We start from the raw sequence: 60,948 nt of genomic DNA on the forward strand, positions 1-60,948 counted from the left end.
TGGCAATTTAGACATCTAGCCACATACTCTACTATGTCCTTCTTCATCCTTATCCACCAATAATGCTACCTCAGGTCCTGATACATCTTCGCGGCACCCGGATGAATGGAGTACCATGAGCTGTGAGCCTCCTGGAGAATCAACTCACGCAACCCATCCACATTGGGTACACATAACCTGTCCTGCATCCTTAATTCACCATCCTCCCCAATAGTGACCTTTTTAGCATCACCGTGTTGAATTGTGTCCTTAAGGACAAGAAGGTGGGGGTCATCATACTGATGCTCCCTGATACGATCATAAAGAGAAGACAGAGAGACCACACAAGCCAATACTCGACTCGGCTCATAAATATCCAATCTCACAAACTAGCTGGCTAAGGCCTGAACATCCAATGCCATAGGCCTCTCTACAGCTGGTAGATATGCTAAACTCCCTAAACTCTCTGCCCGACGACTCAAACCATCGGCCACCACACTAATCTTCCCGGGATGGTACAAAATGGTAATGTCATAATTCTTAAGCAGCTCTAACCACCTCCTCTGACACAAATTAAGATCCTTCTGCTTGAACAAATGCTACAAACTCCGGTGATCAGTGTATATCTCACAAGGAACGTCATACAAATAATGCCTCCAAGTCTTCAAGGCATAAACAATAGCTGCTAGCTCAAGGTCATGGACATGATAGTTCTTTTCATGCACCTTCAGCTGCCTGGATGCGTAGGCAATCACCCTACAGTCCTGCATCAACACCGCACTGAGGCCAACTTTCGATGCATCATAATAAACTGTATAAGACCCCGAACCTGAAGGCAATACCTGGGGTTGTAGTCAAAGCTGTCTTGAGCTTATGAAAGCTCTCCTCTGTCCATCTGAATGGAGCACCCTTCTGGGTCAGCCTAGTCATAGGCGCTGCAATAGAAGAAAATCCCTCAACAAACCGACGGTAATACCCCGCCAACCCAAGAAAACTCCGGATCTCTGTAGCTGAGGACGGTCTGGGCCAACTCTGCACTGCTTCCACCTTCTTTAGATCTACCTTGATCCCCTCACTCGACACAATATGACCCAAGAATGCCACAGAATCTAACCAGAACTCACATTTTGAGAACTTTGCATACAACTTCTTTTCTCTCAAAGTCTGAAGCATTGTCCTCAGGTGTTGCTCATGATCCTCCCAAGTCCGGAAATATACTAGAATGTCATCAATGAATACGATGACGAAAGAATCAATATAGGGCCGGAACACATTGTGCATCAAGTGCATAAAGGTTGCTGGGGCATTGGTCAGCCCAAATGACATCACAAGGAACTCGTAATGGCCATATTGAGTCCTGAAAGCAATCTTCGGGTTATCTGGCTCCCGAATATTCAGCTGATGATAACCTGATCGCAAGTCAATCTTGGAAAACACTTTGACACCCTGTAGCTAATCAAATAGGTCATCAATACGAGGCAAGGGATACTTGTTCTTCACTGTGACTTTGTTCAACTGGCGATAATCAATACACATACGTATAGAACCATCCTTTTTCTTCACAAACAAGACAGGAGCACCCCAATATGACATACTGGGCCGAATAAAGCCCTTATCAAGCAACTCCTGCAAGTGCTCCTTCAACTCAGGAGGAGCTATACGGTATGGAGGAATAAAGATGGGCTGAGTGACCGGCAATAAATCAATGCCGAAATCAATATCTCTATCGGGCGGCATGCCCGGTAGATCAGCTGGAAATACATCAGGATAATCCAACACTACTGGAACTGACTCCACTGTAGGGGTATCAATACTGACATCTCTCACATAAGCTAGATACGCGTCACACCCTTTCTCAACCATTCATTGAGCTTTAAGAAATGAAATAACTCAGCTGGGAGTGTAATCTAGGGTACCCCTCCACTCTAATCGCGGTAAGCCTGGCATAGCCAACGTCACGACCTTAGCATGATAATCAAGAATAGCATAATGAGGCGACAACCAGTCCATGCCCAAGATAACATCAAAATCTACCATGTTGAGTAATAATAAGTCGGCTCTAGTCTAAAAACCACTAAGATCAATAAAACACGACCGATACACATGGTCCACAACAAGAGAATCTCCCACAGGAGTAGACACAAAAATAGGGGAACTCAGAGAATCCCGAGATATGCCCAAATGTGGGGGAAAATAAGAGGACACATATGAATACGTAGATCTTGGGTCAAATAATACCAACTCATCTCTATGACAGACTGGAACAATACATGTAATGACAGAGTCGGAAGCAACTGCCTCTGTATGAGACGGAAGATCATAATACCTGGCATGGCCTCCCCTTCTAGGGCGACCTCCACCTCCTCGACCTCCACCTCGAGCTATCTGAGCAGGTGGGGCGGTAGTTGGAGCTGGAATCATGGCCTGAGGACCCGGTGGAGCACGTGGTGACTGAGAAGTCTGTGGAGGTGCAACCCTCCTAACTCTGGGGCAATCCCTCACCATATGGCGGGTGTCGCCAGATTCAAAACAACCCCTCGGAGGGCATGGCTGCTGTGACTGAATCGGGCCAGGTCTGTTGGACTGCCCGCAAAAAGTACCCCGAGCAGGAGGCACACTAGATACTGGCGGTGCATAATAAGGCTTCTAGGGCCTAGAAGGGGCTGGAACACCACTGGCGGCTGGAAGAGCTGAATGAACAGGGCGACCCACATAACCCTTACCATGGCGGGCTACTGGGGCACGAGCTCTAGAATAAAAACCAGTCTCTCAAAATCTCTAGGCCTCTCTCTCCTCTCGGTCCTAGGCAAGCATGCCCTCCAATCTCCTAGCAATACTCACAACCTGCTGGTAAGGAATATCCATCTCCAGCTCCCTGACCATACTAATTCTGATACTGGGGTGAAGTCCCTCAATAAATCGTAGAACCCTCTCTCGAACTGTGGCAACCAAGGCCGGTGCATGTCGGGCCAAATCCATGAAGTGGATTGCATACTCTGACACAGTCATAGCACCCTGGCGCAGCTGCTCAAACTCCGCGCGCCATGAGTCCCTGAGGCTCTGAGGGACATACTCTCTCAAAAACATGTCCGAGAACTAAGTCCATGTAAGTGAAGCTGCCTCATCTGGACTACTCAACTCATAAGCATTCCACCACTGATAGGCTGCTCCTCTAAGCTGGAAAGTGGTAAAAGAAACCCTACCCGTCTCCTCTACGCCCATAGTACGGAGAATACGATGACACTCCTTCAGAAAACCCTGAGCATCATCTGTAGCCAATCCGCTGAAAGTAGGTGGGCGGTACTTCTTGTACCTCTCAAGTTTGAGTTGCTCAGCCTCAGAAGTGGTTATCCTAGTCTCATGCTGAACTGGGGCTACCAGCGGCATAGGAATGAACTCTTGGGCCTGATCAAATTGGACCCTCTGCTCAGGAGTGTGGGTTGCGGGAGTCTGTGCCCCTTCCCCGGCCTGAGATGTAGCGGGAGCTAACAGAATCAATCCAGCCTGAGCTAAGGTGCTGAACATGCTCATGAACTAGGCTAGAGTCTCCTGAAGAACTGGTGCAACAATAGGAACCTCCGGTGTCTGCCCTCCAGCTAGAATTGCTAGGGGCTCTTCTGTCGCAGCTCGCGCGGGTGCTCTGGCTGCACCGCGTGGCCGTACTCTACCCCAGCCTCTGGCGGCTCTAATAGAGGGCGCGGGTGCCTGGTTGTCAGATCCTCTGGTACGGGTCCTCACAATCCGTGAGAAAGAATAGAATAGAGAATTTTTAGAATTTCATGCCAATAACTCGCACGACAAGGAAATCAAAGAAGTATGTTTGTTCCTAACAGTTCCATAGCCTCCCGAAGATAAGTACAGATGTATCCGTACCGATCCGCGGGACTCTAATAAACTGGCTTGTGACTCACGACTCCTATGAACCTAGAGCTCTATTACCAACTTATCACGAACCAATTTCTCCCTCCGTGAACCGTCGTGACGATACCTAGCCTCTACGACTAGGTAAGCCTAACACTTTGCGGAAATGAAACAAAAACACAAACATTAACTACTAACAGTAACAAATATCTAATAAGTAACTGAATGCCACTCGGCATATACAATTATCACTTCTGAAAATGTACAAAACAATTCCCAAAACCCAGAATACCGCAAGTCACAAGCTACTAAGAAGTCTTAACCGTTCTATACATCATTTCTATAGAAACAAGGAAAAATGAACATAGGGGGACTCCGAGGATCTGCGGGTGCGAGCAAATGTACCTTGAAGTATCAAATAAGCAACAGCGACTATAACTAGTGATGAGGCTAGTAAGATGAACCTGGATCTGCACACAAAAAATATGTGCAGGAAAGGGCGTGAGTACACCACAACGGTACCCAGTAAGTGCCAAGACTAACCTCAATCGAGTAGTGACGAGATCAGGTCAGGGCCCTACTGGTATAAGTATAATGAAATAAGACAGAATGAAATATCATAGTAAAATAAATATAGAAATCTAACAGGAATAGAATCAATGAAAGAAAACAGCTAAGAACACAGTGATAACAACAGGGAAATATCCCGAGATACCGTCTCGTAATCCCAAATGTAAATGTGCAGCGGAATCTCCCGGAATACCGTTCCGTAGTCCCAAAATAAATATGTAGTACAGGGGGATCTCCCAGAATACCGTTTCATAATCCCAAACATAAATGTGCAGGGGGATCTCCCGGAATACCGCTCCGTAGTCCCAAAATAAATATGCAAAACAGGGGGATCTCCCGGAATACCGTTCTGTAGTCCCAAAGTAAATAAGCAGCGCAACAAACCGAAATAATAATTACAATAAGAAATTCTACAGTTTAGACTAAGTTCAAGACAAGGAAAAGAAGGTAATTTCACTAAACATACTGCACAGAGTTCAAATAGGCAGTTAAACAAGTAGGCATGCTATTCTAGTCTAAACATGATAGTTACATATGCTAGTGTGTTTGAAATAAGGAGAAAACAAGTTATGACTTAGTGAAAAGCTGAGTTTTACAACAAATAGCCCGTGTACGTACTCGTCACCTCACGTACACGGCGCTCACATATCAAACAATACCAAATCCTAAGGGGAGTTCCCCCACACAAGGTTAGCCAAGCCACTTACCTCGAACCAAGCTCAATCAATCAGTCACAACGCCTTTCCCACGAATATCTGACTCTGAATGGCTCAAATCTAGCCAAAACCAATTACATAACATAAATGTAGCTACAAGAAACTAATCTAGCTAACGAAATCAAAGCTAAGGCAAAAAATTAGAAAAATGCCCAAAAAGCCTCCCCGGGCCCACATTTCGGAATCGGGTAAAAGTCACAAAATATGAACACCCATTCACTCTCGAGTCTAACCATACCAAATTCACTCAAATACGAAACCAAAATCTCGATCAAACCCCCAAAATTTGGTCTAAGAACTCTTCTCATTTTTTCCCAATTTTCACCCCAAATACGAAATTAAATGAAAAAATTAATGATAGATTAGTGGGTTATAATCAAAATCAAGTTAAGAATAATTACCCAATTGATATCTCTAAAAATCCCTACGAATCTCGTCCAAATCCGAGCTCCCAAACTCAAGTTTTGATAAAAATGGCTAACCCTCAATTTTGAAATGTTTAAGTACTGCCCAGGTGATCCTTCTTCGCGAACACGGTCAAAGCCTCGCGTTCGCGAAGCACAAGCTGCTTCAGACCAAAAATATACTCATCGTGAATGTGATGCACTGGTCACGAAAGCGAAGCTCAACTAGCCTGACCCTATGCGAATGCGGGACACTCATCGCGAACACGTATGCTATCATGCCTGGAACCCATCTGATCGTTGACTCTACGCGAACGCGAGGTCTTTGTCGCGAACGCATAGCCTTAGTGTTCCATACCTTCGCGAACACGGGAGCGACGTCTCGAACGCGAAGAACAACTCAGATGCCTTTCCCAGATGCTCTACGCGATCGCGAGACCTCTCTCGCGAACGCGATGAAGGATTGTCTGCAACAAAAACACCAGAAATCTGCTATCTTCCAAGTCCAAAAACTAGTCCGTTAAGCACCCGAAACTCACCCGAGGCCTCCACGACCTCAACCAAGCATACTAACCAATCCTAAAATACCATACAAACTTAGTCGATCCCTCAAACCATATCAAACAACGCTAAAATCACAAATCATCCTCCGATTCAAACTTAAAGAACTTGAAACTTCCAAATTCAACAACCGATGCCGAAACCAACTAAACTACATCCGATTGACCCCAAAATTTTCACACAAGTCATATTCAACCTTACAGACCTACTTCAACTTCCGGAATCGGAATCCGAGCTCCATATCCAAAAGTTCACTACCGGTCAAAATCTCCAAAAATTTGACTTTCGCCATTTTCAAGCCTAAATGAGCTACAGACCTCCAAAACACAATCCGGATATGCTCCTAAGCCCAAAATAATCCAACGGAGCTAACAGAATCAACGAAACTCCATTCTGGAGTCTTCTTCATACAGTGCCGACTATGGTCCAAATCCTAAGGCTTAAGCCTCCATTTAGGGACTAAGTGTCCCAAAATACTCCAAAAATAAAAACAAAACCTCTTGGTAAGTCATAATAACAGAAATTGACATGGGAGAAACAGTAAATAGGGGATCGGGGCTATTACTCTCAAAACTGTCGGCCAGTCGTTATAACTATAGTCACAAAATTTTATGTTATGATGAGGACATGAAGATAGATTGCACGTTTCTTACATCTAGCATTGTGAAAATAGTGTGTGTTATGGAAAGTTATATGAAAGTTATGCGGGTATAGCCCGAGGCAGTTGTATTTATCAGAAATATATTTGAGCATGGACTGAAAGGCAAGATGCTAGAAAAAGGGATATCTTAAAGTAAAATGGGCACGAAAAGGGATATGCTAACTTTATTGTTGTTGTAAGGACAAGAAGAGATGACACTTGACAACATGAGTTGCAGCTAGAAGTACCATGATACTTGGGTACGAGAAGGGCTCATGAAAAATTTGAAATGATGAATTATGATTTCGAGTTTGGGAATAAATAACTTGTAGTAGTATATGAGCGTGTCTATAATCAGATGAACGGGGTACGAATTTATTAAAAACTTCAAGTATCAAGTTCGAGCTTTAGATTTGGGTTTTACGCCTAAGTGGGGGAGCATCAGAGCTAGTAGAAGTCATCTTAAGGGTGATGGTTGGAAAAATAGAATGGAGAAATTTTATTCATAAAAAAAAGATTAAGAAAACATCTTCGATAAGATTCCGGATGAAATGAGTAAGATTGTCATACGATGATGGTATATGGATCACATAATTATCACAAGCAATAGTTACAATGTTCAATATTGGTGTCATTAAAAAGTACTATCTAATAGTCAAATATTTAATGGGCTACTTTAATAGATTCTTATAACTTTGGAGCATGTGTCACTTGAATTAAATTCAAGCAAGGACGAAAATAAGAAAGTATTTTGGTCGTATGTTGGACTTAGTAGAATAAATAAAGGTTATAAATGAGGATAAATTATATGAACACTTGGCATGAAATGAGGCAAGAAAAGCTATTATGCTTATTCTCAAGTACGAAATACTTTTGTAAACCAAAATAATGTGCTCCAGTAAGAAGCACGGGGTCAGAAAAGAAAAATAGACTAAATGGTGCGAGTATTATTCTAATAGCATTATCACTTGGGAGTTGGAAGCCTATAATCCATGGTAATAATCCTATGGCAGGCATAACAACAAATACAATATGAATTTATGGAAGACAAATATCATAAAGGACATGATGGTATCTATGAGTTGATTAAGTTTAATAAAATAGAATTATGTACAGTGATGTTCGAGAATGAATGGAAACTTGTGACATGAAAGGGAAGGAAGTGGATTAAACATTTATCATATAGCGGACTTGTTAGCAATCAATTAGAGATCTAAAGGAAACTCAAAAGTTACAACTATAAGTGGAGACATAGATCGCCCACGTGAATGGATCTAAGTAAAACAAAATATCTTGTTGGTATTCGGATGGAATAAAAGAGTATTATGGAAGGAGTTGGCAACTCGGGAATCAAGGGTCCTATAAGGACAAACTATGCTTAGAAGTAATTTTATATTTATGAGGAAGTATTCGAATGGAAGAAATAGAATTTTAATATAGACGAGAAATGTTCTTTCACGTGTGACTTGGTGTACACTTAATAAAGAGAGAATACGAATATGCATGGTAATAATATGTGTTGCAATATAGGGTAACCGGTGTTGAAATGAGAGAGGTATAGATATGCAGTGGTTTAAAATTGTAAAGAACTATTTGATGCAATTTTTGGTATATGCGCAGCCACGTGGGGCTTAGTTTGTTATTGTACATTGAGCATATATGTGCGGCCATGTGGGGCCTAGACATTATATTATGTAAAGATATTTGGTTGTTGAATTACGTTGAAATTGATGCCTGTGTGGGACTTGTTCTGGACATGTTGAATTTTATTTTTTTTTGGATAGTCTAAGTTACAGGGGATACTCTGTCGAAAATTTTAAGAATTTAGAGAGTTAGACAAATTTTGGGTCCTTAAGGAAGTTGAAATTTTGGAAGAATATCTAAGATCCATATGAAGTCAGGAACGATTAAAGATGATGGTTAAGGTGAAAGGAGGATAATACTGTGCCTAATAATGACTTATAAAACATTCGAGGACGAATGTTCTTAAGTGGGGGAGAATGTAACACCCCGAAAAATATTTCGATGTGTTTTAAGACCATTAATAAGATTGGCATGTGCTAATTATATTAATTCATGTCTGAACAAGACTAATAATTCGAATAATTTCAGTTGATCATGATAATATATGTATGAGGTGCACTAAGAATGGTTTATGGTCTAATAAGATACCTAAGGCTAAGTCAAGTTGAAAATTATATGATGGGATAAAGTTTCAAGTGAGTTTGCATAAGCCCTAACTTCAAACGAGCATACCTCTCAAGTTATGAAAAGTTATATGGTGTATAACCTATTAAAAGAAAGGTATATGTGTCTAGTTTCTAATGCTTCAAACCGTTTGTCATTTCGAGATTCTTACAATACGTTATAACTTTTTTACAAAAGGGTGATAGAACAGCTACGCGAGTCTGCGTAGCCTACGCACCATTGCAGGGGAGTGGAAGTCCATCCTACGTAGCCTTTGTGCATAGCCTACGCAGCTTCAAGGGTCATTTTAAAGGGGCTGAAACAAGGGGTTTAGAGAGAGAAAACATTAGTTCTTCAACTTGGAATTGATTTCTAGAGAGAAGGAGGAGCTCTTCCACCATGGATACACTTCAAGGTAAGTTATTTTGGTACAAGGATGATTATATAGCATCATTTAGTGATAACACTAACATTATTATGGATCAAATCCATAGGAAATTGGTTGAATCTTCAAGAACACCAAAAAGAGAAAAAGTTAGATTCTTCCACCAAGAGGTAATCCCTTCACTTGAGCTTCATATATATGTCATATTGGAGTATGGGTAGCATATTTATGAGTTTTATTTGAAGTTATAATGGGATATTGTATGAATCCTAAGGGTGGGTCTTGAGAATACCATTTTTGGGTAAAGAAGAAGATGAATAATGATGAATTGATATAAATATATATATGTCTTGAGTTTCTAATGATTCCAATAGACTTGATAACTTAATTGATGCATGAATTTAATTGGGAATCACCATTTGGATAAGATACAACACTAGTTCTTGAAATGGATATTCTTGAACCTAGACTTTTGTTGGAGAAGGCAATAAATAGTGACTTGATGATGTTGGGTAATTAATATAGTATTATTAATGACTCCAAATGAGTATTAAATGATAAGAATTGAATTGAACATGCTAATGGATGAGCCTATTGGATAATTTGGGATGGTTGAAGGCTTGTTGCTTAATTGTGAAGCCTAAATGGGTATTTATGAATCTTTTCGTATTTGTTTTAATGTAGTTAGGATATCTAATGGTAGGTATTGAATTGTGGGTGATATTTGGATATTTTAATCAGTTGGAGTATTGTAGTATTTTCGGAGTTTGAAGATTGAGGTAACTTGATTAATACTTACTCTTCTTGAGGGATTTTTTCTAAAATCATGTTTGAGTTATTACGTGAGTTGGTTTGTAAATGTGCATCCGTAACGTGGGGACAAGCGGGAAAGATGTCACCGTGTGTTTCTAAATTATTGCTTATGAAGTGTCATGAGATTTTATAAAAGTCTTGTTTTCAAAATTTATTGGCAAAATGACACTTAAGGAAATTCTTATAAGTTTTATTAAAACTTATTTGTTGATAAGAGTATAAAATGCTTGACTGCTAAATATATGCTTTCATGAAAAAGATTATCTTTTGAAATTTCACCAAATGAAGCACTTGTTGTATCTTAAGGTTTATGTTAATTGCTAAAGGCTTTAACATAAAAAAGGTTATTCATTTGATTTTATTCAAATGGTTTGGATTGACTATGAAAATCATAATTTGATAAAAATAGATCCTTTGAGGCAATTATGCTATGAATCTATTTTTGAAATATCAAATATTTTGGGAGTTACTAGTGGAGACCACCGAGATTGGTTCGAATGTCGAGTCTGTTACCATGGAACTACACGTGCCGGTGTAGGGACACATTCCAAGGCTAAGCCGAGGTTTGTGGGATAAAGTCCCCAATTGAGAAGGCAAATGATCATTACATAAAGTAATGAGGTTAAGTCGACTCGCACGGCACTACGGGAAGCCGCCCAGACAAGTAGGGTCAAATACTTGTTACTAGGTCGATCATCTAGTTATTTATTATGTCGGTGTCGGTACAGTACTACCGGTGAAAGGTAAAAGAGGACTTTCTTATGTTTAGGCCTAAGGAGCCGAAAATAATTTCAATGATTTAATGAGATTGAAATGGATTTATATGATTTCTATTAAAATCTTGGGTTGATAGAGATGTTCTAAAACTTTATAGTATGGCTTACATTTCACTTGTCTTTTATCTAAAATGCTAAAGAGCATGCTTTATATAATTTTTTATCACTTTATGTCTAATATTGGTGTCATGACCCGGAATTTCCACCGTCAGGACCGTGATGGCGCCTAACATTTCACTTATTAAGCAAGCCAACATTAGAGAATTATTAAACCAATCCTTATTCCATTCAGTGATTAACAGCAAATTAGCTAAGATAAAATATAGTGAGTGCGGAATAATATCAAAATTTTATTAACTACTACCACCCGGATCTGGAATCACAATTCACGAGCACTATAGAATTCACTACAAGTAATAGTCTAAAAGAAATACAACTGTTTGGATGAAAGAAACAGCAAAACAGAAAAGATAGGCGGGGACTTCAAGGTATGTGAACGTCGACAAATCTACGTTGAGTCTCCGGATAGCGGGTTCAATAGCTAAAATCCCGATCAACCCGAGCCGGTACCAAAATCTGCACAGAAAGTGCAGAGTGCAGTATCAGTACAACCGATCCCGTGTACTGGTAAGTGTCGGGCCTAACCTCGATGAAATAGTGACGAGGCTAAGACAAGGCACCTACAAATCAACCTATATAATTTAACATTGTATATACAAGTAACAAAAATGAAAAACTAGACAGGTAATATCGGTAGGGGGAACATGCTGAGGGAAATACGAGATAAAGAACTACAGCAGAATAATGACTGAAACAACTAATGTACTATGAATCAACAGGAACAACGAATACAGTAAAGGAAAACAAATTGCACGTCATCACCCTTAGTGCTTTTACTCTCAACCTCACCATAAAATCAATAGAAACGACACGACATCACCCTTCGTGCATTAACACTCACAATATGGCACGACATCACCCTCCGTGCATTAATACTCACAATATGGCATGGCATCACCCTTTGTGCATTAACACTCACAATATAGCACGGGATTACCCTTCGTGCATTAACACTCTCCCTTACCATAATGCAATGAATAATTAATAACAGGGAAATAGAATAACAAATACAAGCCTTACTTCAACATTTGGTTCTATAATATCCACCTTAACTTCGGAGTCAACATTCAATTATCACTAGGATATCCATAAACATGATAAGAACAATCAACTTAACAACACTAGTCTAAACATGTAGCAATTAGGCATGTGAAAAAGAGACAATATGAGCAAACGAGAGAAACAGGGAGAACAGGTAAATTGGAGGCGCATAAGTACTTGTCACCTCACATATATGCCGCTCACATGAATTTCACATAACAAATAGTCTGAGGTTCCTAATTCCCTCAAGTCAGGGTTAACCACAACACTTAGCTCGATCCGAAGGCCACTCAATACTCAGTCACAGCTTTTCCTCTAGAATTCACCTCCAAACCACTCGTATCTATTCAAAACTGACTTAATAATATCAAATATTGCTAAAGAAATCAATTACATTGCATAAATTTAGATTTCCCAAATTTTCCTCCAAAAAGTCAAAAATTGAACCCGGACCCGCTTGGTCAAAACCCGAAGTTCAGACCAAAATGCATTTACCCATTCACCCCCTAGCCCGGATATATAATTGATTTTGGAATCCGACCTCAATTTGAGGTCTAAATCCCCAAATTTCTGAAATCCCTAATTTCTACCCAAAACTCCTAATTTTACCATGAAAACTCTAGATTTTAGGTTGATAATTCATGAAATGTAATGGGTAATTGAAAGAAAATGATTTAGAATCACTTACCAATACTTTGGGGAAGAAAATGTAGCTTGAAAATCGCCTCTAGCCCGTTTGGTTTTTGAAAAGTCAAAGAAATGGCTTAAGTCCCATTTTGGCACTGTATTATGCACTGGGCGACAATGTTCATCCCGTTCGCGAGGACACTGTCGCGTTCGCGAAGAGCAGAATTGCCAAGCCTTCCCGTTCGTGATTCCTCCTTCGCGTTCGCGAAGGCTACTCCCCCTAGCCTTTGCGTTCGTGAGACCATGCTCGCATTCGCGATGAAGGATTACCAACTCCTTCCCCCAGGTCCTTAACACTACGCGTTCGCGATGAGCTGGTCGCGTTCGCGAAGGTAACGCCCCCATAACTTCGCGTTATCGACCAAGCCTTCACGTTCGCGAAGAAGAAAATTCCAGACTGACCAGCTTACTCTTCGCGTTCGCGAGAGTAGCTTCGCGAACGCGAAGAAGGACATAGCAGAACACCTGCTGCAGCAAAATACCAGATTTTCTAAGTCCAAAACATCCCGTAGCCTATCCGAAACTCACCCGAGCCCTCGGGGCTCCAAACCAAACATGCACACAAGTCTAAAAACATCGTACGAACTTGCTCATGCGATCAAATCGCCAAAATAACACCTATAACTACAAATTAAGTACCAAATCCAATGAAATTTTCAAGAACACTTTAAAATTTCTATCTTCTCAACTAGACGACCGAATCACGTCAAATCAACTTCGTTTCTCACCAAATTTTACAGACAAGTCTTAAATATTATAATGAACCTGTACCGGGCTCCGAAACCAAAATACGGACCCGGTACTAACAATGCCAAACATCAATCAATTCTTAAGACATTAGATTTTCAGACTTTTAATTTTCATCAAAAATTCATAACTCGACCTAAGGTCCTTCGAATTCGATTCCGGGCATACGCCCAGGTCCCATATTTTGATACAAACCCACCAGGACCGTCAAAATACGGATCCATGCCCATTTACCAAAAATATTTACCGAAGTCAACTCAACTGAATTTTTAGGCAAAAATTTGTATTTTTATCAGTTTTTAACATATAAGCCTTCCGTGCCAATACTCGGACTGTGCACGCAAATTGAGAAGTCTAAAAATGAGATTTTTAAGGCTTCAGAGTGCAAAATTGAGTTCTAAAATATAAGATGACCTTTTAGGTCATCACATTCTCCACCTCTAAAACAACCGTTCGTCCTTGAACGGACATAGAAAAGTACCTGAGCTGGTGAAAAGGTGGGGATATCTACTCTGCATATCGGACTCGGACTCCCAAGTAGCTGCCTCAATAGGCTGACCTCTCCACTACACTCGAACTGAAGGGTAACTCTTTAATCTCAACTAGAACTTGCCGGTCTAGAATAGCCACCGGCTCCTCCTCGTAAGTCAAATCCTTGTCCAACTGGACAGAGCTGAAATCTAACACATGGGACAGATCGCCGTGATACTTTCAAAGCATGGACACATGGAACACCGGATGAACTGATGATAACCCCGGTGGCAACGCAAGCATATAAGCCACCCCTCCCACTCTCTCCAGAATCTCAAAAGGTCCGATATACCAAGGGCTCAACTTGCCCTTCTTTCCGAACCTCATTACACCCTTTAGGGGTGATACCCGAAGCAACACTCTCTCCCCAACCATGAATGCAACATCACAAACTCTGCGGTTGGCATAACTCTTCTGCCTAGACTGAGCTGTGCGAAGTCGATCCTGAATAATCTTAACCTTATCCAATGCATCTTGTACTAAGTCTGGTAGCTGTTATCATAGGCGAACTCTGCAAGGGGCAAGAACTGATCCCACGATCCTCTGAAGTCTATAACACATGTGCGGAGCATATCCTCAAAGATCTGAATAGTGTGCTCGGACTGTCCATCCGTCTGAGGATGAAACGATGTGCTCAACTCAACCAGCGTGCCCAACTCATGATGTAATGCTCTCCAGAAGTGCGAGGTGAACTACGTACCTCAATCAGAAATGATAGACACGAGCACACTGTGAAGACGAACGATCTTGCGGATGTAAATCTCTGCCAACCGCTCCGAGGAATAGGTAATTGCCACAGGAATGAAATGTGCTGACTTAGTCAGCCTATCCACAATGACCAAAATGGCATCGAACTTCCTCTGAGTCTGTGGGAGTCTAACAACGAAATCCATAGTGATATGCTCCCACTTCCACTCAGGAATCTCTATCTTCTGAAGCAAACCACCAGGTCTCTGATGCTCGTACTTTACTTGCTCACAATTTAGACACTGAGCTACATAAGCAACTATATCCTTCTTCATTCGCCTCCATCAATAATGCTGTCATAAGTCCTGATATATCTTGGTGACGCCTGGATGAACATAATACCGAGAACTGTGGGCCGCCTCAAGAATCAACTCACGAAGTCCATCAACATTAGGCACACAAATACGACCTTGTATCCTCAAAACTCCATCATCTCCAATAGCAACCTGCTTGGCACCACTGTGCCGCACTGTGTCTCTAAGGACAAGCAAATAAGGATCGTCACACTGTCGATCTCTGATGCGCTCAAACAAAGAAGACGGAGCAACTGTACAAGCTAGAACACGTCTGGGCTCAGAAATATCTAATCTCACGAACTGATTAGCCAAGGCTTGAACATCCAATGCAAGCGGTCTCTCACCAATTGGAATATATGCAAGGCTACCTATACTAGATGACTTTCTACTCAAGGCGTCGGCCACCACATTGGCCTTCCCAGTAGATACAAGATGGTGATATCATAATCTTTCAATAGCTCTAATCACCTCATCTGCCTCAAATTGAGCTCTTCTGCTTGAACAAATACTGCAAGCTTCGATGATCTGTGAATACCTCATATGGCACGCCGTAAAGATAGTGCTTCTAAATCTTCAGCGCGTGAACAATGTCAAGCAGCTCTAGATCATGAACAAGGTAATTCTTCTCGTGAACCTTCAGCTGCCGTGAAGAATATGCAATAACCTTGCCACCCTGCATCAATACCACGCCCAGACCAATACGGGATGCATCATAATATATTGTATAAGATCCTGAACCTGAGGGTAACACCAATACCGGTGCCGTAGTCAAAGCTGTCTTGAGCTTCTGGAAGCTCACCTCATACTCGTCTGACCACCTGAATGGGGCACCCTTCTAGGTCAATGGGGTTGCTATGGATGAAAACCCCTCCACGAACCGATGGTAGTAGCTGCCAAACCCAAGAAACTACGGATCTCTATAGCTGATGTGGGTCTAGGCCAGTTCTGGACTACCTCAATCTTCTTAGGATCCACCTGAATACCCTCTGCTGATACAACATGACCAAAGAAAGCAACTGAACTCAACCAAAACTCACATTTTGAGAACTTAGCATATAACTAGCTGTCTTTTAGAGTCTGAAGAATGATCAGAAGGTGCTGCTCATGCTCCTCTCGGTTGTGGGGTTTGATCAAGATATCATCATAAACACAATCACAAAGGAATCTAAGTAGGGCTTGAACACCCGGTTCATCAAATCCATGAATGCTACTGGGGTATTTGTCAGCCCAAATAACATCACTAGAAACTCATAATGCCCATATCGAGTCCAAAAAGTTGTCTTAGGGACATCGGATGCCCTAATCCTCAACTGATGGTAGCCAGATCTCAAATCAATCTTCGAAAACACCTGGGCACCCTGAAGCGGATCAAATAAATCATCAATCCTCGGCAATAGGTACTTGTTCTTGATGGTGACTTTGTTTAACTACCGATAATCTATACACATCCTCATCGATCCATCTTTCTTCTTCACAAATAACACATGTGCACCCCAGGACGAGACACTAGGTCTAATAAAGCCCTTATCAAGCAAATCTTGCAATTGTTCCTTCAATTCTTTCAACTCTGGTGGGGCCATGCGGTATGGCAGAATGGAAATGGGCTGAGTGCCCAGAGCCAAATCAATGCAGAAATCAATATCCCTGTCGGGTGGAATCCCCGACAGATCTGCAGGAAACACCTCTGGAAACTCACAAATAACTGACACTGACTCCATGGAAGGAACCTCCGCACTAGAATCGCGGACATAAGCCAAGTAAGCTAGACACCCCTTCTCGACTATATGCCGAGCCATCACATAAGAGATAACACTGCTGGTATAATGGCCAGGAGTCCCTCTCCACTCTAATACAAGGCTAAGGTCACCGTCTTGGCGTGACAATATAATATAGCATAATAATGTGACAGCCAATCCATACCCAGAATGACATCAAAATTAACCATATCGAGAAATAGAAGATCTACACGAGTCTCAAGACTTCCAATGGTGACCACACATGAACGATAAACACGATCCACAATAATAGCATCTCCCACTGGTGTAGACACATACACATGAGCACTCAAAGAATCACGGGGCACAACCAAATAGGAAGCAAAGTAGGATGACACATAGAAGTAAGTAGATCCCGGATCAAATAGAACTGAAGCATCCCTACTGTAAACTGAGACAATACTTGTAATAACGGCGTCAGATGACTCAGCCTCAGGCCTGGTTGGAAAAGCATAACATCGAGGATGGGGCCCACCACCCTGAACTACGTCCTTAGGATGGTCTCTAGCCGGCTGGTCTCCACCTCTAACAGTCTGGCCTCTACCTCTAGCTACCTGACCCCTACCTCTGGCTGGCTGAGCAGGTGGTGCCGGAACCATGGCACGAGAACCTTGATGTTGTGAGCTTCCCGATGTCCGAGGGCAAAATCTAGCAATGTGCCTCGGATCACCACAAGTATAACATGACCTCGGCTATTGTGACTACTGACCCTGAAACTGACCATGTCGACCTAAGTAACCACCCTGATAACTCTGGAGTGGAGGTGCACTAATAGGATTTGGTGGTGCACTGTAGGCTAGCTGGTCTGAATAAGGCATATGAGGACCATGACTACCTGAGGCATTATGGAATGCATGGAGTGCTGAATGAAATGGCCTGGGAGAATGGCCTCTACCAAAAGTACTCATACCTCTAGATGAGGCACCGCTGAACTCACCGGAATAACGAGGTCTCTTGTTAGACCCCTGACCTCCCTAAGCAAGAACCATCTCGACTCGTCTGGCGGCATTGGCAGCCGCTTAAAAAGAAATCTCACTCCCAGTCTCCTTAGCCATCTGCAATATGATAGGCTGAGCAAGTCCGTCAATAAACCTCCTCATCTGCTCTCTCTCTCTCTCGGTGGGAAGAAGAAGAATAGCATGACGGGCCAAATCCACAAAACGGATCTCATACTGAGTAAAAGTCATACTGCCCTGCTGGAGACGCTCGAACTGACGACGACGCTCCTCTCTCAATGTGATAGGCAGAAACTTCTCTAGGAAGAGCTGAGAGAATTGGTCCCAAGTAAGAGCAGGAGACCCAGCTGGTCTGGTCAACAAATAATCTCTCCGCCATTTCTTGGCGGAACCAGCCATCTGAAATGCAGCAAAATCGACCCCATTGGTCTCCACTATACCCATGTTCCATAGAACCTCGTGACAGCTATCGAATACTCCTGGGGATCCTCTGAAGGAGCACCACTGAAGTGAACTGGAAAGATCTTGGTGAACTTGTCCAATCTCTATAAAGCCTCAGAATACATAGCTGACCCATCTTCGGCCTGTGGCCGCAGCAACCGGCTGAACTACTCTAACTGGATGAGCTACTGGAGCCTGATACTGGGGAGCTATCTGCTCTGGAGCGGGAGTAGTGGGAGTCTGGGCTCCTCCTCTAGTCTGAGAGACGGTTAGTGCCATGGGAAATGCTCCAGTCTGGGCCACACTCTCCATAAGACCCACCAAACGTACCAAAACGTCCTGAAGTACTGGGGTGGCAATGAACCCCTCCGGAACCTGAGATGGTCCGGCAGGAACAGTCTAGGCTGGAACCTCCTCGCCCAACTCTACCTGAGGCTCCACTGCTGGTATTTAGGGTTGTGCATAGATCGGATCAGATCTGATTTAGTACATTTCGGATCGAATTTTCGGATTTCGAATTCTAGAAAATACAATCCGAATCCGATCCGATATTAATTCGGATAGGATAGGATTTTAAAGTTTGGATCGAATTTTTGAATTTTGGATCGGATTATTATGCCTCAAAGTTGCAAACTCATATATATATTTTCTTTGTAAAAGAGGCAGTACAGTAAGAAAAATTTATGTTTATACAATTATGAGAGTATTATGGTGCCCATAGAGCTAAATCCATCAATTTTAAAGGTAATAACTTGGAGGAAAATATAAAGGAAGTACTAATTATCCGAATTAAAGTTTAAAATTTATACATGCCCTAATAATTTTGGATTTCGGATCGGATCGGATCGTATTAAAATTATACCAATCTGAATCCAATCCGAAATTCTAAATTTTAATAAACACAATCTAAAATCCGATCCAATCCGAAATTGAACGGATCGGTTCGGATTTCGGATATCCGATCCAAATGAATAGCCCTACTGGTATTGTTGCTCGAGCTCTGGGCTGAGCCCTGCCTCGGCCTCTGGCACGGCCTCGGCCTCGACTTTTGCCCCTCGTAGGAGCTGCCACTGGGGCTCTGGCTGCTGCTCAGCTGAAGATGCGGTGCGTGTTCTCACCATCTACAAGAGAATAAGAGTAAAAGAGTCTAATTAGCAATGAGAGAACAAAATTGCACGACTGAGAAGAATAGAAATGAAATTTGTTCCTAAACTTCATAGCCTCTGGAAGATAAGCATATACGTCTCCGTACCGATCTTCCAGACTCTACTAAGCTTGCTCGTGAATCGTGAGACCTAGGCAACCTAGTGCTCTGATACCAACTTGTCACGACCCGGAATTCCCACCGTCGGGACCGTGATTGCACCTAATATTTCACTTGCTAGGCAAGCCAACGTTAGAGAATCATTAAACCAATCCTTATTACATTCAGTGCTTAATAGCAAATTAGCTAAGATGAAATATAGTGAGTGCGGAATAATATCAAAATTTTATTAACTACTACCACCCGGATCTGGAATTACAATTCACGATCATTCTAGAATTCACTACAAGTAATAGTCTAAAAGAAATACAACTGTTTGGATGAAAGAAACAGTAAAATAGAAAAGATAGGTGGGGACTTCAAGGTTTGTGAATGCCGACAGATCTACCTTGAGTCTCCGGATAGCGGGTCCAACAGCTAAAATATCGATCAACCCGAGCCGGTACCAAAATCTGCATAGAAAGTGCAGAGTGCAGTATCAATACAACCGACCCCATGTACTTGTGAGTATCGAGCCTAACCTCGACGAAGTAGTGACGAGGCTAAGACAAGGCACCTACAAATCAACATGTACAATTTAACAGTGTATATACAAGTAACAACAATGAAAAACTAGACAGGTAATATCGGGAGGGGGAACATGCTGAGGAAAATATGAGATAAAGAACTACAACAGAATAATGACTGAAACAACCAATGTACTATGAATCAACAAGAACAGTGAATACACTAAAGGGAAACAAATTATACGACATTACCCTTTGTGTTTTTACTCTCAACCTCACCATAAAATCAATAGAAATGGCACGGCATCACCCTTCGTGTACTAACACTCACAATATGGCACGACATCACCTTTCGTGCATTAACACTCACAATATGGCACGACATCACCCTTCGTGCATTAACTCTCTCCCTTACCATAATGCAATGAACAATTAATAATAGGGAGATAGAATAGCAAATATAAGCCTTACTTCAACATTTAGTTCTACAATATCCACCTTAACTTCGGAGTCAATATTCAATTATCACCAGGATATCCATAAACATGATAAGAACAATCAACTTAACAACACTAGTCTAAACACGTATCAATTAGGCATGGAAAAAAAAGACAATATGAGCAAACGAGAGAAACATGTAGAACAGGTAAATTGGCGGCGCATAAGTACTCGTCACTTCACATATACGCCTCTCACATGAATTTCACATAACAAATAGTCTGAGGTTCCAAATTTTCTCAAGTCAGGGTTAACCACGACACTTACCTCGTTTCGAAGGCTACTCAATACTCAATCACAACTTTTCCTCTAGAATTCACCTCCAAACCACTCGTATCTATTCGAAAATGACTCAATAATATCAAATATTGCTAAAGGAATCAATTAAATTGCATAAATTTAGATTTCCCAAATTTTCCTCCAAAAAGTCAAAAATCGACTCCGGGCCCGCTTGGTCAAAACTCGAGGTTCGGACCAAAATCCATTTACCCATTCACCCCCGAGCCCGAATATATAATTGGTTTTGGAATCCGACCGCAATTTGAGGTCTAAATCCCCAAATTTCCGAAATTCCTAGTTTCTACCCAAAACCCCTAATTCTACCATGAAAACTCTAGATTTTAGGTTGATAATTCATGAAATGTTATGGTAATTGAAAGAAAATGGTTTAGAATCACTTACCAATACTTTGGGGAAGAAAATGTAGCTTGAAAATCGCCTCTAGCCCGTTTGGTTTTTGAAAAGTTGAAGAAATGGCTTATGTCCCGTTTTGGGACTGTTTTATGCACTGGGCGACAATGTTCATCACGTTCGCAAGGACACTGTCGTGTTCGCGAAGAGCAGAATTGCCAAGCCTTCGTGTTCGCGAGTCCTCCTTAGTGTTTGCGAAGGCTACTCTCCCCTGGCCTTTGCGTTCACGAGACCATGTTCGCGTTCACGATGAAGGATTACTAACTCCCTCCCCTAGGTCCCTAACACTACGCGCTCGCGATGAGCTGGTCGCATTCACGAAGGGTAACGCCCTCATCGCTTCATGTTCGCGACCAAGCGTTCGCGTTCGCGAAGAAGAAAATTCCTGCCTAACCAGTTTACTCTTTGTGTTCGCTATAGTAGCTTCACGAACGCGAAGAAGGACATAGCAGAACACCTGTTGCAGCAAAATACCAGATTTTCTAAGCCCAAAACATCCTGTAGCCTATTCGAAACTCACCCGAGCCCTCGGGGCTCCAAATCAAACATGCACACAAGTCTAAAAATATCATACGAACTTGCTCACGCGATCAAATTGCCAAAATAGCACCTAGAACTAGGATTTTAGCACCAAATCCAATGAAATTTTCAGGAACACTTTAAAATTTTTATCTTCTCAACCGGACGTCTGAATCACGTCAAACCAACTCCGTTTCTCACCAAATTTCACACACAAGTCTTAAATATTATAATGAACCTGTACCGGACTCCAAAACCAAAATACAAACCTGGTACTAACAATGACAAACATCAATCAATTCTTAAAGACATTAGATTTTCAGACCTTTAATTTTCATCAAAAATTCATAACTCGAGTTAGGGACCTCCGAATTTGATTCCGGGCATACGTCCAGGTCAAAATATGGTTCCTGGCCCGTTTACCAAAAATGTTGACCGAAGTCAACTCAACTAAAGTTTTTAGGCAAACAAATCTTATTTTCATCAGTTTTTAACATATAAGTCTTCTGGGCCAATACCCGGACTGCGTATGCAAATCGAGGAGAGTAAAAATGAGATTTTAAGGCTTAAGAGCACAAAATCGAGTTTTAAAATATAAGATGACCTTTTGGGTCATCACAATTGGTTGCATAGTTTTTGTAAAATCTTGTCCGGAGAACTTGAGTTAGAGAGAGTCTATGATACTTATTGAGTACCGCTCTGGTGTACTCAGCCCTTAGGGGGGGCCCTCCAGGACCCCACTTACTTTACATATTTCAGGATAAGGTGCGGTATGTGGCATACGGACATGGCTAGGATGACTCTCTTCATGAGATATATGGCAAGGCACCACTCCTATTTTGTGGTAGCTATCATGTTATTTCTTAATTTATGTTAGTCGGGCATTAGCCCAAGTGTTTAGTTCTATTCCTGGGTATAGAGGCTCAATAGATAATTGTGAAAAGTTGTAGTAATGGGATTGTACGAGACATACATGAAAAGATATTTACTTTACTTACTCTCATTGTTATGATTACGAGAGGCTTCAGGTATGATTTTGAATTGAAAAATTATTCCACGGTTTAACTTGAAAATATATAAAATTTTGAAAGAGCTTCCGCAGTTAAATTGATTTTCATGCATGTGATTTGGGTACATCATATGGGTTGGTTCGCTCGGGTCGGATAGTGTGTCGGGTACCGGTCACGCAGATTTGGTTCGTGACACTAACAACAAGCCAGTGAATGTCTGTAGGTTCATCTACATACAACCTAAAACGCTGAAATGTAACGGGGCAAATCAGTAGACTAGAACTAACAGAAAACATGGAAAAGCATATTTAACGTAGCATATTAGACACAAAAATCTCACGGCACTCAGAAAAGATTAATCATACCATAAAGTCCAATATGCTGCTTCTGTTAAGAAGGTAGACAACACTAGCTCAAAGACTTTGTTAAGTATCAAAGCCCTAAACTTTTAGGTATAATATGCAGGTAGTATTTCTTCTATAATAAGCAGAACTCCAATGTGTTGTAAGGAACAAATGATTGAATTTGCAACACTTACTAGGCATGAATTGCATGATATATATCAATGATCAGGTGTACACCTCTTTGAGCAACCTAGCAATGATCTAATAAAAGTTCCCAAGGTTTGTTTTGATCTAAGCTTGAAGTGATTTTAGTCACTTACTTTTCCTTGGTTAACTTTTTTCCCTAATGTAAAAAATATACAGGTTATAATTTCTAGAACACTGGGTTGTCAAAACAGTTAGGAGCTTCTTTTAGGTAACACTTGCACATCATTTTTATGTAACAACCCAGCATTGAGTTTTAATTTCTAAATAAACTCATCATCTCACTTCACAAAGAATATTAAAAATTGATCTAATTTTGATGCACTCTTGCATTGTCCCTTATCAACCATGTAAACTTTTCTCCACATAAAGGAAAGTCATATATTAGCGCTACAAAATATGATATGGTGGTCTTATTCCTTGTGACAGAAAGCTTCAACTATTTTGATTCTGTATTAACTAATGTGGCCTGCAAATTAATCCCCCCTACAAAATGAATGATACATTACGTTTTACGGCCGTACGACCATAGGTGGTGCCTTTGGGCCACAATATTTTACGTGATTTCCCTTTTGGTGTAAGTAATTTTTCTACTAACAAGTGCAGTTCACCATTATCAAAGACATATATAAGTTAAAGTTATTATATTTTCTTTTACGTAGTTAGGAGAAGAGACAGCATTGCAATTTAAAATAATTTCCAAGATTAATGACTAATATAAGTATCTCAATAATGTTGTTGGGTTGGTACTCCAAGCTATCTCGTAACGGCTAAATTTAAATTCCTACCTCAATTATGTTGTTGGGCTACTAGCATCAAAATTTACTGTAGCAAATTGGAGAATAATGACAAACCTCTATTTGTTTCCACTTAATAGAGTTTTGAATTAGTATCTTTCAGATTTGAATCCATTAAATGCATTTTATTTTTAGAACTATTGCTTTGCTTTTGATAGGTTTGAATCATTTAAATATTGTTCATAGTGTTACAACTATGATTACCACCACTAATAACCACCTCCAATAATCTCAACATGCAATTACTCAATCACTAGCTACTAGAATCAACTATTTCCATTGTACAACCTACATCTTTGGCCACCATCATCAATCACCTTCATCATTGCCACCATTATCGCCAACCATTTCAATCCACCACCACTACTTGCTACCACAACCAACCACCTCAACTTACTCATCATCACTGACACTTTCTCTGGCAATCACTGTTGGGATTAAAAGATTAGTGAATGGGAAATAGAGGGAAGAAAGTGGAGGAAAAGTGAGCTTCCTTTTATTTTGAAAAGAGCAAAGTGTCCCTCATTGGTGGTGGAAAGAAAAGTGAATGTGCTTATATTGAGAAAGCACTTCTCTTGGTGTTAAATGGGTTGGAAAGAAAGTAAGTCTCGCGCCGTCGTCGGAATCTTTTTGGACAATTGTTTTTCAATTATTTAATTAACTAATGAAAATTCAACCAGGAATAACCCAAGACCCGCGATACGACCCGGTCCGGTTCTTTCCCGGATTATTTTAAATCCTTTTTCCCGGAATATTTCAAACGTAAAATGTTTCCACCTGTTCCAACAGCCATGGCTGTTTCTGAAAGGTTGCAAACCTTTTCAGAAACAATGCTAGAAAATGACTAAAATATGCCTTGATCCCAGAATCTTTCCTTACGAAATTTTTCTCAACTTCTACTTCTTCTTCTTCTTCTGCACAAAATTTTTCAGTGTATTTTACAATCACTAAGTGGTTTGAAGTTCATCAGAGTTTTTCATACTAATATGTTGGTGAGTTAAATCGTTCTATCCTGGGAGGATAATATTCCAAAATCTCGGGTACTTGAGGGGAATAATTTTCTTAAGGACACGCTGTACATTCAGTGGGCTTGATTTTTTTCGAAATATATTTTCAGATTATGCTTTTGATTTTATATATATATATATATATATATATATATATATATATATTTAAATTTCTGCTATACTATTGTTTTTCTGTTTCTGTTTCTTGTTTCAGAAAACTTGTTGTTTCATATATTTTATAGTACTGCAGTTTCACTATCAATCTTAATAAATTATTAATATACTGTAATCTATATTCTGCTTTGGAGATTACAATCTTTGTGGTTTTCTATTCCGTTTGAATTTTTCTATTTCTGATTTGAATAATATAAAAACTTCATCGGAGTATTAAAATGCTTGCCGCCGACATGCCGGACAATGAGAAGTTTATGATTGTTGAGGCGTGGAAACATGCACACTTTTTTTTGTAAAGGCTACATCCTAAGTGCTTTGGAGGATGACTTGTACAATGTCTACACTGCTATGAAAACTTTGAAAGAATTATGGGACGCACTTGAGAAGAAGTACAAGATTGAAGATGCATGCTTGAAAAAGTTTGTGATTGCCAAGTTTTTAGACTATAAAATGATAGACAGCAAAACTGTTAGAACCCATGTTCAAGAGCTTCAAATTATTTTTTACGACCTTATTGCTAAAGGTATGGTCATGAATGAAGTATTTCAAGTGGCTGAATTGATTGAAAAATTGCCTTCTTCGTGGGGAGATTTCAAAAATTATCATAAGCACAAGAGCAAAGAAATGAAGTTGGAAGATCTTGTGATACGTCTCAAGATTGAGGAAGATAACAAAATAACCGAGAAGAAGTCTCGTGGAAATTCAACGATTATGGGAGCTAATATCATTGAGGAGACTGCTCCAAAAAGTAAGAAGAGGAAGAGGTATTCTGGACAGACTAAGGAGCAGAATAAAAAGAAATTCAAGGGCAATTGCTACAATTGTGGAAAAGCTAGTCACAAAGCCCCTGAGTATCGTCTCCCAAAAAAGGATAAGAAAAAGGTAAAGGCCAATATAGTGGAGAAGAATGATAACATTGATGATCTGTGTGTAATGCTTTCGGAATACAACCTAGTTGAAAATTCGAATGAGTGTTGGATTGACTCTGGAGCCACTCGACATGTTTGTGTTGTCAAAGAAGCATTTGCGAATTACTCTACTGCTCGTCCCGAAGAAAATATTTCCATAGGAAATATTATAACAACCAAGATTGAAGGTTATGGGAAGATATTCCTGAAGATGACTTCTGGCAAGGCGTTAACGTTCAACAACGTTCTTCATGTTCCTACTATTAGGAAGAATTTAGTTTCTACTTTTTTACTTGTTAGGAATGGATTCAAATGTGTATTTGTATCTGATAAAGTTATTGTAAGCAAGAATAAAATATATGTTGGAAAGGGCTACCTCACAGAGGGCCTTTTCAAACTCAATGTAATAGTTGTTGACAGTATTAATAAAATTTCAGCTTCTTCTTATTTATTGGAGTCAAATGATTTATGGCATATTCGTTTAGGACATGTCAATTACAAAACCTTGCAGAAGTTAATTAATTTAGAAGTATTGCTTAAATTCGAGTGTAATAAATCAAAATATCAAATATGTGTTGAATCTAAGTTTGTAAAACATCCTTATAAGTCTGTTGAAAGAAATTCAAATCCTTTAGACTTAATTCAAACTGACATTTGTGATATGAAGTCGACACCATCTCGAGGTGGGAAAATATATTTTATAACTTTTATTGACGATTCTACTCGATATTGTTATTTTTATTTGCTTAATAGCAAGGATGAATCAATTGAAGCATTTAGGCAATACAAGAATAAAGTGAAGAATCAATTAAATTAAAAGATCAAAATGATTAGAAGTGATAGGGATGGAGAATATGAATATCTGTTTGCAGAAATATGTTCGGAATATGGAATTATCCATCAAACTGCTGCCCCTACACACCTCAATCCAATGAAATTACGGGGAAAAAAACCGTACATTAAAGGAAATGATGAATTCTTTATTAATAAGTTCCGGATTACCACAGAGTTTGTGGGGGGAGGCTATCCTTACAGCTAATCGAATACTCAATAGAGTACCCCACAGCAAAACGCAATCTATTCCATATGAAAAATGAAAATGAAGAAAACCCAACTTGAAATATTTCAAAGTGTGGGGGTGTCTAGCAAAGGTACAAGTTCCTTTACCTAAAAGGGTTAAAATCAGACCAAAAATTATGGATTGTGTTTTCATTGGATATGCCACAAACAATAAAACATGTCGATTTTTGGTTTATAAATCTGATAATCCCGAAATTTATATTAATACGGTAATTGAATCATATAATGCTGAAATCTTTGAAAGCATTTATCCGTATAAAACTGAATGCGAGTCGCTAAGTGAAAGACCTAAACGACCACGGGAAGAACCAAAGGAAAATACTCCATGTAAAGAAGAGCCAAGGCGTAGTAAACGTCAAAGAACATCTACTTCCTTTTGGACCAGATTTTGTGACATTCTTGCTTGAAAATAAGCCTCAAACTTTCAAAGCAGCTATATCATCTTCTGATTCAGCATTTTGGAAAGAGGCAGTCAATAGTGAGATTCAATTAGTTTTGGATAAACATACATGTGAATTGGTTGATCTTCCTCCAGGAAATAAGCCTTTAGGTTCGAAATGGATCTTTAAAAGGAAAATGAAAGCTGGTGGCACTATTGACAAATATAAGGCAAGACTTGTTGTCAGATGATATAGACAAAAGAAAGGTCTTGATTACTTTGACACTTACTCGCCAGTAACGAGGATAACATCTATTAGGGTATTAGTGGCACTGGCGGCCGTGTATGGTCTTGAAATTCATCAAATGGATGTTAAAATAACTTTCTTAAATGGAGAATTAAAGGAGGAGATTTACATGGAACAACTTGAGAGTTTTGTGGTTCCGAGTAAAGAAAAGAAAGTGTGCAAGCTTGTTAAGTAGCTTTATGGACTTAAACAAGCACCCAAACAATGGCATGCCAAATTTGATCAAATAATACTCTAGGTCATGAAGTCATTGTTTGTTTATACGTTGATGACATGTTGATAATGAGCAAAAATATGGCAGATATAAATGCTACTAAGCGCATGTTGGCTAGTAAATTCGACAAGAAAGACTTAGGAGTTATTGATGTGATCTTAGAAATCAGAATTCACAAGACTCCACAAGGTCTAGCATTATCACAGTCTCACTACATTGAAGAAGTACTTGACAAGTTCAAGTATTTGGATTTCAAAATTGCCAAAACTCCAACTGACGTGAGTTATGCACTTCAAAAGAATGAAGGTAAAAGTGACTCACAACTAGACTATGTAAGAGTATTGGGAAGTTTGATGTATATCATGAATTGTACGCGAACAGATATAGCATGTTCTATTATCAAACTAAGTCGGTTTACAAGTAATCCCAATCAAATACATTGGATGGCAATGAAATGAGTTTTAGGGTATATGAAACATACCCAAAATTATGTTTTATATTATAAAAAATATCCCTCCGTGATCGAGGGATATAGTGATACAAATTGGATCACTGGATCATCTGAAGTTAAATTCACGAGTGGATATATTTTCACAATTGGGGGTGGAGCAGTGTCTTGGAAATCATCCAAACAAACGTGCATCGACCGTTCTACAATGGAATTTGAATTCATAGCTTTGGACAAGGCGGTGAAGAAGTTGAATGGCTCCGGAATTTCTTGGAAGATATTCCATTTTGGCCCAAACCTTTGGCACCTATATGTATATATTGTGATAGTCAAGCGGCAATAGGCAGGGCATGGAGCGTTACGTATAGCGAAAAATCTCGTCACATACGACGAAGACACAATACCGTTAAACAACTATTCTCTAGTGGTGCTATTACTATTGACTACGTAAAGTTAAGAGATAACGTGTCAGATCCACTTACAAAAGGCCTATCTAGAGAGGCAGTTGAAAGATCATCAAAGGGAATGGGTTAAGGCCTAGGACAAGTCATCATGACGGTAACTCTACCTAGCAGACTGGAGATCCCAAGAGCTAGGTTCAAATAGATCAAACAAAGTTATGAATGATGGTTCAACATTGTCAAATAACTCAACCTATTCCCGTGATAAAGACAATGTTCATAAATCATGGTAAAACATTAAGGCTTTTTGGTGAGTCAATAAAGCTTAAAGTTTTTTAATGATTTGCTAAGTCTAGCAGAAAATGTTCAGATAGTGTATCTATAGGATTACATGTTTAGAAATCACCTATGTGAGTGTAAAGTGTAAGTCGCTTCAAGGGGAATAAAAGTAAAGGCCCATTCTCTAATCACTCAAGAAACCAGGCGGTGTTCATGGCTAAAACGAATACAACCGTGAGAACCATAAATGGTTAAGGGTTGATTGTGTGACTTATGTTGTTTAGGTATATAACAAAGCTCGACGGTTCAAAGATATCAAATCTACCGATTGACCCAGTATATCCTATATAAGTTCACTACGAAAAGTTCAAAGGAAAACCTATTTATTCAGATGCAATTAATCCTTGCATGTAAATCACACACTCGTCCGTGCATTCATTTATCTTATAGCCATTACCCATTCATGTGGGAGATTGTTGGGATTAAAAGATTAGTGAATGGGAAATGGAGGAAAGAAATTGGAGGGAAAGTGAGCTCTCTTTTGCTTTGGAAAGAGCAAAGTGTCTCTCGTTGATGGTGGAAAGAAAAGTGAATGTGCTTATATTAAGAAAACACTTCTCTTGGTGTTAAATGAGTTGGAAAGAAAGTAAGCCTCACGCCGTAGTCGCTCGCTTGGCTCGGCTTCAGCTTCGGCTTCGGCTTCGGATTCGGATTCGGTCAAAGATCGATTGATTGATTAATCTTTTTGGACAATATTTATTTTAATTATTTAATTAATTAGTCTAATTAATTAACGAAAATTTAACCTGGAATAACCAGGACCCGCGACACGACCCGGTTTCCCAATGTGTTTTACAACTATTAAGTGGTTCGAAGTTCATTAGAGTTTTTGGTACCAATACGCTGGTAAGTTAAATCGCTCTATCCTGGGAGGATAATATTCCAAAACGTCGAGTACTTAAGGGAAATAATTTCCTTAAAGACACACTGTGCATTCAATGGGCTCGATTTTTTCTGAAATATATTTTCAGATTATGCTTCTGACTCTATATATATATATATATATATATATATATATATATATATATATATATATATATATCTGTGTGTGTGTGTGTGTGCATTACAGTTTGACTAACAATCACCACCAGCAGCCACCATCAGTGCCACTACACAACTATAACTCTTGCCACTCTCATATATAACTACTACTAATCACCTTCACCTATCACAATTATTATCAGCTACCATCATACAACTGTCACGACGTATAACTATAATTTCTAATTATCACTGTCGCTAGCTGTTAGAGCATGATTCACCATACCAAACAAATAATTTTTACAACAATATATAAATTAAAAATTTCTCTAATATTTTGTGAATGTAATATTTAAAGACAGTCGCATGATATATATATATTAAAAAGAAAACAAACTGAAAAACAATATATTAAAAAGGTTAATTTCATAATCGGGATTCAACATTCAATTTGTTACACCAAAATCACTAAATCATTTATTATAACAAAAAAATCATTCAATTTTACCTAAGTTTCACTAAAGTCGCCAAACTACTTTTTGTAACATAGTATAACTTTGCGTAACTATCACAAAAAGTCACTAGAGAAAACAAATGAGACATTTATACAAAGGCGGACCTACGTTGGGTGTTGAGGGGTCACGGGACCCCGTTAGCCTCGGCAAAAAATTATGTGTATATATATATATATATATATATATATACACATATATATATGGGACTATAAAATATTTTATTTGTGCCGCAAACACAAAGAGACAGACGAAAGAAGTAGTTGTGTTGGACGCTTAAATTCCCTTCTTTGTTGGATGACATGGGTTCAAGCCTTTTCTTCTCTTTTCTATTTTATTTATTTGAATACAACTTCTTTTTCTTTTGAATTCAATTATAGTTTAATACCAATACATGATAGTCAACTTAATTAATTATTTTTTTTTTCAAAATTCTCCCTTAAAAGCTTATTTCTTTGAATACACCGTACTTGCTTTATTTTTTACTTTCTTCTTTTTCTTTTGAATTCAATTATAGTTTAATACTAATACATAATAGTCAACTTAATTATTATATTAATTTAAATTCCTCACTTAAAATTACAACTGTCAAATTGCAACTTATCGCTCCACAAATAGAAAAATATAAATCCTTCTGTCACAACTTTCTTCAACAATTACTTTGACCCCGACTCGATAATGGTAACTAAAGAGTTTTAGGCTCTTCTTCGATTCTTTGACTATTAACATACCTTTAATCTTGATTTCTTTAATAAGTTTTTGATAATTAATTTAAAGTTTGAACGCCCTTTTGATCATTGACCCCCTTTTTAATTAAAAGCTTAGAAATTTTAAAGTGTGAAATAAGCTTAGTCAAATACCTTCCGCTCCCACACCACTCATTTTGCGAAGAAATCTTTCTCTCTGTTCGGTGCTTACTTTTTCTTAAGAATTTCTTTTTGTTTATACTTGGATGATAAGTCATCATAATCATTAAGTTTTCAAAGAGTTGCGTGCCGAATTTTATTGCTAGTGATTAGCATACAGTGGTGCCCCCATCGTGCTCAAATCCTGAGTATGCCCCTGCATTTATAATGATAATATTGGCAAAGTTAAGTGATATTTTTATAACAAAAAAATATTTAGTAATTTTCTATCATACATAGGCAAAGTTTAATGACTTTTTATTATAGAAGATAATTTAATAAAACTTTAAATAAAAATTGAGTTACCATCCGAAAATTACATCTACTAACAATCATAGAAAACTTCAGATCTTCTGAAAACTGGACGGCTGTGATCGCAAATAAGCGTTTCGTAGTAGTAATCGGAAAGAAACAAAGAAAAAGAAGGAAATTCGCGTTAAGCAAAGCATTGGCTCAAGACCTTTTTTCTTTTGGTCTTTCCCTCCATTGTCTCACCACCTTCTCACTGACGACTTGGTACTGAGTGAGAGCAGCGGAGAAGCAAATAAATTCCAGAAACTTCCTAAAAGCATATGCTGAATCGCTGCTTCTCGAAACCCTAACAGAGAAAAGCCATTCCGGTTTCATTCACCTAAGGTGAAATTTATCTAACTCTCTGTTCTCCGTTTTCATTTACTTCTTTTACATTCTCTAGTTTTCTATTTTTTTTTTTTCAACAATGATGTGCATTGTGTACTAATTTTGTTTTAATGAATTTTTAGATCTTTTATTAGTTTTTTTTATGGATTAATTGCTCAATTTTGCCTATTTTAGTCCGCATGCAATTTAGTTTCTTGTTTTTCAGTTTCAGAAAAGGTTCACTCTGATACAGTGTCAAATGCATATTTACTCGTCCACTTCTTTTTGGGCATTTTTCTTAGTGATTTATTCTTTCAATGTTCAAAGTTTCTAATATAAAGGGCAGCCCGGTGCACTAAGCTCCCGCTATGTACGGGTCCGGGGAAGTGCTGGACCACAAGGGTCTATTCTACGCAGCCTTACCATGCATTTCTACAAGAGTCTGTTTCCAAGGCTCCCCTTCATCAAAGTTTCTAATATATGAATTTAAAATTTTAAATACATTTTTTGCTTGTAATTTGATGTTTCTACTAATTGTCTTCATAATATATGAACTATTTGACCATAAATTACTTTGCATACAGTGTACTGTTTTTCATGAAGAATAAATACTAACTTGATTTGAGTAGAGTGGATGAGATACATGGTTTCATATGCACAGGTGGAGCTAGGATTTGAAGTTTATGGGTTAGAGATTCTAGTCCTTTTAAGTTATCAGGTTTTAAATTAATAATTTATACATATTCAATGAATTTATTAAGACAAATACAGAGTTTCGACTAAAGCTTCTAAGTTCGGCCGAACCCGTAAGCTATAGTCTAGCTCCGCCCCTGATTGTATGATAGCCTACCACAACAAGTTTGGAATTGAGGTGTAGTTGGTTGATTGATATATTTTCTAACTACATTGTCCTTGTCAGACAAGAAACTATCACAGGCTTAAATTTTGTAGTTGTGCGAATATGATGTATCCGTAGAGGGATATAGATTGAGGAGACGGTTTAGAAAGGACTATGATTTCAGTAGCCTTCATCTTTTGGCGTTTATCCAGCTAATAAAAATTTCTCCTAGGTGACTGTTCCACTTGAAATATGGAAGGAAGTGAGGGAAGAGAGAGTTGTTGCTCACCTGTGGCAGTAGCACCACCAGTTATAGCGTTGGACGCGGAGCCAGAGAAAGTTGATCAGCCCAAGCGTACTGTAATGTCGAGGCCTGGGAATGGAACATCTGGACGAGGGATTACTTTGCTCGCAAACCACTTAAAAGTTTCTGTCAAATGTCCTGATGAAATATTTTACCAATACAGTGTATGATTGCCAATTATTGAGTCCTTCTTCAGTCATTTTGAAGCTCCCCTGCACTTAACCAAATTTCTGTGTTGCACTTAACCAAATTTCTGTGTTGCACTATTACAGGTCTCTATAACTTGTGACGAAAAGAGGGATGTTCACATCAAGCGGATTGGAAGAAAAATTATACATAAACTTCACGAGACATACTCATCTGAATTTGCGGGGAAGAAATTTGCTTACGATGGAGAGAAGAGTTTGTACACAGTGGGACCTCTTCCACGCCACAGACTGGAATTCACAGTGGTTGTTGAAGAGTCTAGTGCAAAGCAGTAATATCCTTGAAGAAATCTTTGACTCTATAGTCGCAGTTACTTCAAGGCTTCTATAATGTACATTAAGCTTATGTTATACTTTGTTTGTAGTGCTAGTGAGAGCCCCTCAGATAATGGAAGCAACCATCACTCTAGTAAAAAATCTAAGCATTCTCTTCATTCAAAAGCTTTCCTGGTGGAGATCAACTATGCAGCTAAAATACCATTAAAGTCCGTTTCTCTTGCTCTTCAAGGAGCTGATCCTGAAAATGTTCAAGATGCATTGAGGGTTCTGGACATTATATTGCGACAACAAGCTGCTAATAGGTAATTCCCTGTTATTCTGGTGACCGTCAATCTTTTCTCGAGCCAAAACTTATCCAGATATTCATGTTGGTCACAGAGGATGCCTCTTGGTTAGACAGTCATTTTTTCATGACGACTCAAGGAACTTCACAGATGTTGGAGGGGGTGTAATGGGTTGTAAGGGGTTCCATTCCAGCTTTCGTCCAACCCTTGATGGATTGACCTTGAACATGGGTATTACTTAGAAACTCTCCAGTCTAGCTGTCTTACTTCTATGATTTTTATAAATCTTAATGCTGCTTACTTCCTGGTTGTAGATGTGTCGACAACTATGATCCTATCACCTGGACCTGTAATCGACTTTTTGCTTGCTAACCAGAATGTAAAGGAGCCTCGTTATATTGATTGGGCAAGAGTGAGTAATATCTAACTGCATGCTAAACTCTTCTTTCTTTCTCCACGCTTCGCTAACTTCCAGTTTTATACAGGCAAAAAGAATGCTGAAGAATCTGAGAGTTAAAGCTAAGCACAGCAACAAGGAATTCAAAATCATCGGTCTGAGTGAGAGACCTTGCAATCAACAGTTGTGAGTGTCCATTTGTCTTGTGCATATTTATTACTAACTACTTAGAGATATGTAACATCTACTTTTGTTGCCTTTTTTATAGATTTTCTATGAAAGTGAAAAATGGTGATGGCCTAGATAATGGAGGAGATACCATAGAGATAACTGTTTATGAGTACTTCACTAAACACCGTAACATAGAACTTTCAAACTCTGCTTATATGCCATGCCTGGATGTCGGAAAACCGAAACGACCAAACTATCTGCCACTGGAGGTGTGCAGAGTTATTATTCTTTCTTTTTACACTACTGAACCCTAATTAACTAAACCAGCTTCTAAGAGCCAACTTTTTTTCTTTCATTAATATTCAGCTGTGTTATTTGGTCTCCCTTCAAAGATACACAAAAGTGTTATCATCAGTGCAGCGGGCATCTTTAGTTGAAAAATCAAGGCAGAAGCCTCGAGAACGAATTAAAGTTATAACAGATGTAAGTTGGTGCAGGTTTGATTGTGCTGGTCCTTTTAATTTTTGCTTCTATACCTTACTGGAATTTTGGCAGGCTGTGAGGGATTACAGCTATGATGACGATCCCCTGCTTGCCACTTGTGGAGTCTCAATAGAAAAGCAGCTCATTCAAATTAACGGCAGGGTCCTTGAGGCTCCAAAGGTAGCATCTACACATCTTGAACGGTGTTCTTTAAAATTTTAATTTTTTTTTTCTGACTTTACTTATATTATCTTACAATCTGTAGTTGAAAGTTGGTAATGGCGAAGAGGTCGTTCCCCGCAACGGCCGATGGAATTTTAATAACAAGGTACAATTTAACCGCATAATATCACCATGCAGTCTGGCGCGTTAACAGCGAATATAAGGAGAGGTGGAAATAATCATATGTGGTTGTCCTCTATTATTTTGTTACTACCTGGGGATCAACCTTTTGAGAACTTGACTATGAAGGAGAGGAGGGATGGCGGATATGAATTTATCCTCATTATTCTCCATATCTGAGGATAATCTTTGTGAAAATGAAAAAAAGTTTCTATTGTTAGACTTTACCAACTGTAGTGAAAATGTTATAAAAGTTTTCTGCAGTTTTTCGGTTGAACCATACCTGCCATCTCTCCCTACCTTTTTTTTCCCTTTCTTGTAGCATCTTTTGACCCCTTCACGAATTGAACGCTGGGCAGTGGTCAACTTCTCTGCCCGTTGTGATACAAGTCACCTTTCGAGGGAGCTTATTAGTTGTGGAAGGACCAAAGGCATTGTATGTAGCGCTACATTTACATCTTTCATTGTTTAATTTTGTTGCTATGGATTCTGGGTTCAAATTCTTCTTTTCCTGTCCATCAGCATTTTGAGCGCCCACATACACTCATTGAGGAAGATCCCCAGAATAGGCGAGCTGGGCCTGTAGTTCGAGTAGAAAAGATGTTCGAAGAGATAATAGCTAGACTTCCTGGCCCTCCTGACTTTCTTCTCTGTGTCTTGCCAGAGCGAAAAAACTCAGAGATATATGGTAATATACTGATTACTATGTTAGACCCGCTCGCTTTGGTTTCAATATCCTATACTAACTTATACATTTCATAATGTCAAGGACCTTGGAAGAAAAAAAGTTTGACTGACTTGGGAATTGTTACTCAATGTATCTCTCCGTTAAGGATCAATGATCAATATCTAACAAATGTGCTTCTCAAAATTAATGCAAAGGTAGTCTTTTGAATTTGTGATCAACAGTTTGGATTTTTTTCTATTTTCAGTTTTTCTGAATTAGGATAGTTTTTTTTGCTTGTGTTTAATAGCTTGGAGGGACCAATTCATTGTTGGCTATGGAACATACGTCTCATCTGCCACATATTCAGGACACTCCAACAATGATTCTGGGCATGGATGTTTCTCATGGATCTCCTGGTCAATCAGATATTCCATCAATTGCTGCGGTTGATCTTCTTCCCAAAATATTTTCTCCTTTCTTTTGTCAATAACGTTGTGACTGATTAGTTCTGCCTTACTATCACTGTTCTTCAAGGTTGTGGGATCCTTATATTGGCCATTAATATCCAAGTACAGGGCAGTTGTCCGTAGTCAATCTCCAAAGTTAGAAATTATAGAATCCTTATACAAGCCTTTACCAAATGGAGACGATGAAGGAATCATGAGGTGCATCTTTATAGCCTATAATATGTCAAGTTTCTATGACAAACTATGTATAGAAGCATTTAAATTATACAAATTTACTTGTGCTGCAGAGAACTGCTTCTGGACTTCTATAGGACATGTAACGGCCATAAGCCTGCTCAAATTATTGTCTTCAGGTATTCCAATATTTATGTCTGAAGTCTGCTGCAGATGCTGTTCCACATATGAGCAATGACAGTTCCTAAAGTTAAATGAAAATTTGTTGGCTCAGCCCCACATTTAGCTTTATATTTGGAAAGGAATTAGATATAAGCCTTGGTGAAAAAAATACATCTTAATGTTTCGAATTCCACATAACAATAAAAAAAAAAAGAAAAAAAAGAAACTGAACCCACCCCACATATATGTAGTTTTTCTTGAAAACTGTTTCCCTCGGCCAAAAGAGAAGTAGGATATAAGCATTGGTAGATTAGTCAAGCTGAGGGCAAGCTGGCACGGATACACCATATTTAAAACAAAAAGTTTATAGGAATGAGTATCATAAAACACACTATACAATGTTAAAGTTGGAGCCAATCTTTCTGGAGACAAACCAATCCAAAATCGTACAGTTTCACCAATGAGAAGATGTGAGTTGCAGATCTGTGTTCTTAGATGTCATCTTCATATTTTGTCAATCTTGAGAACAAACAATCTTTACCTGGATAGATTGAAATAGTACATTATGTCCTTATGATATGCAATTTATTTTTGGTGAAATGGGGAACTTCACAAGTATATAAGGGTATCAAGCTAGAAGGTGAATTTTAACCATTGTACGCTGTACTTCTGCCAGAGTATTGCAATTTATGTGGCTGACTTTTATAGCAGTCCTATAATTTTGAAATGGTATAGCAGTCCTATAATTTTGAAATGGTATAGCAGTCCTATAATTTTGAAATGGTATAGCAGTCCTATTTCAAGTTTTTGTTTGCAATCACATGATGATTGTTATATTGCTAGCCATTTGCAATCAACTTAACAATTTCTTTTGTTAGGGATGGCGTCAGTGAATCACAGTTCAGTCAGGTTCTGAACCTTGAGCTAGATCAAATGATCAAGGTAATGTCCATCTATCCGAAGAATGTCTTTTGCCTTCTGTCATTCCAATGCACTCACTTAACACTGCATCATAAAATAGTTTTATGTTTTGATTGTGGAGATGTTTAATTTCTTACTTTAATTTTTTCATGACAAAAACAATTAAAGGAATGGAATATCCACAGTTTATGCACTGAACTTTGCAGCTAATGCTCTGGAATAGAGTAATAATACTTTAAATTGAGGCATCTCTTAGGATCTGAGTTCTATATGCTGTCCATCAGTTATTTGTTCCTGGTATGTTTAATTTTGCGTCTGACATTTTCGAAAAAGCAGGCATACAATCATCTTGGTGAGGGAGACATTCCCAAGTTCACCTTGATCGTGGCTCAAAAAAATCACCATACAAAACTGTTTCAAGCTAGTGCAGCTGAAAATGTTCCGCCAGGTCTTTAACTTTTCAGCAAAGCCTTTGTTCTGCTTCAAGTGATCTGTTCTAAAGTAGTCTCTAAAACACACTGTCTCTCTCCCCCAGGTACTGTTGTAGACACAAACATTGTGCATCCAAGAAATAATGACTTTTTCATGTGTGCACATGCGGGAATGATAGTAAGTTACTCAGATCCTTTTACCCGTTGGGGTTTTCCTAGATGTTGTCCTATTTATCACGGCATATAGGACCTTTTCCAGCAGTTTCTTAGTTATTTCTTGTGTCATTATGTATTACCTGCGCTTTTGAATTTCTTCTTTCATCTCCCTTGGCGCTTCCACAATATGAAAACAAATTGAACTTAGCTAGTCTGTCTATGAATTTTACAACAGGGAACAACTAGACCTGCACATTATCATGTATTGCTCGATGAGATTGGTTTCTCACCTGATGTCCTGCAAAATCTCATACATTCACTATCATATGTGTAAGCTATCTGATTTGCAATCTATAAGTTATGGTTGAATTTGCAAGTTCAATGTGAATAGTGCTTTGCTGTCTTTCAGGTATCAAAGGAGCACGACTGCAACCTCTATTGGTAATTCTGCCTACCCTTGCATTACTTTCTTTTTTGTTCCTAGGGAGAGACTTAAATGTTAAGAGGCATAGATAGGCATGTGATAGTGAAACTGTTATCAGTCATCTTAAATTACAGTATTAGCAAAGCTTATTATCTAATTTCATTGTTGCTGCAGTGGCTCCTGTCCGTTATGCACATCTAGCAGCACAACAATTTGCACAGTTTGTGAAGTTCGAAGATCTCTCCGAAACTTCTTCAGGATACGGCAGCGTCAAATCAATTGGGAGCACCTCGGTCACCGAACTGCCCAGGTTGCACATGAATGTCAGTGACTCAATGTTTTTCTGTTGAAGTTTTCAACTGCATATGCTGTAAATTCTTGGGTAGTATAATGCTCTATGGCTCCAAATTTTGTGGAGGCTTTAGTCGAGCACTTTTAGGTCGTCTAACAAGGGGCAAAACATCATATTTCTGACAGTTTTCTGGACGTAACTAGGCTAAAAATATCACTGTTTAAAGGGCATAGAATTTTGGGTACAGCTACTTATAGCCATTTAGAAGTTAGGACTGAGTTTTGTATAGTCAATTTTTGGCCTAAATTTGGTGCGCCTGATTTGTTAAACACCAGGAAGCTTTGGTCTATATAGTGTTGAAATGAAATTCATGGTCCAAATTTGTATGTGTCGAAATTGCTCAATTTTCTCCCCGTTAAACCTTTGGTCCATTCTTATCTTATTATTGATAAATTCCGACGGCCATTATTTGTCTAGTACACATGCATATTTTTATCTGGCGTAACATACACTCTTAGAAGCCCAGGGAATGAAGCATTCCGTGTTCACGCAAGATCCGGGGAAGGGCCACACCCCAAGGGTGTGATGTAAGCAACCTACCCTGATGCAAACATCAATGACCGATTCCACGGCTCGAACCCGTGACCTATAGGTTATACGGAGACAACTTTACCGTTGCTCTGAGGCTCCCTTTTAGAAAAACACTTACTGAGTCCAAACATTGTTGGGAATCAAATGTGATCAATAGGCATTAGCGTGCAAATTGCTGCATGGAAAACCCTCATCCAAGTTCCTCTTTCAGTTCTCAAGACCTGCATGAAATGACAGAAATTTAGAACGCCCAACAAAGTAATGCGGGCTCTAGTGTGTAAAATTTCTGATATTCAGACATCAAAATGCTCCCATCAATACACCCTCAAGACTTCACTGCAATATGATTTCCAAAGAGTGGTTCGAATAAAACATGTAGAGCCAGTTTACGCAAAACAACAATGTACTAAATTTGAAAAATTCATCTGTACCAAAGCAATCCCATAGAACCTCAGATGGAATTATACCCAAGTAGAGAATTTGACCATTCAATGTGCACTAACTAAAACATGTAGAGCCAGTTTACGCAAAACAACAATGTACTAAATTTGAAAAATTCATCTGTACAAAAGCAATCCCATAGAACCTCAGATGGAATTATACCCAAGTAGAGAATTTGACCATTCAATGTGCACTAACTATTGAAGGTTTACTGTCGTGGGGGCATGAATTGATGCCAAAACAAAGCCAATCCAGTATTCCAGAAAATGAATAGTTATTACAAATCAAAGGCAGTACATACGACTTTACACAGCATGTGTGCTGGTCACCAGGGGGCATTTCTCCAGATAGTGACTTGAAAGACTATTAGTTGTGTATATACATGGGTCAAGAGTAACAAGGAATACAAACCGACTAACTCTCAGCCTTTTCTACCACTGTTAAGTATTCTATGCAGATGGAAACCTTCACCTTGATCCCCATTCAAAGACCTCTTCTCCAAGAAGCAAGCATTTAGCTGCCTAAGTAGCCTCTCAAGACATGAATGTAAGCAATCTTTTGAATCTTTCAAGCTAGGGTTCGTTGATAAAATCATTGCATTGACAGCATCAGCCACAACTTCTCGCTGTGAATCTCCTAGAAGATACCCAACAGAGGATTTTTGTGGTTGTTCATATGCAAGCAGAGCAGCACAATCCTATAATGGATAGGGAAAGAGAAACAGTATTAATAAATATATTTGCTGAGGATAAGATTATAGATGCTAAAACACATAATAAGGATTGCTTAAACATTCTCTGCATTGTAAAATTAACGCATCTTATGAGCACAAAGCAAGGAGAAAATCCAAAGATGCTCTGACAGAAATGTCACTGCTGTACATGTTTTGAAATTTAGATGTGTAAATGTGTTATCTCCTGGTGTTATATACAAATTATATATGAGGAGAAATAGTAGAATTCATTAGCTCAGTACTGTAATGAACTGTTTTTCGGAAAATAGGAAAACTTTATAAGTACTTTTTTTTTGCAATGTCCAGCACTATGTTAGTGATAGGCTGCTCATACTAGTACGATGCTAATCAGTAAACACAGCCACAAAAGGGTTAATAGAATTTCCTTCAGTACCTTGACCAAGTCATCATAGTCTCCCAACTTGTAGAATTTTTCAAATTCAGTCCTTCCATATAACACAGCTTCTTCAAGCTTTCCAGCCTACAGATAGAACATAGCACTTCAAATTGTTTGCTATTTATATGACTACACGGCACCATAAAACACTAATGAAATACATATTCTGAAGACAAGCATATATGTATCTACAAAGAAATGAATATTTTGGTGCTTCCCTTGACATTGGTCAGATGCATCCTCGAATTATCTTATTCCTACACTCGTTCTGGTATTGTATAAGAATGTGAGTTGTTGGCTTGTCTTAAGAAAGAGACACACTACTCAGGTACGCATTACCAATTAGATCACTAACAGGACATCTTTTCTCCTTCAACCCAAATAGGGTTTAAATTGGACGGCCCAAAACTGTATTATCTAGCTATAATCCATTTGCCAAAATAACCAGTCAAAATAATACACTTTAACAAGGTAAAGCACCAGACAGGAAGCAAACTAGCTATATCACATGAACTGCTTACAAATTGCATAGCGCGTCCGCCTTTTTCTTTGGATTGTTCATAATGAGTTCTTACTTGCATATAGAAATTTTCTTTTGTTGGCTCGTTGACCCCACTTTCGCCACATACCTATGAGTTTTCTTCTTTTGCACGCACCACTATTTCTACGTCTACTTAAAGCTTTTGTGACCTGCCTAGTCATTAGCATGAGCCTCAGTTCTCAATGTCATTTTAAACTAAATTTTTCAGCACCAAATTGAAAAAATTAAACCATTTGCTATGGGATGCGGCAGTCTTTTGTCCTGCAGCATCATCGCTTCATATCATTCTTTACAAGTTTTATACATAGAAAGAAACATGAAGCAGCAGAAGCATGTGTACAAACAACTTACCCGTACTAGCTCAATAAAATTTTGACAGTGAAGCAGAAAGCATATAGCTGATGTGCCATCCTAAAAAGCATAGAAGCTTATCAGGAAAGGAAAAGTGAGTAAAAAAGAAACAAATTATTTTGTCTGTAATAAGAAAGAAACAATTTTTTCGCCACATTGTGAACAAAAGAATGGCATTGGAGTTCATCATAACTCAAGGTAATAAGCGAGCAAAATTCTACTGATTGAAAAGTAGTGTAGTTCAAAGGTGAAGTTCAAGAAATAATATGAGGTTATAAACAAAAAAAATATTTTTCATACTCCACATGTACATCTTAAATATATTCACAATGATAGAAAAGAATAGGTTGATCCAACTTGATTGTCAAGCATATATATCTATTAAACTAATGTCAAGAAATGAAAAACCTGAGGTACAAAAACAAAGTTAGAAGTAAAAAATAAAAAGTAGAGTGTTGATAATTAAAACTGCAAAATTTACATGAATTGACATCAAGGAAGTTCCACAGCATCTTGGTGCAAAAAGGTAAAGGGAGGTGAATGAAGTTACAATAGGAGTCATATGATGTTCCACAATATCAACCAGCAGAAAAATTACCTGAACTATCTGAGGATACCACTCTCTAAGTTTACCAAAGGCATCACCAATTTCACCACTTCGAATTAGCTGTTTAAACAAAAAATACATTCCCGTAAGTATCATTTCTATGTCAGCAAAATGACAACAACGCAGACCAAGGGAGGGGGGTTAAAAGGACGATGGAAAGCACCACATTTATTTTTTCCTTTGGACTGTGCGTGGGGAGGGGAGTTGATTACATTGTTTTGTGCAGATCTGAAAATAATCGAACCAAAAGTCCAAAACTAGTATTTAGTGAGAAGAGAACACCAATGGATGGTAGAAACTCCCTAGGTAATTCAAAGAGCCAACTTATGGTCGGAAGTGTAGTGTAGGGTTTTTGCCACTAAGCTATTCCTTCACTTGTAAATAGCCATAAAAATCTAGCGTACCAAAGCTGCCATTTACTGATAAGCTTACATCTTTTTTTCCCTATTTTCTTCCACCTTATAAATTCTTTTTCTTAGGAGGAAGCGGTTGAAAGAAGAGACCATCTAGAGCACCCAAGGGTGTGGCCTAGTGGTCAATGAAGTGGGTGAGAACCTTGAGGTCTTAGGTTCAAATCCTAGCGAAGGCAAATACTAGGTGATTTCTTCCCATCTATCCAAGCCTTGGTGGATAGAGTTACCTGGTACCTGTTGCTGGTGGGAGGTGGCAGGTATCCCGTGGAATTAGTCGAGGTACGCGTAAGCTGGCCCGGACACCACGGTTATCAAAAAAAAAAAAAAAGAAGAGACCATCTAGAATATCATCCAAAAGTTAATGTAATGTTCCGTCAAGACATGAAGTGAAGAAAAGATATTGATTAAAGGATCTTAATACGAATCTTAAAGAGAGAAAAGAAGCTGTTTGTGCGAAGGAAATCTTTTGATGGTGTTTATGTTATAGCATAAGTCCTATTGCTCTCTTGAAAAAAAATGCAAAAGAAACTTTAATAGAATTCCAAACTGGGAATTCACAACTTAAAAAATTAGCCATTGATACCTAATAATATTATCTTCATCTTTCCTAATTCATTAGTTTACCATATTGCTGAAAGCTTATATAATGCTTCTCTTTTCACTTCCTACCAGACCCAGTAACTGTATATTCTTTCACCAGATGACTTTCTTCGTCTTAACAAACTGTTCAGTTAGTTATTTCCACTTCCATCAAACATTGAAAGTAGTTAAACACAACAAAAGCAACAAGCAAGAAAAGGCAAATTTTGCATCCTTTGAAGAATGGCCTTTTTAATCTTTCTTGGGGCCAATGTAACAAAGGGAAAACGAGAGAAGAGTTAATCAATATCCAGCCCTTCATGTTTGGTATGCATAACATAAAGGAGAAGAAATATACAACATAAAACGTCTTTCCAGCAGCCAACAGATCTTCTCTCACTCTCTCCAAACAAAGAGCAACTCTTACTCACCTGTTTCGTTTTCTACCCATCCCAAATAGTAACTAATTCTACCCAATTTTTCTTTATTCTCCCTCTTTTCATTATCTCTTCCGTGGTTTTCTTTTACAAGGGTAAGGATCAGTAAAAGTGGAAATAAAAGAAGTATCCAGTCACCAAAAAAGGGGAAAAGAAGGTGGTCCTGCAGGCACCGACAGCAATAAAAACCAAGTGACTACTGTCTCATGTGTATCTTTGCATCATACATTAACATCATCATGAAGGAAAAAAGATGCTTCCACATTTCATACCTGACGAAGAACCTTTCTCTGATTTAATGAATACATATTCATGTCCTCTGTAAAGCCATTTTCTTGAATAAAGGAGATGGGTGGAAGAGTACTTTTACTTTCAATGTCAAACATTCTCAGCGTATCTTCATATCCATAATGTTGTAAATACGAGCGAACGATTCTGGTAGTTGAAAACCCGTCAAAAAGAATAGAAGAAATACATTTCTAACAGTAATGATTTGCAATGTGCACAAAGAGATTGACACTTGTATCCGAAGTGCTTTAAATACTCCGTTAATTCAACATAGTCTAAAAACCTCTGCCACTCCTTTTCTTCATGGTCAGAATTAAGATTCAGCAGAATATGGGGTGAAAATCACTCAAATCTAATTGATGAATAGCTGCACACTCCTGGGAATCCAAATCTCGAATATCAAAAGTGCAAACTCATTCTGATATCTAGAAGATTCTCTCACGTCGCTCACGAAAGATATACTACCAGTCTACCACTATTTCTTTCATTATCTTTGATTTCGACTATCATAATAAAATATGATTTTGGTCTTTCATTTATCGAAGAATTCCACATGCTGCCCGACTAAGCACATTTAAGTCTATAGTTCCATCATTTAAAATTTCCACAAATCTTTAGTTAAGCCACGTGACTAGTCAAAAAGATCTCTTAACCCACGGATGTTTAACTTTTCTCTCTCAAAAATGCCAACCCTGCCCTAATTAAATTTTGAATCTGAACTGATACATTGCTTTCTCCAAATCTTCAAAGTGTATGACATAATTAATTGCCTCACCGCACAACAAACAGCTGTTCCAAATAGATGCTCTAACAATAATAAACAGTGTCTTTTGAACATTTTTCTTCTTCTTTTTTTGCTTTTTTTTTTAACGGGTAAGCAGTAACAGTTTCTTTTGAGCATTAACCTTTTATAGTTTAGAGAACATTACAAAATATTTTTAGAAAAAAAAAGGGGAATCTGCTATGAATTTTTGGGTATTTTAGTTGATGATGGAACCTACACAGGTCGCCATGTCTGAAACTCATTCAACCCCATATTCTAAACCCTATGGGAACCATTATTGGATATATGACAGGGTAAAGACACAGTAGCCAAATACAGATGTTCCATTATAGATTCAATAAGAATATAGAAACAGAAAAATATGTTTGTAGGGAAAATGAATCAGCAGTCTCCTTGTTCTTGCATGTGTGTTAGACCTCGTTTTTCTACCCATCACTTCACTTCTAAATTGAGAATATAAAAAAGATGCACTCCTTTATCTGGACGAAAATAGGTATAATAACTTCAATGTGCTTCATCACTGGACTACTTCTTAGTCCATTCTAAAATGTTGTCCACTTTCTTAGATCAAAACTTCTTTCTCTTCACTGTTTATTATTTCCTGAATATTATTATACTCGGGGGGAAAAAATCTAAGACTAGCTTTTTTCTTTTTAAGTTCTAAAATTCAGCCAAATATTTAATTTACGAATAGGATCACTTATCTCTATTTAAAAACTATAATTATAAATCCCAACCAAACAAAGGTAATAGCAATCGGACAATGGGGGTTACTTACCCATAACTGGCATTCTGAGGTATAGACAATTTTTCAATAGTTGAATGCTGCTTTGTCCTTTCCTGCGCTTCATATGCCTAACCAAAGAAGGCAAAAACCACAGGGATTAGTACTAATGTATGCTATCATGCTTTTTATCCACTTATTTTTCTATCAGATTGTCCACTTTTTAATTTCTTTTTGGTGTAAAATGGCGTGGGTAAATGATGTTGAACCCCTGCTACAGATGATAGAAAGTTTTGTATAGCATAGTTTTTTTGGTGGTTCTTCTTTTCTCTTATATTTCTCTTTCCTTTTCTTCTATTTTGGATGTAACCTCAGCACTTTCTTAGTGCTGTTTGTTTTGTGACATCAATAGTACTTACCATTAGCCTCTCTATCCTCACAAGATAGTGGTAAGGTCTGAGTACACAACTACCCTCCCCAGACCCCACACCCCACAGTGTGGGATAATACTAGGTATGTTGTTGTTGTTGTTGTTGTAATAGCATTAAAAATAAAAGTTGCCGTAGACCATAATTTACCCCAAGGCAGAAAGATGAGTGTACACACATGCACTCGTCATATCTAAGGCTGGTAAAATAGTGGTAAAATCAGCATCTACTGTCTGTTTGAGATTTACTTGAAAATGGAAGCACATAGCGTTACATGCATAATTAATAGGAGAGAAGACCAACCATAGCCCCAACCAGGAAAGGTAAAAGGCACAGTTACATCTATCACCTCCAGCTCATGGTGCATGGTAAAGCAAAAGGAGAACTATTTAACTTAATAAACAAGAACCATTACCTTAAGATCAAAAACAAATGGATCCTTCCCGAAGTTGATGGTAACCCTGTGATAGTAAAATTTACAAAGAACTGCAAGAAATCAGAAATGCTAAATTTGATGGTGCATACTACTAAGTCAGAGTTTGGACAAACTAACCAAGGATCAATAAAGCTATTGCTGAGAGAATCAACTAGAACTAACTACAGAACCACAGATCTTTTCTTTTCTTTTTGACTGATCATATTTCATTACTATAATGTAGTTTGGTGAAAGTATGCACTAAGCAACAATATCTACGACATGAAATTTCCTATTTACAGCCACACAAAAAAAATAACGAGATTTTCTTTTTGATAAGGTACAAAATATCGAGAATTTTCATGCTTAGCAGAGTTCAAATAACAAGATATAACTCCAACCCCTCAAGAACTTAGGAAAATCCTTTCTTGATGATTTATGTCAAACGTGATTTGGCTGTTTTGAGAATTAGATGATGCGAATTTGTGGATAGTGTGGAATGAAGGAATAAGAAATTGTTCCATCACAGTGAAAAAGATATAAATAACTTGAAAGATACTTCTTATTTATTTATTTTCCCCACATCGAGAGCATGCATGCTCAATAATGCTATATACTCATGATTCTACATATTATTTTACAAGCAGCATTCTTTGAAGTAGCAAGTTCATTAAACTCCAATTTTAATAATCAACGGTAGCATCAAAGAAATGAAACTTTACGATATATTCATGACCTTGGTATATTTAAGAAGGAAAAAAGAGAGGATAGGAATGTGGTTAAAGGACTACACTAACAAGCAACAAAATTAGAGGATGTGGAGAACAGTGGAGAGCCATGGAGAACAAATTGCATCGCGAGTCAGCACAATTTTAATAAAGAACTATTTTCAGACATAAAGTGAATAAGGTTCCAGGTCATCTTATCAATATTTCAGATGACAGCAAACCGGATGCATAGCCCCAAACCAAAAAGGAAAAAAAGGAAAAACCAATGTCAGTATAGTAAGAGCTCCGGAAGCACGACATTTGTAAAGATAAATTTTGCCACCCGTAATTTACATGAGATGAATAATAAATAAAATAACAAATACAAGGTACAGATAATAAGGATACATCTACATACTCTTCATTTTGGCTGTGCACCGCAACTGTTGGAAATAATGGCCCCTTCACATCCTTGAAAACTGTTCCTACAATAGTTCCATTTTTCCTGGCATTAAGGAAATAAAGCACAAAGTTCTGAGAATTTCGTATAGGAAAATATTTCAGCCAAAGCAGAGATGCATTTACTTTTGGAATAAAAGCGAGAAGACCGCACTCATCAATAAATTATAATGTAAACAGCAAGACTATTTTTATAGACTCAACAAAATCATCCAGAAATCTAACATGAACATCTTTGTAGAAGAGGTAAAAAACAGATAAATTCTTACGTGAAAAATAGTTCTTGAGAAGCATAATTGATTCCACCACCAACAGTATCACCTGTTGAGTAAGTCGGGCCAAATGCCTCTCCCTTTCCTTGTCCATGGTAAAGCAGTCCGTCATCACCATGATATCCATAACTATTTGGATCCCAGCTGGCAAACATAGAGAGATAAAAAATAGAGTTAGAATGAAAGACAATGATCGAACAACAAAATGCCACTCCTATGCAATTCTTCTCAGTCTACGTTACATAGACAAATAACCAAGGAGTCACAGATAAGACCAATAATGCTGTGTTAAGTTCCATTAGAATGTGTATAGATTCATTATACATGTGTAGTTAACTGAGTGAAAATAGTTCAAATCTTTACCACTTTCTAGTTCCAATGTTGTGTTTGTAACTTAAGCTAGAGGAGTCATGAGCTTCCTTATCAAAAAAAAAAGTTCTAATCTTTACCACTCCGTGTAATTTGGCAAAGAACTCACATAATAATGTGGAATATTCTTGATTTTTGTACAATAACTAAGAAACTTTCCTCATTTTGCAGGAGTCCTCTAGACCTCTGTTTTAAAAGGCGTTTCTGGGGCGAGCCCCGCGGAGAGGCGTACCAAAAACGCCCCGGGGCGATGGTATGGGGCGAAAGTCTCAAGAGGCGTACGCCCCGCAATTTGGGGCGTACGCCCGGGCGTTCGGGGTGTACGCCCGGTGTTCGGGACGCGTTTTTTTTAGTAAGGAGTAAGCCCCAGAGACTTTTTCAAATTAAAATAAAATTTGTTGAATTAGTCCTTCATATAATACCCAAATTCTCAAAAGTGAGTTTGGTAATTACTCAAAAGGTTTAAAAAGGAACTCAAAAGTATTAAATTTAAAAGTAAAGACCTTTTTTATTGATTTAAGTCCTAATTCATGGTTTTCCCAAATTTTTATCTTGTCCGCTAGTCTGCTAATATCTCCCAAAAGCAACGAATATTTAATTTTTTTTACAAATACAAAGAGAACTACATTTTTCTTCATAGCAGCAAATTCAAAGTTTAAATTGCAGGTTAATCATCCTTTTTGTTCCTCTATATAGAAAACTTTATTCTTTTAGACTCAAATTACTTGTGCTTGTAAGTAACGTATAATAGATTGTTTTGATTAGTTTTTTGTGGGGATAGAGCACACATATATATAGTTTTCTTCAATTTTTATGCAATTTTACCTGTTTATTAATATTAATTGTCATTATATTATTTTATAAAATATTAAAAATTAAATACCTATGGGGCTTACGCCCCGCTGAGGCATATGTAAAACGCCCCGCCTTACGCCCACGCCTTTTAAAACACTGCTCTAGACCTTTAGGTACTTTATCATCAATGTACTAATAATGTTATCGCTTCTTTCTCGCGATTCATATGGTGTGAAAGCGAAAGAGATAAAAGCTTGGCTATCCCTCTCTTGTCAACGTTCAAGAGTAATTCTCATATCATAGCAATTCATTAAAACTCAAAAATTGATCAGAATATTAGAATTATCAGCAAAGAACCAGGGTTTTCTCCAACTTTATTAAAGGTAGCAAGAGTCAAAAGAAGCTGAAGTTTGGTCCATGTTCACTAGCAGTACAGTGCTTGCCTAGAAACGGAGCTGGATTTTGAGTTTAAGGGTTCTAGATTATAAAAAAAGCAGATTACTGACTTATGGATAAATTATTTACATAGTATTAGGCCAAAGTTACTGGGTAGTAAGCACCACTGTAGCTCTGCCCCTGCTGCCTTCACTGGCATTAGCCTTTCTTGGTAGCCTTTATTATGAAGTTAGTTACCCATTGATGTCCATTAATACATTTATGATCATAAAGATTCTTTTTAACTTTGGTTAAACATAGAGAGATTTCCACTGGATTGATCTTCAGGACAAGATTCAAGCTTTCACATTATAATTAAAATTGAAATGCAAGAAACACCATTAAAGTAAAAATAAAAACAATTAAATACTTTCCATTTCATAAAAGAGCAATTCAGTATAAGAACAAGAAAATACCCAGGTTGGCGACGCAATTTAAAGCCAGGGGAAGTGAAACCAATAGCAATTTGGCCCTTAGCACCAGCATTCTTCACAGAAATCTCAAAGTAATAAACAAGCCGTTTACAAGGAGCGGGCCGATTAGCTTGAACAACTCCAACATCATGTCCATGAAGATTCACATTAGGGTAATGGACGGAAAGTTTATCAGGCCCAACAATCGAAAATCCACCGGAACTATTCAAAGTATCCAGCTCAGTAGGTAACTCTTCTTTTTCATCTTCTGATTCTTCTACTTCCATTAATTGAGTTTTTTCTGCTTCAGCGACTGATTCTGATTTAGCGGCGGCGGATTTGGATTTAAGTCGCCATTGATCCAAGAAGTAAGAACCGATTAGGTCTTGAGTTTCGGAATTGGTGTGAGAAAGAGACAGAGTTAAAGATGCATCCATTAATTTTCCGGGAAATTTCGAGAGAATAGTGAAACCCTGAAAATGAATTAAATTGGAGAAGAAAGAGGAATTCGAGTAAACAGCAATTGGATCGAATAAAGGTTTTCTTGAATGAAGGGGAAAGAGGAGCGTTCAATAGTTCGGCGTAGTTAAGTGAGAATTAGGAAAAAAGATAAGTATTTTTATCTTTCACAAGTTTTTTTCTGTTTCCTTTTTTTTTTTTTTATAAGTTTACTAAATGGCGAAATAAGAAGATTTAAGGTTGAGGGAAAAAAGAATTATGGTTTACTTACCCATAAACAAAACAAAAAAGGAAATGCCAGCTCAATTTTTTCAAAAAATAAAATTATGTTTTCGATCCACGTTCCTTTCTACGTAAGTTATTTTATTTTAAATTTTCTTGTTTGTTCAACATTTTATTAAACCCATATTTTTGTTTATGAAAGTCGTGTTCCACAGTTATGGCATTTTATTTTCTAACTTCCCTCAACTCAACTACTCCTTGAACTACTCAGCGTTTTACTAACTCCAACTGTGAGTTTTCATCTAAGTTAGGACATACCAAGACAGTTTGATAGATAAAGTATTTCGTATTCACACAAACAATATAACTTGTAATAAGTATTTAGGGTATTAAAAAAACTCAAAAATAAAAGTTGAATTGAAAATAAAGTCAATCTATGTAAAATTGATGAATGGGACGAAACTGAATCAAATTGATAAGATAATTTTATAAATTTTCAGTTTTCCTCCTTATGCTTTGTATTTGCTTAGGATGTATTGTTACTATATCTATTCTTGATACACCCTTTTTGCTTGCAGTTACCATTAAATACTTCTTATCTAGTACTTATAGTGGAAATTTTCCTTTAAGAATGTTTCAATGCATATATTGAAATATGGTAAATTTTACTCGCAACTCTAGTGGATTAAATTGTTCTCTATATGATCGAAATATTCACATAAAAAATAGTAAATAGAAATTATGAACATTGGTAAAACCAATAGAAATAAAAAGAAAAATAAAACTACTACACATATCTCCCCTAAGATTTCCCATATGCCTCTGTAAACTAAAGACAGAATACATAAGTTACCCTTTGAACTATGGACCAAATCGTTGTTATATACTTTCTGAGCACGAAAATTATCTTACATACTCAACCTTTTTCAGAATGTATCTAATAAAACATTTTTTTTTCTTGACCAATTTATAAAAGTATGTGTAATGTTACGCACCAATAAGATCATGACACGTGTTATTATTTTTTTTAAGAGAAAATATTTAAAATTACTCTTATACCCCAAATTTAAAAAATCCCCTAACATCTCCATCTTCTCCTCCCCCGGGTTGCTAATACCCACCGAAAAAAGCCATAACCATCGATTCTTAACCTTCACATAGATTTAATTTTGCAATAATTCATCCATAATAAACCCAAGACTGAGAATGGAAGAGATAAAAACTAAAATTGCAACTCCTCCGTTCTTCATTTTCAAATCTCATATACAGCCAAACAAAATAAATCAAAATCAATTTTTCGTTTTCATTAATTAAACAACTCCATTATGAATAAGAATCTCAAATCTTCCCTTATATGAAGGAAGCTGAGTTGGAAATTTTATAATTTTAGTCTTTCTCATAAAATACAAAAAAAAATATTTTCTTATTTATGTAAAAATTAGATGTTTTGGTGGATTTTAATGATAGAAAAAGAATCAAAAGAGAAGTTTGGAGGGGCAATTTTAAAGAAAATTTACAGCACCTTCTTTAAAATTTTTATCATGAGTTTTGGTGGATTTTTGTAAACACATAGGAAGAGAGGCTGGGAGGTGAGGTTGAGAAAGACGGGAGAGAAAGAGGGGTGCGGAGGAGGGGGTCCTGGTAGTTTGGGAAGGATGGGGCAAAAGAGAAGTTTGGCGGCTTTTTTCATTTGATAAAAATGAAAAATTAGAAAAATATTATTATTATCACACGTGGCATTAAAATATAGATTTAGACAAAATATTTACAATTTTACGCGCTCATCTTTTTTTTGTTAAGCATGTGAAGCCACATGGCAAACACAGGTGTTAGAGTGTGCAAGATAATTTTTGTGCTCAGAAAGTGTGTAATAGGAATTTGGTCCATAGTTTTTCAGAAAGTGTGCAGGAACTGAATTACTGCCACGCAGAACTCCCAGGATCCATCTCCGGTTGGTTAAATTATCTCTCGCCACTCACTAACAGTGCAAGCACCATATCAGTCAAGCAATACGAAATGCATAAGGGTGGAACTCCACAAATTTGATAGCCTTTTAAAGACATGAAAATGAGAAGATCAAAAAAACAAGGGCACCAATGTTCAAATGATCCTTTTTTTCATGTATAAGGACACCAAAATATAAAGAAATGTTCAAATTTTGCTACCTCCTAATCTTTTAATGGATGTAGATTAACATTATTCGGAACGAGTTGGAGTATTGACGTCATTTGAACACCAACGTTGAGGTTGTGGAAACTAAACCTTCCTTGAGGCGTTTTCCAGTTAGCTTGACCTGATTTCAAATAAACATGCGCGGAAACAAGTGTAAGGAGAAATGTCAAAATGAGCATAGAAAGAAAAGCTAACAAAACCCAAAGAGGCACTTCAAATTTAGTATTAGTCTACCAGTTCTCGAGATGCAAAAAATTAGATGAATTCACGACGATCAAGGTAAGGTAATATTATCATCTTTTTACAATGGTAATGCTGGAAATGAAAACATGACTCTTTGCCAACTTAGCCGTCATATAACATACACAGAACAAAAACAGCATAGCAGATTAGAGAATTGAAGTCTTTGCTTGTACTGATGGTCTAGATTCACAATGTATTGTAAAGCAAATTCATATCCAAACAATCTTTTCAGTTTTTAACAAAGTATAACGAAAGGAGAAGACAGCCTACAACAACCACAAAATATCCCCAAGGAAGAGATGAGATTCTCCGGAAAAGCAGTACAGCTACCTAAAACAAGATGCTATCTGAGGTACGCCTCAATATTGAAAAGAGCAAAAACACGAAAGGGTGAAAATCTCTTCTTTTATTTTTTTGGTTGGGGGGAAGCAAACCCATTGCTAGTGGTTGGTACCAGAGGTTACTGACATTTATCTTACAAGTTCTCTGTTTATTTCTGAGTGGATGAATGCTTGAAGAATGAAAACCACAGAGTGAGATGTCAATATTATTAAACTTTGATATTCCATGTATCCTTACATTACAGGGAAGTAAGATAATATATAGTATCAATAATTGAATAGAGTTTCAGGCTTCACGAGCAATCATTTCAAACAATAAGTTCAGCATCAGCATGACTACATAATCAAATCCACCTCTGGTCGTTAATGACTTTGGCTAATATAATCACATATGCATGCAGACAAACACATTCGCACCTATAGAGTGAGGAGAGAAGGGGGGGGGGGGGCTTTCTGCATAGGAAACTTGAATTATTTTTAATTTTCAATTAGTTCAGAGATTTTTTATGCTTAAGTTTTACTACAGTGACAAAAGTAGTTGAAATTTAGCAAAAACTTCACTCAGAACACTATATATCAGACAATATATCTGGACACAGACATTTACAAGGCTAACTTAGACAAATACATACTAAAAATATATTTTACTTTAAAAATGAAGACTCACCTTCAGAAAGATCTTCCTTCCTCTATGTGAATACCAAAATGAAGCATTCTATCTGGAGATAGATCACCACTGCTAATCAAGCTTGATGTTGAATATGGCCTACTGAAAGTCATTCAGGCTAAGGATGTCCGCAAGCAGACCTTACAACTCATTTAGCCAGAACTCAAAAGTCGAGTCATTCTGTTGCTGGGCAGTTGTGCGGTCCATCACAAGCCAACATATGAGGTAACAACGAGAGACTGTTAGAGCTGGTCCAATTATTATTTTTGCATAGATCTTCCTCTCTACCGCAAATATTTTCCTTTCGAGGGTTGGGTTGAGGTAAGGGTTTGCTTTCTCATTATTATTCTCCACGTTCTTCACCGGCATATTTTCTCAGGCAGCAATATTTCTTTGTTTAACCAAATATAAAGTTTTCTACTGCTAATATAAAAGGATCAGTCTACTTATATGAAGGACACAAACTATACAGTATGATGATGTTATTCTTTCTCTGTTGCTAAATATTCCCACAACAAATTCATCAGTTTTACTGCTTAATCTATTACTTCCTTCATTTTCCCCCGCTACTGATGATGAAAACTGGGTGCACATCTCATAATCCTGAAGCAGTCATGAGGCATTAAAAATAGTCCTAGTGATGCTACAGAAAGATGGCACATACACATACCCAAACAAATACAGGAAAATCTCTAATGTGCTAACTGTAATGAACTCGTAAAATAAATCGATGAAGCTGAGTAAGTATAACTTTTTATTATAAACTCCAACTTTCTTGATACAAAAGGGTAAAATCAAAAAAATAAAATTGCAAAGAAAACTAGATCAAGAGATAGGAGAATAACTCAAGATCAGATCCAATGTTTTTGTGGTACAGATTACAAATACAGATACAATCTTTCTTAATACAAATCGTATCATAACTCAGTAGTACACTAATCTACACATTATCTAAAAATCCCAAATTTTTTGTTTCTCAATATCCACCATTTGGGTTTTACATCATTTTTTCCCGAGAAAAATTTGAAGAAAAAAAGTAAGCAGCTTTAACAAAGAAAACTAAAAAAAAAACTTTCTTTTTTATCTTTTTTCTTCATCATCAAATTGATTAACAACAAACATACATCACCGTAACAGGAGTAATTAGAGACATAAAGCGGTGACGTGTAAATCATCAGCATCAACATCATCTGATGGAGGGGGTAGATTCAGATCAAACGGCAGAGGTTGTTTAGGCAAAAACAATGACGTTTGATCGATATCACAACGATGATCCACCACCGACGACGAAGAATCGCAATCACTCCGGCAATCTTCCGGCGGAAGAACCGGGCGAGAAATTTTTATCCGGATCAGTTTATTACCCGATCCACGAGGCCCACTAGAAGATTCCAGCATGCTGCCCATGCTGCTAGAAGCCGGTCTCGAATTAGGAAAAAGCTCAAATTGATTCAATCCATAAGGATTATTATCCTGTTGTGTTGTTATAGCTGCTAAATTAGGGAAATTAGTTTTGGCTTTAGGTACACGGAGAGCGCATGCAGAATCATCGTAAGCGCGTGCAGCATCTTCAGCTGTATCGAAGGTGCCAAGCCAAACTCGAGTCTTTTTGATCGGATCTCTAATCTCCGCAGCAAATCGGCCCCATGGCCGTTTACGTACGCCCCGATAACGAGGCGGGTCGGTTTCGGGTCGTTTAAGGATGTCCGATCCTAGTCTATTTACCTCTGATGACTTCCGATGGCGCATCTCCGATTGATTAAAATCAAATTTTTGGCGTAAAGATTTGATCTTTAGCTATTATCGCTGTTGTGGGATTTTTGAACTTTCTCGCCGGCTATCCATAAAAAGAAGATTTTGAAATTAGGTTTTGTTAAATTTGGATTGGGAGATATGTTTGGGAAACACGGGGGCGGAGGAATGAGGAGAGGGGTGTATGTTGAAGAGGGCAAATGAGCAATGGAGAAAGGGGGACTCATCCCCTGGCCTGATTTTTTTTGTTATTTTATTTATTTTTATAAAATAATTTGTTTTGGTGGATATGGAATTATGCCATGGATTACTCGAAATGCTAAATGAAAAATTACAACCATCACCAAGAATTATGATGAAACAAATAAGATCCCTCCAATCTTACCTAGAGGCCTGAATTCAACCATTGAAATAAAAAAAAAATTTAGTAAAAAATATTTCTCCTTTAATAATCTTACATGGTATGAATTCGGATTTATTTAGCCCTTACTATAAGTATCGGACATCGAGTGAACAACCAAAAATACTACGACTAAAATAACCAATTTTATCCTTGATATTTGTGATTACAATTATTTTGCCCTCAATGTTTAATTTTCCTACATATGTAAATTAAACATACATGCTCTTATATAAATCAAATGTATAAAGATCTTGAAGACAATAATAGTATAAAAGATGTTATAAAATACATTGCAATAGGAATGGAAGGCATTCATGCAAATTGCAAGAAAAAGAATAGAATTCTTTTATATAAATTAATTGATCTCATTTAGCCTTATGTTTACATTGCTGACAACAACAACAATAACATACCCAGTATTATCCCATACCGTGGGGTCTGGGGAGGGTAGTGTGTCGCATAACTTACCCCTACCTTGTGAGGATAGAGAGGCTATTTCCAATAGACCCTCAGTTCCAGAAAGTATAAGAACCATATTAATGAAAATATAGGCAAGAAGGAACAGTACCAAAAAGTCATGTAAAAGTAGGATAAAACAACAAGATAGTAAGGTGGTTAACAATGAAAGAAAATAACAGAAACCTACTACCAACAGATAGCGAGACTGCGTGCTCATATTATTGTTATGAACACTCTAGACTACCACTCTACTACCCTAATCATCGACCTCAATACCTTCATATTAAGGGTCATGTCCTCGGTCAGATGAAGCTGCACCATGTCTTGCCTAATCATCTCTCCTCACCTATTTTTTGGCCTACTTCTACCTCTCCGTAGGCCCTCCAATGTCAATCTCTCACGCCTCCTCACCGAGGCGTATGTGCTCCTCTTCCTCACATGACCAAACCACCTAAGCCGCACCTCCCGCATTTTGTCCTCAATAGGGGTCACACCCACCTTGTCGCGAATAACCTTATTTTTGATCCTATCTAACCTGGTCTGCTCGCACATCCATCTCAACATCCTCATCTCTGCCACCTTCATCTTCTGGACATGGGCGATCTTGACTGGCTAACACGCAGCCCCATATAACATTGTTGGTCTGACCACCACTCTGTAGAACTTACCCTTAAGTTTTGGTGGCACCTTCTTGTCACACAAAGTACCGGAAACGAGTCTCCATTTCATCCATCTCGCCCCAATACGATGTGTGACATCTTTATCAATCTCCCCATCTCCCTGAATAATAGACCCAATGTACTTAAAACTCCCTCTCCTAGGGATGACCTGCGAGTCTAGCCTCACCTCTCCTTCCCCTTATTGAGTCTCGCAACTGAACTTACACTCCAAGTATTCTCTCTTGGTCATGCTCAACTTGAAACCTTTAGATTCCAAGGTCTGCCTCCATACCTCTAATTGCGCATTCACACCGTCTCGCATCTCGTCAATCAATACAATATTATCTGCAAATAACATGCACCACGGCACCTCCCCTTGGATATGATGCGTCAGTACGTCCATCACCAGAGCAAATAAAAAATGGCTGAGTGCCGACCCCTGATGCAATCCCATCATAACCGAAAAATGGTCTGAGTCCCCACCTACTGTCCTCAATCGGGTCTTTACTCCATCATACATGTTATTAATCAACATAAAGTAGGCAACAAGTACACCTCTAGCTTCCAAACATCTCCACAAAAACCTCCCTCGGAACTTTATCGTACGCCTTTTCTAAGTCGATGAACACCATATGCAAGTCCTTCTTTCTCTCCTTATACTGCTCCATCAATCTCTTAACAAGGTAGATGACTTCTATAGTCGAACGCTCCGGCATAAACCCAAATTGATTCTCGAAAATAGACACACTCATCCTCATCCTTAGCTCTACCACTCTCTCCCAAACTTTCATAGTATGGCTAAGCAGCTTGATACCCCCGATAGTTATTATAATTTTGGATATCACCCTTGTTCTTGTATACAGGAACCATCGTGCTCCACCTCCACTCTTCGAGCATCTTTTTCGTTCTAAAAATGATATTAAATATCCTGGTGAGCCACTCCAAGCCTGACTTACACGCACTCTTCCAAAACTTCACCGGGATTTTATTCGGTCCGGTCGCTTTGCCCCATGGCCCTCTCAACTTCATCAACTCTAATCCGCCTACAATACCCAAAGTCAGAACGACTCCCATATAGTTCCAAATCACTCAGTACAATGCTCATGTCCCCTTCCTCGTTCAAGAGACTATAGAAGTAGGTCTGCCATCTCCGACGGATAAGACCCTCATCCAACAAAACTCTACCTTCTTCGTCCTTGATGCACTTTACTTGGTCCAAGTCATTGAGAACTGACCCTAATTGAGAGCTGATTTACGAGGTTTTAAATTTAATATAAGATATGATGTCAACCCAGTAAAATAATGAATAGATGATAATTGTTTATTATTGAGTATAAGTTATGGACACAACGTAACTTTGGTCTCACAATTTAAAAAGCTGGATAGCCTGAAGTATTCAATTAGCAATATAATTTTTCTAGCAATGACACGTAATGATCAAAACACCATAATTCATATCACAATATAGCTCAATTAAATATTAAGCAATAGGATAATATCAAATGATTGAATATGAGTTATGATATTCAATAAATCCTACGCTTCAATTAAATTTTGAGCAAAAGGATAATATCAAATGATTGAATATGAGTTATGAAATTCAGCTCATCACCTACCAACCAAGAAAACTTCAACTATGCTATATCCCTTGATCAACAGTTTGTTTACTCCTCTTATATTTCAATATCGAGTAAATGCTGTGAGCCTGTGATTTTGTGTTATTTTTATATAATTTGATTGCTTGTGAATCTATCTCATAAGTTATATCTAAAACTTATATTGATATCCATTTCCATTCATCTTGAAGTAATGTAAAATTCATTAAAATATGTTCCAGTTGTTAGTAAGCTTTGATATGAAATAAATTGCTAAAACTTCAATATTTTGGTGGTAAAATTCTCTTTTTCACTTAAGTTGTTTTCAAATCACCATAATCCCTTGACTACATTGTTACAATTGAATCTTTACACCCTTCTTATTAGTTCTGAAAAGAAATATGGATTATATTATTAGAGCAACTTCAAAAATAGATGTAAAGGGAAATTATGAAATTAATCATTTAACACATTTAAGTACAACAATTGTTAATTTCTTACGATTTCCAATTCACCCGCAACATGTGGTATGAAATGTGCATGATTGCAATGTTTGGTAAGATCAACGACCATTAAGAAATGAACATTGTTATAGAGCAGGAGTGTACATGGACCGGGTTGGTTCAGTTTTTATCAAAATCAACCCAAACTAATTATATCGATTTGGATTGGTTCGGTTTTGTCGGGTTTTTATTACTTAAATATTATTTAAATCTTACTTTGTTAAATTTTTGATAAGTAAATATATGTTTAGTAAAAATTTAAAAAAATGACAAAAATATTATCTACTAAAATATTCTTATGGGAGAATTTACTTAGTAACACATGATAGTTATCTTTTTAGTTGTCTAACAATAATTTTTTTTTTGATGTACACTTTTAAGATTAATCGAATTTAGTAATTAAACATAAAAATAAATACGATACCTAAATAATAATAATCACTTCAAATTCGAAAAAGATATAAAAATTTAATAGATCTTGACATACGAATATGAAAGAACAAAGAGATTGACACATTTCAATAACACCTGATAAGAAAGTGATCATATAACCCATTATTTCAGGTTAATAAATAGTAAAAATGGCGTGTGGTAGCCACTAAATAAGGTGGTATTTATTTTTTATCCACCAATTCTAATGTTGAGCAAAAATAGCCACTACTCTATTAAAATTAATATGAAAAGATATTTTTACCCTTTCTTCTATTTCTTTTATTCCCAAACCCTTCCTTTATACGCTTCTCTAATTTAAGTTCAGAGCCAAAATTTCATAGGCAAAATTTCGCTCCCTCAATATCGTTTCTGCATGCAACTCTCTTCTCTTGATTGAAGTCCAGAGCCAAAATTTTGCTCCCTCAATATCGCTCCTGCCCAGCCCACAAAAATTTTCTGCGTATAATTTGTCCAACTTAATCTCTTCTCATTTGTCATCTTCTCTGCAGCGAACCAGCGTACTGGT

At 37.8% G+C, this 60,948-nt stretch overlaps 3 protein-coding genes across 5 annotated transcripts; 1 reads left to right on the top strand and 2 right to left on the bottom strand.

The window, feature by feature from the left end:
• Positions 1-32,096: 32,096 nt before the first annotated feature.
• Positions 32,097-39,729, top strand: LOC107819724 (protein argonaute 16-like). Of its 2 annotated transcripts, XM_016645858.2 has the most exons (23): positions 32,097-32,356; positions 33,409-33,644; positions 33,753-33,958; positions 34,052-34,267; positions 34,344-34,480; positions 34,564-34,661; positions 34,735-34,832; positions 34,915-35,086; positions 35,184-35,300; positions 35,373-35,480; positions 35,566-35,628; positions 35,965-36,078; positions 36,165-36,330; positions 36,412-36,524; positions 36,617-36,754; positions 36,844-36,974; positions 37,064-37,129; positions 37,991-38,054; positions 38,370-38,481; positions 38,569-38,642; positions 38,856-38,950; positions 39,030-39,061; positions 39,219-39,729. In XM_016645858.2, the coding sequence occupies exons 2-23, from the start codon at positions 33,429-33,431 to the stop codon at positions 39,392-39,394; spliced, it is 2,712 nt and encodes a 903-aa protein (XP_016501344.1). In that variant the 5' UTR covers positions 32,097-32,356; positions 33,409-33,428; the 3' UTR covers positions 39,395-39,729. The 2 variants fall into 2 exon arrangements, with proteins under 2 accessions (XP_016501344.1, XP_016501345.1); XM_016645859.2 differs by lacking the exon at positions 35,965-36,078.
• Positions 39,730-39,740: 11 nt separating this feature from the next.
• LOC107819725 (ran-binding protein M homolog) lies at positions 39,741-51,105 on the bottom strand. 2 transcript variants are annotated; one of them, XM_016645862.2, is made up of 11 exons: positions 50,519-51,104; positions 48,501-48,647; positions 48,191-48,277; positions 47,066-47,111; positions 46,277-46,353; positions 44,699-44,861; positions 42,989-43,057; positions 42,391-42,450; positions 41,496-41,582; positions 40,840-41,065; positions 39,741-40,148 (listed from the first exon to the last, which is right to left on the bottom strand). In XM_016645862.2, exons 1-11 carry the CDS (start codon positions 50,950-50,952, stop codon positions 40,135-40,137), a joined length of 1,410 nt encoding a protein of 469 aa, XP_016501348.1. In that variant the 5' UTR covers positions 50,953-51,104; the 3' UTR covers positions 39,741-40,134. The 2 variants fall into 2 exon arrangements, with proteins under 2 accessions (XP_016501348.1, XP_016501347.1); XM_016645861.2 differs by lacking the exon at positions 39,741-40,148 and having other exon boundaries at positions 40,449-41,065; positions 50,519-51,105.
• A 4,288-nt stretch (positions 51,106-55,393) lies between these two features.
• Positions 55,394-56,521, bottom strand: LOC107819726 (ethylene-responsive transcription factor 3-like). The gene has a single exon (XM_016645863.2). It carries the CDS (start codon positions 56,366-56,368, stop codon positions 55,763-55,765), a length of 606 nt encoding a protein of 201 aa, XP_016501349.2. The 5' UTR covers positions 56,369-56,521; the 3' UTR covers positions 55,394-55,762.
• Positions 56,522-60,948: the final 4,427 nt, after the last annotated feature.

Source organism: Nicotiana tabacum, chromosome 2 (genome assembly GCF_000715075.1).
Source record: "Nicotiana tabacum cultivar K326 chromosome 2, ASM71507v2, whole genome shotgun sequence".
NCBI lineage: Eukaryota > Viridiplantae > Streptophyta > Magnoliopsida > Solanales > Solanaceae > Nicotiana > Nicotiana tabacum.

Bases quoted from the DNA above. Each gene is read 5' to 3' on its own strand.
- LOC107819724 (XM_016645858.2), top strand. From the start codon at position 33,429: ATGGAAGGAAGTGAGGGAAGAGAGAGTTGTTGCTCACCTGTGGCAGTA. The intron at 35,629-35,964 runs GTACAATTTAAC...CCTTTCTTGTAG, and splicing joins GATGGAATTTTAATAACAAG to CATCTTTTGACCCCTTCACG. The intron at 39,062-39,218 runs GTAATTCTGCCT...TTGTTGCTGCAG, and splicing joins CACGACTGCAACCTCTATTG to TGGCTCCTGTCCGTTATGCA.
- LOC107819726 (XM_016645863.2), bottom strand. From the start codon at position 56,368: ATGCGCCATCGGAAGTCATCAGAGGTAAATAGACTAGGATCGGACATC.
- LOC107819725 (XM_016645861.2), bottom strand. From the start codon at position 50,952: ATGGATGCATCTTTAACTCTGTCTCTTTCTCACACCAATTCCGAAACT. The intron at 42,451-42,988 runs GTAATTTTTCTG...TATGCTTTTTAG, and splicing joins GGTATCCTCAGATAGTTCAG to GATGGCACATCAGCTATATG. The intron at 41,066-41,495 runs GTACTGAAGGAA...TATCCATTATAG, and splicing joins ACTATGATGACTTGGTCAAG to GATTGTGCTGCTCTGCTTGC.